This window comes from Falco rusticolus, chromosome 3 (assembly GCF_015220075.1).
Source record: "Falco rusticolus isolate bFalRus1 chromosome 3, bFalRus1.pri, whole genome shotgun sequence".
Lineage (NCBI taxonomy): Eukaryota > Metazoa > Chordata > Aves > Falconiformes > Falconidae > Falco > Falco rusticolus.
In genome coordinates, this window is record NC_051189.1 from 86,753,527 (window position 1) to 86,825,615 (window position 72,089).

General features: G+C 47.2%; 1 protein-coding gene across 1 annotated transcript; it reads left to right on the forward strand.

Annotated features, from left to right (window-relative positions):
• Positions 1–44,060: 44,060 nt before the first annotated feature.
• GPR20 (G protein-coupled receptor 20) lies at positions 44,061–55,729 on the forward strand. Its single transcript, XM_037381166.1, has 2 exons — positions 44,061–44,151; positions 54,448–55,729. The coding sequence occupies exon 2, from the start codon at positions 54,469–54,471 to the stop codon at positions 55,528–55,530; it is 1,062 nt and encodes a 353-aa protein (XP_037237063.1). The 5' UTR covers positions 44,061–44,151; positions 54,448–54,468; the 3' UTR covers positions 55,531–55,729.
• The last annotated feature ends 16,360 nt before the right edge of the window (positions 55,730–72,089 follow it).

Below are 72,089 nucleotides of genomic sequence, written 5' to 3' on the forward strand. Positions count from 1 at the left end.
GAGGTGAGGGATGGACCCAGTGTGTGGCTGCCTGGAAAGGCCACTGAGCAACAAGAGGATCAGAGGTGAAGGTGTCCAGGTTGAATGAAGAAAATGTGGATGTGGTGCCCTGACAGACGGTAAAGACCTGGGAACATTGTTTGTTCTCTCTATGATTTTTGATACAGATTGTGTCCACCTTGGACAGAACTATATTATGCATCTGAAGACAAGGCAACAAACAGAAAGTCCTCCATGCCGTGGTGTGGTTATAGTCATCATCCCTACCCCTCCACCCAAGGCCTGTGTCTAGAAGAAGTTGAGTTCTTCCTGACAGAAAAGCAAGGCATTTTCTTCCTGCACCCACATGGTCGCAGCACTTCACAGCTGGACCAGGTCCTGGGCTTCCACCCAGCCTCAGTGGGCTTTGGTAGCTGGCAGCCCTTCTGTTACAGAGATAATCTGTAATAATCAGATCAATAATCAGTGCTAATGAGAAGTACATTTGTGGGAAAACCTGGGGCCACACTGGGGAATGACTCCATGTAAGGAAAAGACAGCTTCATGCTCCTTCTCATAGGATTCCCCCCTCCCTGAGCTGGAAGGTAGGCAGACCAACAGGTCAACAGGCAGGCACTGAGTTCAGGGATCACTGGACCTATTGCCAGTGATGGAGATAACAGTGCTGTGGTCTCTGCACCTCTCCAAAGGAGCTGGCTATAGAAAGCTTCCACCAGCATAGTCTTCTCAACACACGCAGTTCTGGGAAAGCTATTGCAGGAAACTACCTAGTGCTACCTGGTGCTACTTAGCCCACCGAAGACAAGATGTATACCTGCTCTCCACAACAGAAATTATGTGAGTCATGTCTTCAGTCCAATCCATGCAATGTCTTGCCCTGGTTCCAAAAGGGAGAAACTGATATCTGTTTATCTGAGCCATGAGAAGAGCAGAGGACAGTGAACAAGCAGCAAAGGTAGCAGGAATTAGGGACACTCTGTGCCTGGTAGATTCATGCTTCTGAACCTCTAGCCACAAATGGAGACTACTCTTCAAAGGAAGATCATGCTCCTACCTCAGTCAATGGAAAAATGATCAACACTTTCAGTGGCAGCAGAAAAAAAAAAAAAAAACCCAACCCAAAACCCCAAAACATTGGGAAAAAAGGGGCAAAGAAAAAGGGCAGCAAATTCACAGTTGCCATAAATGTGCTTGCACATCAGCTTTCTGTCTGCAAAGGCTTTGTGTGAGCTAACCTCATCCTCGTCACCACAAGCCATCGTTCATGGCAGGGCAGGCATATATCAATGAGCCACTGAGTACCAGAACTCAGCTCTGCTCGGAGGGGAGGTCCCACATGCTGGGATCGCCCATGTTAGGTAGTGCTCAGGAGACACATGGATTGTGCCAACCATCATGTCACACTAAGGAGACAGATGAGGGAATTCAGGCGTGGGGCTGGGAGCTTCCCAGCATTGCCACACAGCGTCATCTTCCGATGGTTGCTCATTCTCTATTCATTTCAGAGGCTGTGTATGTCATCATTATGCCACACTGCTGACACTGTGCAGAGGAAAGTGATAGTACTGAGGGCAAGGGGGAAGGGCAGGGGTGGCATCTGGATATTATTTCAAAATACAGCTCTGCTCTGGATTCTTAATTGCTCAGGAAAAGGAACAGAGCCCAGGCTCCAAGGCAACTTGCCAGGGAAGGATCCTGGAATCTCCAGCTCTGGGCAGTTCACCTGATGAAGCATCCTGAAGGTCCACAGAAAGCCATGTCTGCTCAGCAGCCTCCACTCTAAGCAGCAGAGAAACACGGCAGGAACCAGGCAAACAGGCACTACAGTCTATTTTGGCAGAAGCTTTATCAACCCAGCTGGGTCTGGTGGTATGTTGACGCTGTGCAATACTCCAAGGTACAGGAGGGTCTGGACTATACTCCCAGCATGAGGGTAATTATTCTTTATTTGCCTGGCTCATCACATAGGCAAGTAGTCTGGTGGGGCAGAAACGGCTTCTCACTTTGTCTGTTGGCAAAACGTCTCTTCTGAAAATCCTAGAGGGTAAAGTAGCACATGATAGACTTGGAGATGCAACGATTTTCTTGGAGATATGCCAATTCTTTTTTCTGTTTTTTTTCAAGGGGTAAATCTTGACAACATTTGCAAAGAAAGAGAAAGAAATATTTTGCAAGGTGAAATAAGGAGGCAGGTGCAACATGATTTCTCGTCTTCCTGAGCTGTGGCTGCCAGAAGTATTAAGGCATTGGATTCTCAGAGGTTCACCTCCAGATCTTACATAAACAGAATTCTAAACCATCAAGCAAAAGCTTTATCTACCAGCGAATTTAACATTTTTCTTGAGTGCTCTTCAAAGGAAAAGAATGTAGTTTCAGAGCTGGACAGCTTTCTTTAAGCCATCCTCATGGTTGATATCACCATGGATAAACAAAGCAATTCTGGGGACAACCATGACAAATTTGTTCTGAGAACTACCTTGACTTCTCTAAGGGCAAAGCAAGCTTCTCTCCAGCTGGCCAGAGGGCTCTTTGAAAAGTGGAACAGAGCCTGAAAAGGCCACGGAGACGTAACTGCTGACCCATATTGTTATAAGAGTACCACCACAAGTACCATCTTTTTTGTTAATGGAACAGAAAACTCCCAAGACAATTGTACTTGAGGCCAGCTCTCCCTCACCTGGCAAAGTGCAGGGTACAAAAGAAATCTGTGTGGTGTGGCCATGGGGTCACAAGTGGAGGACAGGGACATTATTCTGAATAACAAACAAATGTTGTGTTCTCTCCTGAATTTGTCTGAGAAGAATGAAAATAGGATTAAATACTTTGCATTCATGTCGTTCTCACCACTGTCCTCCTGATTCACCTGCCTAGGAGGCAGTGCAGACTGAGACTCCCTCCAGATTAGGACACCCAAGTTCAGATGCTGCCATGTAAATTTGGTGGCTGCATTTCTCCTACACTCACTGGAGTTCAAATCAACAAGCCTAGAGCACGATCCAGCCTAACCTACAGGAGATACTCAGCTTAAAGTGGATTCATTTGCCTAAAAGGAGACAGCTAGAAACATCTGAGATGACCAAGGGTATCTAAAACATCCACATGAGTCTGGTAGGTAAGACATAGGATCCATTTCAAATGAGAAGTGTTTCAACAATCGAATCCCAGCCACAGCTACCCCATGGAGGTTAATGACATTGACGAATCAGGTACCCAGATATGTCCCCAGGAAACCTAAATGCTCTGTTTGCTTAAATCTTTTCACAAACTTTGGAAATAGTGTTAAGCAACTGTGTCATCTTTTCTGCAGGGTCTGACGGAAACCCATGCCTTTGGTTTGCAAGGGTGCCAGATCAGCATTTCTTCTGAATGCTCTCCTCAGTGCCTGGTCTTCAGAAATGTTCTAAATTTCTTGCTGATGTTAAAAGAAAAAAGTGTTAACAATGAAAATGTCACTTTGTCCGGACAAATTGAGAGCCACTGTATGTTCAGGCTCTCGATATCCCCTCCCCTAATAATGCCTCTGCTCTGATCTCCGTGCTGTTCAGCCTGCCAGCCACATGCCTAACAGAAAGGCAATAATCCAGAGACATCCAGAACACATCAAACCACAGTAAGAAGACATCCACAAAGCTCATTCAACATCACAGATTAGAAAAAAATCTACCATTTATCCAGAAAAGTGTCCCTGTATAGTCTTCTGTTTCTATGACTTTCTGTTTGAAGCAGCCCAGATAGCTTGTTAACTCTGAGGAGACACTCTGAAGAATCAACATTCTTCAGATCAATTCCAAGCTATATTAATACAACCTCTTCATCTCCAGAGTTCAGAAACGCTCATTACATATTGGTCTTCCTGCTGTTTCAGAATCATTTCCCACCTAATACTTGCAATGGCTTCACTAGTGTTAGTGGAACCTCCATTCAAAGCATGATCATCATGTTTTATACGAGTTTCTTGGTCCCATAAGGCTACACCTGAATGTCAGACATGTCAGCCTAGGTCCATGCTAGTTCAAAAAGAACAATTTAAGAAAAACACTGAGTCACCAAGCTGCCTAGTTGTGTCTGAACCTAAGGTCAGTTCACCCTTAGTGCTATTGCAACATCTCCATTTGGTGTAGATGTCTCCACAGTCGGTTCCTTCAGCATGGAGGCTGAGACAATAACAAAATCTAATTTTCCCACTATAAAGAAAAAATTCTTTGACTTTGTCCAAAATGCTTTTGTTCCCTGGCTCCAGTGCACCAAGCTGTGCACACATCACCTCTTCTGGACACTTCAGCCATCCCCTGGGAGTAATGGGAGAACAAGCTGCATGAGTCAGCATCCTGCCTACAGCAGTAGACGCCCAAGAAAGAACATAGGCCTAGAACAAATATATAATAATATTTCCTTAAAACAATTCCCAGCATTCAGTACCCTGTGAGCTGGGAATTTCCCAGGTAAGAAAAGAGATCTCTGCATTTTGTAGTCTTCAGTGAACTTTTCTCCCAGATTTTTCCTGCCTCTTTCTGAGCATACACAAACTTTCCAAATCCACAACTTCCTGCAGCAAGGCACTCCACAGTTTTGTGACACACCGTGTGAACGACCACCTTTTTTTGCTCCAGTTTTTCCCTCAGTAGCCTCTTTTGGTGCCGTCTAGTTTTTGCATTGGTAAGGGTTGTGAAGAGTCATCCCCTAGTCTCCACCTCTGTGCTGCTGGAGTAATATTGGCACATGCCACTTCAGTCTGTTTTTTCCAGCCCGAGGAGTCTTGGAATTTAGCAGCACTGCTTCCCTCCAGAGCAGGTCAGCAGAGGGAGCTGATGGTCTGAGCCCTCCCAGCAGCTTATGTCTCTTTGCACGTTTCAGCCTTTAATGCTCCGTCTAAATATGAAACAATACCAATTGTTTTTCCCAGCTGCATGTCTGAAAGTTTCAGAGGAACACAATCAAATAGCCAATTAAGGCAATGCTCTCAAAAGGAAGAATACTGGTACGTAAGATAATGTTTCATTCTGAACAAAGGCAGATTTCAGGGCTTGCTGTAAGACACCAGCCAAAAGAACAAGATAGCCAAGACGAAAAAAATCCTGATTCAGACACCTCGACAAGGTTGACACCTTGACATGTTTTTAGGCAGTTGCTCTCACCTGTATTATCAGAGCATGAAAGATCCTGCCTTGAATATCAGGTACCATCGGGGTCTGCAGGAGTGTAGCTTGACTTCTGGTGGAAATCCCCTTTAAGCCTCAGAGACGTCATCTGAGGGCTCTGTGCCTCTGTTTCTCCAGTCCTCTGTGCTTTGCCCATCTTTATTATAGTTGCATCAGAACAGGGAGCATATCTTGCCATGGTGGTTAGAGAAAGCCCCAGCTAATGTGACCACGGCTGGCCAAGACTTTACCACTATACATGAACCTTGTCACAGGTTTAGCTTGGAGGAATTAGCCATCTGCAACTGCCTGAAAAAGCTCAGTTCCCAGAGTCTTGCCCCAAATACTTGAGCATGTTTCCTCTGCAATGTAAGAGGACTTTGCCTCAGCATGGAGAAAACCAGGAGCTGGGGCATGTTGCCCAAGAGGAGGTGATGTTGGTGAGGTCTGCCATGAGAACCAGGGCATGGGAAGCTCTGTCTGCAAGCCCTGAGCTTTCCACGTGTCCCTAACCTGGGCCCTGAAGCCACCAGCTGAAACAGGCTCTCTGGGAAGCCAACTGCATCAGGAGACCCAGAGCCCTGATGCCTTCTAGTGCTCCAGAAACTTCAGGGGAAAAAGAATCTGGTTTTGGTCTGATTTGGACCCAAACCAGCTCATAAAAAAAATAAAAATTACAACCCACACTTGATGACATATCCCACTAAGCAGAAAGCCAGTGAGCTCTCACTCCCCCCATCACCCCTGGTTTTGGCATTCTCCAGAGCCCACGTGCTTTGGCCGAGGTTTGTTTGATCTGTAACACAAATGAGCCTTGCATCTTGTTTCTGGCAGCTGGATTGCACCACCGGGTAATTCTGTGGCTAAACTGTTTAAATAATGTTAATGGCTTTACAAATTCACTTTCAAAACAGCCTGAAGTGTAAAGCCAGCACAGCTGAAGCAGCATGCTGGGGCTTAGGCATGTTTAGATAAGAGTGGGTGCAAAGTAAGCTTTTGGAGTGCTCCATACAAGCTACTCAAAAGTTGGGAACTGGAGACTTCTGCCTCTTAACTGCATCTCCTGCACTGTGATGGGGTAGATGTTTGCTACAGCAGGGCAAGGATTGAAAGCCAGAACAGCTAGAAGCTTTGAGGGATTAGTATTCTTATTTTTCTTGGCAGCCAGCTCCCTCTGTGGCAGGTACTGTTGGAGAAAACAACAACAGATCCATGGGTATTCTCAGGTTTTTAAAGCAGCAATAAATAAAATAATAATAATAAAAAAAATAAAATCAAAGGCTTAGTTGAGGGTGCTGAACGTATGACAAAATGTCAGGCTTTAACACGGGGCAAATCTGGCTCATGCCCACCTACTTGAGGCAAAAATTGCAGTTGTCTGGCATGGTGTCATGCTCTCAGCTTTTAGTCGGGATGTGCCCTGACTCCTCATCTGGTATGAAGGAGGTTGAGGAACACAATGTGTCTTGCTGGAGGGCAAGGCTCAGCAGCATGAACCTGAGGAGGTTGCAAGCCACAGGGGTGCAAGTCCTAAAAGCAGAGGCAGAAACATGGCAACATGGGCAGTGGCCACATCTCCACATCCAGACCATTTCTGGATTCAGCACAGAAGGCTATCAGGGAATACCAGAGCTCTCCATGCTCAAATGTATTTGTACATCTACCCCTCCCCTGTACCTGCACAGGCTGTGGCCACCACACAGGTCATGCTGCAATCATGATAGTCCTAACAGCATCACACAGGATTATCTGCGCCTCTTAGCAGCTCAGATTTCACAAGGGTCACCCACTGCATTCACATAATCGCAGCTGTACTCAATAATCTCTCTTGGCCAAATAAAAATAGGTTGGGGATATGTTTGTGCTTTGATTTACATTAGAATAAATCAGCTGTTCTGCCCCAGTGGTCAGCTGTCTACTGGCAAAGGAAAAGTGAGGTAAGGTCAGCATAGACCTTTGGAGTGTCTGCAGGAGAGATTTAATGTGTGACAGCATGGCTCAAACTCGTATTTAGGAAACAAAACAAATTCAAAAGAAAAGTTAAGTGCATGTTTTAACAACGCGGATGATAAACCACCAAAACAAGTCAGTACAGGAAGGGGTGAGTTTGCCAGTTCTTGAAGCCTTCAAATCAAAACCAAAGGCTTTATAGCCAAACACAACTCATGGCAAGTGAGAATTCTCTGAAACACCCTTCACTACAAACTGTGAATGTAATGTAAGATTTGGGGTTTGTATCGACCAGGAACAATAGGTTTGCAGCCAGTGTGCAGCTATCCTCACACTGATCCTGACAGCAGCTAAGAGGAAACCCAGCCATGACCAGATAAAATGCAAAGCCCTGACCCAATCCAAGCTTCCAAAACAGCTTTTACCATGTTCCTCGAAGCTGTCTAGATTCAGTTCTTTGGTCATGCAGTGCTCCTGCCCAGAGAATTCACACTGCTCCCAAGTGCAAATGATTGGGCTCCAAACATGCTCTGCACAGAGATAACGGTGGCACAGACCTTGCATGGTCCTCGAGCTGGGTCTGGTGGGACAGTCTCACACTCAGAGCTGGATCCAGAGTCGGGTTTAGGCACTGTGTGGGGCATGGCCCACCCTGCCATACCATTTTCACATGGCACAGTTCTGGCACACCTTGCACTCAATGGGGACTGCCAAGAGTCACTGCTCTCTCGTGAGCTCCTCCCCTCCAAGCAGTGAGAGTGTTTTTTTCCAGTCAGCTGTACCCAGGAACAGGAAAAAATGCTAATGTATACCATCGCATCAAGCTGCCCCCATCCCCTTGCCTCCAACGGCAGTCCCACATGTTCTGTGAAAAAGGAGCTATGTCCAGAAAGATAGGAACAAATCATTCAAAAAGGGACATTTAGGGGAAATTATGTCACTTTTTCAGCCAAGTAGATGGTTCTCAAACATATTGTTCAGTTCGTGCACATCTGGAGTTAATACAGATGGTGAATAAGAGCATCCAGAGACTTCCATGTGATGGCTGCCTACTGGTCATCTACAGGATGCTTTTTCTTAGTAGTTCCTTCCAAAATTTTTTTGGGGCAATTTACTGACCAATAATGCAAAAGCCTGAGGCTGCTGAAGTCAGGAGAAGGTCTGCCAATGACTGAAGGTTTGCAGTCTGGTTTTAGCCTTGCTAGGATGACAGACATCAAGCAGAAATGAGGGTTTGGGAAGAGAGGCAATCTCTGGCCAGCACAGAAGGAAAAACAGTCATTTGTTACAGTGGTAGTAGTGGGGACCCTACAGTAAACATAGGCCACGGAAGGAGTCAGTACCGTGAGGTTAGGGCTGGCCAACCTGGGATTTCAAAGACAACGCAAGTGTAAAAGACAGGATGGAAATAAAAGGCTTGAAGACAGGCTGTGTCCCTTGCTAATGTCTCACATGGCAGCTTTCTCCTGGCCCAGAAGTGACCTGAGACATGTCCACCCCTTGGTGATGGACATACCACAACGCGCTGCCTGGGACGGTGCTGGCCCATAACTTCCAGGTTATGCATCCAATCTCACCTCCCAAGATGGAGACTGGACAACTTGTCTCCTTGGCGTTGCAACCTGTTCATCATTCATCTTGGCTGGGCTGGGGTCAGGTCCCACACACAGGCTGAGGTGTGTCAGAGTCACCCTGTGAAAAGCACCCCACAGAAGACAAAACCCAGAGAGGGATCATGAAGGAGGAAGGCCATGCTCACTGAAATGACAGTCTGACAGCCTCCCTTCGTCTCTCCCCAGGAGCAGACAGACCTATGATCCCACTCAAAGGGGTGCAAGTCCCCATCTCCTCATGGCCTCTGACAGGCTGCAGGAGGCCAAAGGCACCTTGCACTGCTCCAGAATGGCTGCAGCTCCTCCCAGCTCAACCTCTCTGGTAAGAGTGCCCTGCTGTCCTTCTCCACCTCACTGCCTTGCTGTGGTTCATGGCTCCTCTCCTGCCCTTCCTCATATGGGAACTTTGCATTTCCTCACCTTTCCTGCACTAGGAAGGCCAATGCCAAAGACCACCTTTTTATATACTCTGTCACTAGCCCTGTTTGTTCCCCTGCCCCCCCACCCAGGGGAACAGGTCACAGACCCAATGTGCCCCATGGTGCTCCCTATGCAACAACAGCTCCTTGGGGTGCCCCTGTCCCACATCATCCCCTACCACCTGAGTCATCACAGATGCCAGCCATGTCCCCAGCCATGTCCTTTCCCCATGTAGCAGCCGCTGGTCATTGCCATGTCCTCAAATGATGGTGCATGTGCAACAGAGCAGACCGGCCAGGCAGCGCATCCCTGCTGACCAAGGCATGGGCAAGGGGCTATGGTGTAGCAGCCTCTCTCAGCACCAGCATTCACTTTTGAGTGCTGAGAAACTCGCCAGCACATTTTCTCTTTGAGGTCTCCAACCTATAGTCTGTCATGTTTAGTTCTGGGTGGCCAAAAGACCGAAAAGTTAAAGCTGGGAAGAACATAGGGAGAGATGGACAGGCGCCCATTTCCTTACAAAACCAGGCTAAAAATAGGGCAAGATCAGCCCCTGAGAAGGCGCCCAGTCCATCCCTTTGTGCCGAGGTGGGACCACTTCTACGAAAGCATTTGCGACAGACACTATTTTTAGCCCCCTGCAGCTCCTCCCTGAGCAAGTTGCTTGTGTTTGTCCCCACCACCCTGCTCCCTCATGTCAGAGGCACACCACAGGATTGCCCACCACTTCCCACCAGTGATCCTTCACTTTGCAGCAGCTGTTTATGGACTTGGAGGCTGTCACCATGTGCCTGCACACACGAGGGCCCATGGAGGTGGCATGTCCTCACCTCCTGTGTCCTCCTGTTTCCAAATGCATGTCAGACACACAGGCAGTGACACCCAGGGATTCAAGCTCTTGCACCGTCAACATAAGCCACTGAAGCAATGAGCTCCTCCTTAATTTTTACAAAATAAAACAGAATTAAATTTGTAGTTATTCTACCTATTTCTTTATGGTTGTAGTGGGTTTGTGGGTTTGTGTGGCAAGGTCTTGGTACCCGGGTGAGGCTGGGGGCTACAGTGCTACAGCTTCTGTAAGAAGCTACTAGAAGCTTCTCCTATGTCCCACAGAGCCAATGCCAGCTGGCTGCAAGACAGGCCTGCCGCTGGCCAGAGCTGAGCCAGTCAGTCGTGGTGGTAGTGCCCCTGTGATAACATATTTAAGACGGGAAAAAAAAATCTGCACAAGAATTGTAGCCAGAGGAGTGAGCCTGTGTGGGAGCCGCGGCCCTGCAGCCCCCGGGCGGTGCCGGAGGGGCCGGAGCCGCTCCAGGCCCGCAGCAGAGATTCCCTTCCCCCCCAGCCCACGGCGCCCCCGGCCCGCGGAGCCCCCGGGGGAGCAGCTCCCCCCCCGCAGCCCGGGCAGGGCCCCCCCCGGGGCAGGGGGTGCCCGCAGGGGGCTGTGACCCGCGGGCAGCGGCGCTGGGGCAGCTCCGGGCAGGGCCTGTGGCCCCGCGGGGAGGAGCCCGGGCCGGGGCCGGGCCGGGGCAGGGCCGGTGCCCCCGGGGGCGGGGGGGCTGGGGCCGGCTGGGCCGGGGGGGCTGCGCCCGCGGGAGGGACACGCTGGGGCAGGGGGGGAAGGGCTGCAGCTGTGGGAAGGGCTCCCGCTGGAGCAGGGCAGGGAGGGCTGTGTCCCGCCGGGGGGACCCGCGCGGGGCGGGGCGGGGCGGGGGGAGCGCCGGGGACCGGCGGTGATGAACCGACCAACTGACCACAACCCCCATTCCCCAACTCCCTGCGCTGCTGGTGGGAGGAGGCAGAGAATTCGGGAGTGAGTCTGAGCCTTGGTAGAAGGGGTGGGTGGGCGGAAGGTGTTTTTAAGTTGTGATTTTAGTTCTCATTACCCTACTTCGATTTGAATGGTAATAAATTTAATTTCTCCAAGTCGAGTCTGTTTTGCCCGTGAACATAACTGTTGAGTTGATCTCCCTGCCCTTATCTGGACCCAGGAGCTTTTCATTCTATTTTCTCTCCCCAGTCCGGTTGACAAGGGCAGTGATACAGCAGGTTTGCTGGGCACCTGGTGTCCAGCCAGGGTCAACACAACACAAGGGCTAATTTCTGCCTCTTGACTTCATAGCTTATTTTTTAATTTTCACCTATTTCCCTGGGAGATGCTCTCCTATGGTGAATGTCATCTGCTCAGTTCTCTCATCCCTCCTCAGCACCAGACTTCCCCAGCCTCCTTGCGCTGCTAAACATGAAATGGTCCCAGCAGGTATATACAGGCTAAGATGGACCAAATCGGATTCTTCGTCCATCTCAAACCCACATCCTCAAAGGGGGCCACATGCTTGGAAATGCCACCCCTGCTCTTCTGAAAATCCTTCTTTCAGCCAGCCCCTGCCCTGGCAGTGGTGTCCAAGGAGACCTGCCTTTCAGCTCATCCCCCTGTTTTGAGTCAGAAAGTTTGCCTTTCCCCATCTTCCTCCCTTTTTCCTATGGACCAGCCATCCCCTGTGGCTGTTTAATCCTGACTAAGATGTTCATTATTGTCTAGTTGCAGCAAAATCAGATTATTTTTTTTTTATGTTGGCAGGTGAGCCTCTCCCTATTTGAAGAAAAAAAAAAAGTGAGTATTTATTTAGGGGCAGAAATGTAACAAAATAAAAGTAAATAAAATAATAGCACAGAACAGAGTGCAGTAGCTAACTCTCAGAGCCATTAAACCATGTCTATGTCCTTGATGGGAAGATTTTGATCTGTAATGACAATCTGCCTTCCTAGCAGCCCTTTCTTGTCCAACATTTCCAGACAAGAGTATGTCAGTCCTGACTATGCCAATCAGCCTGAAAATGCTCCTTTTGCAGCCAGTGAAACTGCAATGCAGCAGATGTGGCAAAAACAGAATGGCAGTATCAGGAAGGAAATTCCCAGGAAAAAATCTTGTGTCTGGTGAGAAGAGGATGGAAAGGAAAACTCTCCTGGGACAGAAAAACTTGTGGAGAGAGACAAGATGATGCAGAGTTTCAGATATGTCAGCTCTCTTCAAACAACTGATTCTCCTGAATATAAAAATAAAACAAGGGAACATGAAGGGACAAATAAGTGTGGGGTAGGAATGAGTTTGTCAGAAATTCTGGAAAAGTAAAAAGAAAACCAGTCTTTTCCAAAGAGATTGAACAGGAGAAGAGGATCCAGCAAGTGGGCACACAAGCCCAGCAGGACAGGGAATCACTGAATAGTTGCCCCCCATCCCTTCCCTCTCACCTGATGGCAGGTACAACACCCACAGTCACAGTCCCTCCAGGTCAGGGGAGCATTGCAAACTTTGTAAAAGAGAAAGAGCAGCCTCAGCAAGAGGAGAAAATGCATCCTTCTGGTTCCTGATCCAAACGGTAAAATGAGCTAAGTTTTTTTACAATTTCTTGTTCTACCCTTTCTGTTTGCCACCTCCAACACTTGCTGCTGCCACATCCTGGGGTAGCTTTGAGCTGTGTTCATCCCAGCTGCTTTCTAGCAGGGATGAAAGAAGTAAGGTAAATTTACTTTACCTTTTGCAATTTACCTAAGTAAGGTAAGTAACGAAAGTAAGCAGAATGCCTTCCTCCCTCTCTGTGCAAAGCCAGCTTGTCCGAATCTTCAGGGGACTGCAAAGGGATGGAATATACTGCAGAAGTGCCCAGGGCCCTGGCTGCATAGCCATGTTCCTGGAAGAAACATGCATGTTTAGCCAGGGTGATTCCTGTTTGTAGATCTCATGTACAGCTCGAGTTTGCAGTTTCAGAGATTTGGCTCCAAAGCCCTGGATGTGATTTCAAATCTGATAGTCCATGCTGCCTCGCTGCATTGCTGCTCATTTTCCATGTCCCTGGCAGGTGAACAAGGAGGACATGACATGTACTGTTATGGACTTAGGTGATTATTGCTTTTGCTGCTCACATTTAACAGCCACATGTTGCCATTGACATTTATTTCAGATGACTTCGGTTTCTTCATAAAACAATCACATCTCTCTGTATGGAAAATTTAGCCGCTCTAAGTATCAAGCTGTGCTGTTTGTTCCATGTGGGAAGGATTGAAAACGATTTAAGTGGAGTTTCAAAATGCAGGTTGAAATGACGGGCTGGAACAAGATCTTGGTTTGGAAGCACCACAAAAACTTCATCTCAGGTTTCGGCAAGCTGACACTTAGGAATGAATTGCACACCGGGATTTTTCAGGCTGGAAAAAAAGATGAACAATAGGAGGGTGGACAGAGATTTATAAACACACAAAAGGCACAGAAAGGGTACAGAGGCTGATTTGTCATGGTCTCTTAATGCAAAATCTAGGTCTTTAATCAAACCAACACAATGAAGCTTCAAACCAAATGCAATGCAGTTCTTCATGTAACTTATGGTCAATCTGCAAATCCTTGCCACGGGATTTTGTGGGTGCTAACAATTGCACAAGCCAACAGGACAGTAGGTGATGAAGAAAAATACACTGAGGGTTGTTAAATATGTAAAACTAACATGCAACTCAGATGACCTTCAATGCACAGGTATTGGAGGCAGGGAGACCACCTCGAGAAAAAAATTCATTCTGTTTATTCTTACACAGTATATGTACATACAGACTATAAAGCTTCAGTTCCCCTGTAAGCACAAAGGAGACATACAGCCACCCTGAGTTGGGTAGCACACAGCAACTTCAAAATGCAAGGAGGCTGTGAAAAATAGCCCAGCAGCTGGTCAGGGACAGTTCATTCTTTCTGTTCATTTCCAGTTCTGACAGGCCCTTCTCCATTAACAGAAGGATGAGTAAAGGGAAAATCGCCATCCACCAGCATCACCATTTCCATGGAGGTGCTGTCAGGAAGCAGCAGTTTAACTGGAGGTGACTGTGTATGTCCCAAGATGCAATGAATGGCCTTGTTTTGGCACAGGTTAACTTACCCAAGGTACACATGTGATAAGGTACTGTCCTGGTCTTTAACTACAAAACAAACACCCAGCATCCCTGGATGTCCCTGATGCTGCTTTGAGCCAGAAGAATGGACTAGAGGCTGCAGAGGTCCATTCTGACCTGAATTATCTCATCACCCTACGATCTGGTGTTTACTTGCAGCCATGGCTGGATGCCACCATTGCTTCCTTGGCAGTGGGTCAGCCCAATCCCACAGGGGTAAACCCACAGCAATGCAACAGAGCTTTGGGGTGACCAAACCACAACCACATGCTGTAAGCTTGTGTTTCAGTTCATAGAATCATAAAATACTTCGGGTTGGAAGGGACTTTTCAAGATTATCTAGTCCAATACTCCCTGTAATGAGCAGGGACACCTTTACCTAGATCAGGTTGTCCTAGAGATAGGATAGAAGCCCTGAAAGGCAATGGCAGAAGCGGTCACTCCCCAGCCATGCGGCCCAGAGACTGACATCCCAACTTGGAGTGGGGGGACACACAATGGTGGCACTGCGGACAGTCACCAGCCTTTTAATTTGTAATTTCTGGTCATTTTGCTGCAAGTGGTGCCCCAACCATGATTCTGGAGCAAGACCCCTATGACAGGGCTGGCAGCTGTTTCCTGCTCTTTTAATGAGCACAGGGACTTTGGAGGCAAATCTATCGGAGAAGTGGATGTGAATACACATGCAAAACCTGACCTGTGCTGTGGGGAACAGCAAAATGCAGCAGCTCTCAAAAAGGATCAGCTCCCAGTTGCAGCGGCATTTTGAAGTATTTACACGATGAGCTCTTTAGCAAAAGCAAAACAGCCACAGGGCACTGGCAGGACAGCACCGAGCCACCCAGATCCCCTCCAGTGCCCAGGGTTTGGCCATAAGAAGCACAAGGAGAAGCTCCGGCAGCAGAACCCCCCGTCAACACCTGTTCCCACTCAGATTTTACTGCATGCAAAACCCCTGCTCAAAGCGGGACCGGGGAAGGGAAGGAGCAGAGCGGGCATGGTTTTCCCTCTCCTCCCTTCATGGGTGGGGTGGCAGCTGAGGTGCCGGGCTCTGACTTACCGCCCCAGGCCGGCCACGCAGTGCACGGCCACGCAGCAGCCAGGGTCTTCACAGAACTTGGTCTTCAACAAGTTGAGCCAATCTTCCACTATCTTGCTGGGAGAAGGTGCTCCATCATCGAACGGCCAGTCCTGCCAGGCGGGGGCAAGGTCAGGGCAAGAGAGAAACACTGTCGAGACTCTGGGGAAAATCTCAGGGAGACTGCTTTTTACTCAGGGTGGTGGTGTTTGGGACCTTGGCAGTGGGGAGACAGATGCACGTGCCAGAAAGCAGGCTCACAGCGCAACTCTGTGGGGATGCAGCGGGTTCTGCGGCACCATCTGGCATGCAGGAATCCCCCAGCTGCTTTGGCTCAGGGTTTGCAGCCATACAAGCCTATGTTTGGGGTCCTCCCATCTCCCATGGAGAGTTTCAGCCTTGAGGAGCACCTACAGGATCTGCAACATGGTCCCCATGTCCTCCAGCCTCTGCAGACCAGAGTGGCCATCGCCTGCCTCCTCCCCATTCAGATGACCACAGATAGCTTCGGGGCGATGCAACTCCCATCTTCCCCTGCAGCAGCTCCCATCTAAATCCAGTACTTGGGAGCACAAAGCCACTTTGTAGGAAGTTTGAGCAAAGGTGACTTGGAGGTGGCTGAAGTTACTGGGCTCACACCAGGGATGACACACCATACCACAAAATCATCGAATCGTAGAATGGTTTGAGGTGGAAGAGATCTTCATATATCATCTAGTCCATCACCCCCACCATGGGCAGGGACATCTTTCACTAGATCAGGGTGCTCAGAGCCCTGTCTGTCCAACCTGGCCTTGAATCTTTCCAGGGATGGGACATCTGCCACCTCTCTAGGCAACCTGTTCCAGTGTTTCACCACCCTCACCATAGAAAATTTCTTCCTTATATCTAGCCTAAACCTACCCTCTTCTAGTTTAAAATCATTACCCCTTGTCCTATCACAACAAGCCCTGCTAAAAAGTTTGTCCACGTCTTTCTTATAGGCCCCCTTTAAGAACTGAAAGGCTGAAATAAGGTCTTCCCAGAATCTTCTCATTTCCAGGCTGAACTACCCCAGCTCTCAGCCTTTCCTCATAGGAGAGGTTTTCCATCCCTCTGATCATCTTTGTGGCCCTCCTCCGAACCTGCTCCAACATGTCAGAGCTGGATGAGTATTCCAGGTGGAGTCTCACCAGAGTGGAGTAGAGGGGGAGAATTCCCTCCCTTGACCTGCTGGCCACACTTCTTTTGATGCAGCCTAGGATGCAGCTGGCCTTCTGGGCTGTGAGCACACATTGCCAGCTCATGTCCAGCTTTTCATCTTCCACTATTCCGAGTCCTTCTCCACAGGGCTGCTCTCAATCCCTTCATCCCCCAGCCTGTATTGATACTAGGGGTTGCACCAACTCAGATGCAGGACCCTGCACTTGGCCTTGTTGAACTTCATGAGGATCACATGGGCCCACTTCTCAAGCTTATCCAGGTCTCTCTGGATGGCATCCCATCCCTCAGGTGTATCATCCACACCACTCAACTTGGTGTCGCCTGGAAACTTGCTGAGGGTGCACTGATTGTGTTATTGATGAGGATAATAAACAGTGCTGCTCCAAATACAGACCCTTGAGGGACACCACTTGTCACTGATCTCCATCTGGACATTGAGCCATTGACAACTACCCTCTAGATGCGACCATCCAACCAGTTCCTCATCCACTGAACAATCCACCCATCAAATCCATATCCCTCCAATTTAGAGAGAAGGATATTGTGGGGGACCATGTCAAAGGCCTTACAGAAGTCCAGACAGCAGACATCTGTAGCTCGCCCTTTGTCCGTGGATGAAGTCACTTCATCATAGGAGGCCATTATGTTGGTCAGGCAAGACTTGCCCACGGTGAAGCCATGCTGGCTGTGTTGAATCACCTCCCTGTCCTCCATGTGCCATAATATAGCTTCCAGGAGGATCTGGTTCATAACCTTCCCAGGCACAGAGGTGAGCCCGACAGGTGGGTAATTCCCAGGGTCCTCCTTTCTACCCTTTTTAAAAATGAGTGGAATGTTTCCCTTTTCCAGTCTCCAGGAACTTCACCTGACTGTCATGACTTTTCATATATCATGGGGAGCAGCTTGGCAATCTGCCAAGTATGACATCAGCCCATTCCCTCAGGACTCTGGGATGCATCTCATCAGGTCCCACAGACATAAGTACGCTCAAGTTCCGCAGGTGGTCATGAATCTGATCTCTTGCAACGGGAGGGACATTCCTCCCCCACTCCCTGCCTTGTGGTCCATCCAAGTTAACTGTATAGATCATATTCAGGTCCCTGGGATGCTCCGGTATGATTTATTGGTGTAGACATAGCCTGTGCATCCTCTGAACTCCAGCCATGGTGGGACAGATGAAGCCAAAACAGCACCAAGGCAGTGACATCGAGGTGTTAGACAAGGTGAGTTTTTCTGTGACTTAAGTCCCTAGTGCCCCTCATTGCCTATAGATGTCTGGACATGTGCAGAGAAGGTAACATTTTCCACCTGATGCAATCCTGTTGCTGATGCTCCCAAGTATCAACAATCACTCAGCATTGATTAAACACTCAGTCTCCCCCTGGGCGTATCTCTCTCCTGCTCTGTTGCCCTCAAGTTCGGTCCCGCCTCAGGGGAACTGCAGCACAACTTGGCTTTAACCCAAATAAACTATCCTGGCACGAGTTCCTGTTTTGTAAGATATAGCTTTAAAATAATAAGGAGCAATTTTCCCCTTTCCTTCCTCTTACAGGCAGCACGGACTCCATTGTGAAAGCTTCAAAGATTGTCACCTACAACACCATAGTGACCCCAGAGTACCCATCTATTTATTTTCTCATGAAAGGCAATACTGTAGCCATTGGAGATTTATAAGTTGAAAACAGACAAGATTTTCCATGGCTTGTAAACTTGTGGAAAAATCGGAGGGATAAAGACAGCTTGGGGTTTTGACACTGTAAAACAACACTCAGTCCATCTGATTTTTAAGTGTTTTAGACCTTATATCAATATTGTTCTTCCATCGGGGGGGGGGTGGGGGGGTGGGGAATAGGAAGAAGAACTCATCTACCCCAACAGCAGGAGAAATCTTTTTGGAAACAACAACAAAACCACAAGCCTGGGTAATCCCTGTTAATAAAAACAAAGCTGCAGCTCACATTGTATGTACAAGCTGGAATCAGGCAAATTTATTCCTGTGGTGCTATGCTGTGAGACCAAGGAGATATCGAAGTGGTCACAGAAGTATTTTGGAAGCTCCCCAAGTGCATCCTTTTGTCATCTTCCCTTTTTTAATTTGAAGGAATCGAGCCCCAAGTACTATAATCCAGCTTGGATCTCCCACTCTGTTCCTCCTGTTATTTTAACTTTAGGCATAGCAATCCTTTGAAAAAGTGCCCTGTTCCCACTGCCTGGGAGCTATGGGAAAAAGCTATCTTGGTCCTGTCAGGAATGTGCCTCGCCTCTGCCCTGCGGTTGAGCTGCCTTTGGAGAAACTGGTGTCACGAAGCACCACAGAAGGACAGGCCATGGCGTTCCCTTGGAAGAGCTGGGGAAAGGAGGGGACAAGTGGATCAGGCTGTGCTGTCCCTTTGCTTCTTAGAATTGGAGGAAATTTGGAGAGACCTGGTTTGGGGTTTTTTTCCTGCTTCTTAGGGATGGGAATGTTTTAGAGAGGTGAAAACATTAGGACAACATGTAGTAGGGCTTTGGAAAACCTATGCTCTGTGAGCAGCTAGAGGCCAAATGAGATGCTGGAGAGCATCTCACATGATGCTAGAAGTCTGCACATTTACAACTGAATCAAGACCTTTATGGCTGGTCTCTGTTAACTAGCTCTCCACAAGATACAACAGGAGCTCAGATACTTAGTACACATGGATACATGGACATGGACATGGGCATGGACACGGACATGGACCCATCCTACATGGCTAGGTCTCTATCCAGAGCTGAATCCTACCTTGGAGATTAATTTCCATTCATGTGGACAAATGGTTTCATGGTTGTGGGGACTGAGGAAATTACACAGCAAGGGTTGAGTGGGGAAGAGGAGGTTTTGTAGCTTGGGTTTGCTGCAGGTCCTACCTGACACCTCCTGTAAGTTCATCTTTAAACCCAAAGGTTCGATCCCTTTGAAGGTAGAAAAGCTTAAGCAGGAAAAGAGTCCAGTGAGCAAGTACTGACCCATGATGTGGGCATCTAATACTTGCCTTCCAGCCAGAAGTGCTGTTAAGCTGGAGGACATTAGGTACTGAAAATGTACAACTAGCATTCCCCAAATAGAACCCCTACCCATGGAAAATTAGAGAATCCTGCCCCAGACTGCCTGACAGAGCTACAGGGAGTGACCAGAAGAGACATGCTGAGATATCAAGACACCCAGTCTCAGAGGATGAGTCTGTGCATTAGTTCAGCCTTTGCAAACAGAGCCAAAATCTACTTTCCATATCAAAACCACTATCTCTCTCTACCTGTGTCACTGCCCTCCATCCCACAGCCTATGCAAGCTCCAAAACTGTCCCATGCCAGGATGTCTGAGATGTCCATCTGGGGATGGAAGATTTGACTCCCCAGAAGCTATAGGAGGTCCATGACCTTCTGAACCAATTGATTAGGCAATATTCCAAAGGGCATCACAAATACCACTAAATGTCCCTGTTTAGGCAACTGGAGTGTGACCATGCCTGACCACCTTCTCATACACCCAAACCAAGCACCTCCATCTGATTTGCAGGTTCAGCTGCCTGGTTGTTGAGAGTCCAGAAATGAGCAGGTCTTCCTTCCTTTGGTATTGATACCAAAATTATCACTGACCTTAGAGAAGAGGGCCAGAAGCCACACCCCTCAGTGGTAAAAAGTGTACAGACAAGTGATGAAGAAGGAAATCACAGAAAACAGCTTACCCAAAGCTCCCCCATGCCACTGTCATGGCCCCCTTCATCTTAGCCTCCTCCTCCAGCACATGGACCCCCACCCATGAGTGAAACTGCCAGGAATGTTGTACTTGGCACCTGATGTGCCTCCCCCAAATACTTTCAGCTGTGCAAAACATGGTTGGCTCCAGTCTGGAAACATGAGCCACTCTGAAAAGAGCTCTTCCCCCACTAGCTGTGATCAGATAGAGCTGGTTAAGCCTTTCGCAAGGGTGCTAGGCCAGCTGCCAAGACTGCCTGTGGAGATCCCATCCAAACCTGACTCATCCTCAAGCGATTCAGATTGTTCCCTTTAGTACTTTGGAAAAGGTTATCAGTCTCCTTGCTTCGGGCCAGAGCAGGATTGATGGATGGGGAGAAGGCAACATGCACCACACTTGGGCTCCTTCAGAGAGCACTTTTATCTGTGGAAGATATGGGTGATTTGGGATTTTGCACTTCTCCACAGTATCTGCCTGCCTCAGGAGTTGATCTCGTGCTAGCCAGGCACCTCGATTCTACTGGACAGGGACCCCACAAAAAGCAAAGTAAGTGCTGAGTCAAGCACTTGGTATGCTGCCCCTGCAGCAGCACTCTGCAGTAAATGCATTGGCCAGAGCACAAAACCCAAAGAAACAGCATGTCCACTGCAAGCACAGCCTAGAGCTTGTAACGTCACACTCTCCTTCCCACCAACACTCCCAAGATCATGCTGGTTTTTAGGTTCTGGAGAAATCTGGTGAGAAGGCCTCATCTTCACTGAACCACTGTAAGCCAGGAGACATTATAAGCTTCAAGCCTCAGGTATTCACTGCTTCCTTCCACCCTCCCTTGGAGCAAAGTGGCTCCTCATCTGCACTGTCTCAGATGGGTAGGATCTCCCTCACCAGTCATGCAGCCATGTCAGTGTGTCTCGAGCAAATGGTAGGGCTGGTAAATAACTGTAAGGAGCCTGTAGCAAGGAGGGTGGAAGGGCAGCAAGGATACCTGGAAAGGGCTAGGGTGAGCTGGTTCTGCAGCAGACGCACCCAGCACCACCAGGCTACACATTTGTTTATCCCTCTAGTCTGCTCTTCTTTGACTTGAGCCCACATCTGCCCTTGCAGGCACCCCAGGAAAGGTTGTACCTCAGTCCCTCCTGTCTTTCGTCCCTGTTCAAAAGGTGATCCAACAGCTGCTCAGATTCTGTGCATCCGGCATTTGTTCTTCCAGCCTGGTTTCAGGTGAAGGTCTCCAGAGATTTTCCTTTCTCAGAAAAGCTTCCGCCTTGCTCTGCCATGCGCATGTCCTCCCAGACAGGGCTGGCAGAAGACGCCTCGCAATTCCCATGTATCCTGTCCTAGCTGACTTTTCAGAACAACAGAAATTGCACAACAAAAAGAAATTGCCTGTAATCTCTGCCCCTCAGAACAGAAGCCGAGTTTAGACAGAGCCCACATGGATATGGTTCTACCAAGCAATCTATTACATGCCTTCCCATCCACATCCACACACACATGCCTACTTCTTGGATGGAAGATGCATCTTTTCAGGTGGCTATGCCTCCAGGAGCTGCCAAGAAGGCAGCTGCTTGAAGGGGACCTGCCTGTTCACTCATCAGATGCAAATACTAAACTTTCATAGGCAGGGATCACAGGTGTAGTTATAGCACTTTTAAGACCAAGAATATCTTGGAAGGAGCTCTAGGAGTCCTTCTGACTAAGTAATGAACCAAAACTAAGAACAAATCAGATCAGTACATCACTTGCAAATACAGACTCTTTCCAAATAACGGGGTGTCAGAATAATCTTAATTAGATCAAAGACATAAAAAGCAGGTCATAGCAAATGTTATTTCAATGGGAGGGTGCATACTTATGTGATCGTGTCCTACCCAAACTGGTCGGAAATAACCTTGGAAGACCTCATAACTGGAGGCCATTTCATTAACAGCACAGAGTGGCTGCAGAACCCACATTTGTTCATCAACACTTGATAGGGTTTTGCCTCAGAGCTGTGTGGGCAGCCAAAGATAAGTAACATCACTTTCCTGGTAATCTGTGGCCCACACAGACATTGAGTACTTGGAAGCAAAACAATACGTTGCTGAAATCTACTTCTTTCCCTGTTTTCACATCCACTGTCCTTTGCCAAAAGCTCCCAAAGCCATCAATAGGAACAGATCAATAACAGGCCTGTAATCACTTCCACGAATCAAATGTGCCCCTATTTCTAGTAAACCTCTAAAGGAAAGGCCTTGGCCTCATTGCTGAAGCACACAGAAAGGCTTCATAGAGTGCAAATTAACGATCTATAAAATATACCAATGAACTAGCTATTCCTTAAACATTTCACTGCTTCCTTTTGTGTTAATACATCTTGACGGGCTTGGGGCTGAAGACAGTTTGACGAATACCACCAGTTACGTAAGTAGATAGTGGGAGCTTGGCACGTTTTCCAAGCTTACACAACACAGCCCCTCCAACAAGCTGGTACAATGGTGCAGATGGTGATGTTAGAGGCCAACTGCACATCAGAAAAGAACTATCTTCCAAGCTTAGAAGGGTAATGTCTCATGGGACTTGTCCTTACCAAACTGAGTATAACATTGCGGTCATCTCCAATGATGCTGTTGCAGCAAGGACCAGTCCTGCTTCACCCACTATGACCTTCCTAGCACGCATGAGCTCCCACGCTCCTTTTGTGCAGAAAACTGGTCAGGGAACTGGTCCAGCATGGGATTAAGCAATGTTTCATTTTTCCAAGACCCTTTCACATCACTTCTCTGAGTCAGTTCCCAGGAAACAACTTGAGCATTCACCCGGTGCAGATAAAGCAGGAGAAATGTGCGGCTGGGTAGGAGGGGAGTGTGCAATGACTGTGAAGGTCTGACTAAAGCAGGGGAAACCAACAGTGTCTCATCCTCAGGCTTGACTCCTGCTCATAGTGCCATAGACAACAGCGGCAACTTCAGAGGCGGTGGATGTTTGTCACCACTCTGCAATGTGTGGTGAGCACAGAGCAGCCTCTCATGGCCAACTGTCCCATCCATTTCAGTGCAAGGTTCTGCACCTCAGCTCAAAAGCCATTAAAAGTGGGTTCAGCCAGCCTTTCTCTGGAGCATGTGGACTCCAGCCTGGCAAACAGTCACCTGAGATGAATAACTTTGGCACTACTACCAGATCCATTTAGACCTTCTCTGTTCATATTTTTATTTGCTTCATGCCAGAGAAGACATGAACAAAATCCCCATATTTGCATCCTCTTTTATGCTCCTTTGCATCATCAGAGGAAATTTTGCATGATTCAGAATCAGGCTTAAAAGGGAATTTGTCTCTAGGAGCATATCACTTGCACATACCATATGGTTTGGCAGATTCATACAAGAGCTTGACAGACCACTTTAAATGGTAGTTCAGGGACAGCCCAGAAAGCTTACTTTCCAAGGCAGGCTGCTGGCACCCCTTGATCTGGGTGTAGACAAGGTCACTCACTAGCTACACACATCCCTGCCCATGAGAGGAGGAGCATTCGGCCATGAACAAACTGATGCTTATGCGGAAGATGAATCAAAATAATTTGCATTTCAGCTCAGGTTTTGGTTGGTTGTTTTTTCCCAAATTGTTTTGGCAAACTCTTTTACTGAAAATGGCTTCTGGAGAAGACAAGAAAAGCTACTACATCTCATGTAAAGACACATGTAAAGTCCTGTGACAGCTGCTGTATTCATGTCACAGGGTATGACAAATTGCCTACCATAATTTGTGTTGAAGGTCCTTCCTAGAAGCTGGAGGACCCAAAGGCAAAACTCCTACTGACTTCAACAGGAGTAGAATTAGCTACAAAAGATGAACTCCTTTGATTGCATCATCAATGCTCAAGTTGTTTACATTGTTACTCACCAAGAAAGGGAGATTGCCTAGGAGTCCACCTAACACCAGCAGGATGACTTTGGCCCAGTAAAGTCTTGGCTATTCCTCCACTGGCTGTAGTACTTCACATAAAACAAGTGTTATTTTCTTTCCAAACATCTCAGCTCATTCCAGCCACAAATCTGAGTTCACTACACCCTTAGAGCAAACTGCTTAAGGGACAGTGAGGACATACTTAATGAGAGCAGGGTAAGGCAGTGCTTGAGTCAATGAAGCTGGAAATTAAAGAAAATGGCTATTTTTCCACCCAGATAGATAAGTCTTTCTAATGTCAAGGTTCATGTATTACCAGAGAAGGTCACCACTGATTACATACCCACACATGAAATGCATTTTACCTGTCAAACTCACTTTAAGTAGCCACAGTGCAAGTGCACAAATAGCCAACTTTGCATCAAACTGGTGTTCCCATGGTACACAGCTTATGCTAACTCTTGTTAGCAACCCCAGCCGGTGTTGGCATTGCTGCTATGCCGCAGGGCACCCATCCCACTGCACTGCAAGAACGGGAGCAGGTGGTTCCCTCAAGAACCCAACCTCCTCCATCATAGGTTAAGCCATGGAAAATTCCCAAGTACAAGATGATCTGCCATTTGCAGATCAGGCAGCTAGTTATGCGTGTCCTTCTCTGACCAAGTGAACTAGGATCTATATGAGTTGTCTTGTTGACTAATGGAAAGTTAAACTTTAAGAGCTCTGAAGGTTGGGGCACTGAGCCTTAAAATTGCTGTGCTTTGCCAGTTTGTCTAAGATACTTTGGGTAGTACAGAATATTGTTGTTGGGGTTTTATTTTTATTTTTAGTCTTAATTTTAGCCAAAATGGAAGAGCAAGATGATGGAAGAAATGTAGTAAGGGTATTTGAAATGAGCATGGAATTTTACACAGGACAGAGCTCCCAGAAATAGCGCCAAAACATACTGCTTTAAAAAAAATTAACCAACAGATTTTATTGGTGTTAGAAGGGTGATTTCTCAGGGCTCTATTTACTCTGGCAAGCCTACAAGGGAGGGAACATGTATTCCTACACAACAGAAAGCAGGAGATGTACCATTACACAGCCAGACAGCACATGAGGCTGCCTCAGCATATATGCTGTTTAGACAGTGGCATTGCAGCCCTGTATGTTCATATAGCAAAATGCTTGTGTAGATATCGATTGAAGACTTCTGGAGATTTGCTCAGATCACAGGCTAATTGCTTTGAGGAGAGGAAGGGGTAAGATGCAGATTGGTTGCAGTCTGCTTCTTCACTTGGTCACTGAGACAGGCAAAAAAAATATCCAGGTAACTGCTGCCCCATGTTCATTTTGTAAGTAAACTCCTTGGATATGGTTTCACATATCCCTGCGTTTGGTCTGATACCTAGGTTTCTGCAAAATGGGAAAGGAGGGAAAGGAAAAGTTCTTGGTAAAATTAGCTCAGCCCAAGTTCCCACCATCCTTACCCTGAAGCCCCTTTCACAGAGGTCTGTGAACAGCAAAGCAAGGAAAACACAGCCTCTGAATGCGACATTCAGCTCGGGCGAAAGTATGCTGGGAGAAATAATAACCCCTGGCAGGGCCCCAGATGAACCATTATGCCTTTATGAGCCATTGTTTCCCTCATTGATGGACTGGCTCTCATTCACAAAAAAAAAAAAAAAAAAAAAAAAATATCTGCTTTTGTAAGGCAAGAGGAAAAAACACTTTTGAAAACACCGAAGTGAGGGTCTGCATGGTTAGGGCACCATGGGAGGGCTGGGGGGACCCAGCTGTTATTTACCCTGGACAGCTGCATGAACAGTGTCAAAACGTCTACATGGACAAATCTATTTGCTGTCTGCTTCAGTCCCTTATGCCAGTAAACTTTGCTGTGGAGTTTTCCCTGTGGGGTTAATTCTTGGGGCAGCATTGCAAATAAAGGACCTCTAGCAGTTTCTCTTGCCTTCCCTCCCACCAACAAACACCCCACCATTGCTCAAGGGCTTAAATGAAGGCAAAAGACCCTGAAATCTCACCTGCTTCATCCCTCAGTTGATCAGCTGGCCAAATGACAAGACCACTGGCCACCCAGCTTGGGAGAGGGCGCTGGGGCTCAATTTGATTGTCCATTTGGTGGCATCTTGAGCCATTGGAGTTGTCCTTCAGCACCCATTTAAAGCATGTGGGAGCCCATGCAATTAAAGAATAGTAAGCAGAGGCCAAGTTAGCACCCCTAAAATGGCATCTGCATGTAAGCAACAGACTTGAGACCCTCCTGGCTTGTGACTGTCTGTTTAGACTACTCAACTGTACTGACTAGATATCCAGTGACTAGATCGGGAATCTGGACACCCAGAGGACAGGAAAACACAAACGCTTAGCAGTCTTCACATCAGGCTGAATCCAGCTGCCTGTGCTATGACAGGTTCAGATCTCTAGTGATGTCTGAGATGCTTTAGCAAAACCTACACTTCTCACGGGGCTGGGAGAGAAGACACAGGTCCTACTGGAAGCCTGTGAGCTCAGAGGCTATGCTTCAGCATCAGAAGTGGGACGAGACTCCTTCATACAGACAGCTTGAGTCCAGCCCAAAGCTTTTCTTCTCTACTTCTTCCTCTAAGCCAAGACATACAGATCTGTGCCATGAAATGTAGTTAGGTGCAGAGCTCATGGTGCCAGGCAGAGCTGGCTTCAGGCATGCAGCTAAGGGTACCAGCCATGGGGACATGACCACACAGTCCTGTGTCCCACAGCTGGCTCTGATGCTGTTGCCTCTCGCAGCCCAGCCTGGGATTTGCAGAAGGACAAGAAGGCTGGCTGGGAAAGAGATGTCTTTTGTAAATACTATGTAGCAAAGAACTCCCACCATGCTTACAAGGAGTCTGAGAGTGGTGTGTCCTCCTGTGCTGGACAAGAGGGATTCTTCTGGTTGTATGAAGTCCTGAAGCCTTGTTGGACTCCACCTCTGTGTGTTTGCTTTTGGAGAATCCTCTGCTGTTTCTGGAGTGATGCAGATTTGCCTGCCTGCAGAGGTGGTTTGCAGGCAGCTGTTGGAGCAGAGAGATCTCCCTTTGCTCTCACTCTGCCCAGGATACCTTGGACATTTCTTTCTTCAAAGCACAGAGCCATGCTCCTGCAGCCTCTGAGCACCACCTTCACTCCCAGCACTGGGAACCGCAGGGAATATTTTCTTTCACCCTAGAAAGCTCCTCAGATATGTGCCAAGGTAAAATCTGCACTGTCCCAGCTGCTCTCTGCTCTTCTTCACAGTGTTGGTATGGAAAGCCCGTGCATCAGCTTATCTAAGAACCTCAAAAGGCTCCCCAGCAGCTTGAAGCCTTATGAGTCTGACACTGCGTGCGGTCCCTGCTATGGGAGAAGGGGGAAGGTAGGGAAAGGAACATCTCCCTTGGAGCCACAAGCAGCTGAATATGCAGCAGGGCATCCTAAAGGCAAGGAGAGCCAAGTCCACCCTGCAAGGCCTGGAGAGCTGCCATTCAGCTTTGAAGAACAAAACATCCCACAGGCTGCAGCCTCCCAGGATAGGACCTGTGAGACCCCATTCTCATGGAGGATCAGCCTCCCTAGCTCCTACCTCAAGCACAGATGTCTAAAACTGTGGTCTTAAACTTCTCCTCCACCAGCTACACTGGAGCCTGAAGTCCCCAGTGTATCTAGGGGAATTTTTTTCAGTATTTTTCACTGGGATCCTGAAGATACCTTCTCAAGACTAGAAGTACCTGTGTTTTCAGATCTGGTCTGCTCACCAGACCCATACCACCATTTAGCCTTGCTGAGATCAGTGGTAGTTCATTCCAGGAGGCACCTCAGCCCAACCAGCCCTACATAAGAGCAACCAAAGGACGAAGACCTGCTTTTTCAGATTTTTTTTTATCCAATAGCTTGGAAACTCATTCAAAATAGGGAGCAAACACTTCTTCTCACTGCAGATCTCCCAGTTAAAGTGCCCCTTGCACATGAGGGAGTTCAAATCCACATCACCTGACTCTCAGTCACCAAGTTAAAATATCCAGGTGTGAAGGCCTCATACTCACCTCTGTAGAAGATCTTCTGGTTTCCACTAGGAGTCCCTGTATAGACAGGGCATGTCATTGTGCAGCTGCCTAGCCAGGGTCATTGTAGAGATGCCATGGCAGTCCTCATTCTAATGAACATCAAGGTATTTCAAAGAAATCAGGCCCTGACTGGGTTAACTCCAAAATTAACAGAGCAAGGAGTGCAATATAAGTCTCCAGCAAAAGCTTCCTATCTATGACAGAAAAGAGACCCCAGATCTCTGTCATCCTTGGGTGTTATCACCATCCACCCATTCAAGGACTGCCTAGGCTATTCATTCAAATTGAGAGATCTGAATACATGTCTTTTAAGTCCCTTCAGCCAGGTGTAGTCTATGTAGTGGTTAGTAGATCTCATTCCCCAGATATCTCTGAAAGCCCTAGCCAGGATATGTCACAATTCCTTTTCAATCCAACACCTTCATGATCATCACACCTCCCTAAACAACCCTTTACACCCTCCAAAAAATTGCAAAAATCCCTGCCAGGTAAACGAAGAGTTAATATTCCTGCTACCTGGGAGGTTATCACTAAAATGGGACTCCTGCCCAGGAATGATGGCTTATGGGCACAGCTCCACTGTGATGGTTTCTTCTGCCTCTTCTGTTCAGGAGGTCCATTTGTAGTAAAAATCTATAAATAGCCTGACAGGTTGGGAGAAGAAATGAAAAATGGCCAGTCCTGGGTCATTTAATGTATAGACAAATGTATGTTCACTTCATTTGCCATGTAAACCTCAACTGTTCAAGTTTATCATTCACTGCCAAAAATGCTATTACAGCAGCCTGAGATTTCAAAGACAGTTTTATTCCTGTTTCTGACTGACCTTTGGATGGATTTTTCAACTTGGAAAAAGAAAGAAAAAAATTTATGTGTTCTGAAATGGAGCTTAGAAGGTTTAACACATTTCTAAGTATGGACATGGTGATTTACAAGGACCTCTTTTTCTGGTTTTTATAAGACTCTGTCTTTCTTCAGCCATGAACAATGTATTGGTTCTGACAAGGACATCAGGAATTTGAGACTTTAACATTATTTATGAGGCAGAGTGTGATCCAGTGGCCAAGAAACTGGACTTATTACTTGGCTCTGCCATGGACGTGCTGAACAACCTTCCCTTCCTGTGCCTCTTCTCTGTGATGATGGTACACTGGGGTCAAAAACTATTTTCTCACTACCAGTTTTCAAATAAACCAGTACAACCCAATCATTCTGGTGGTACCAGATGATGCTTCCTTGTCAATAATCCCTGCTCCCGGCAAGGTTATATTACTAGTTTCCAAGGGTCAACCAACCCAATTATATTGATGTCACCAGGTCACTAGGGCTGTTTATGAGTGCTGGTGCCTGGATTCACACAAACTAATCTCAGTGCTTGCTCCTAAGAGCTTACAATGAATGGTTTGCATCAAGGTATCATAAACATGGTCTAATAAGAGGTGACAGACCAGTTGTGTTAAGAGCTGGACAAATGCATCATAGAAAGGTGATCCATGACCCAGAGAGGGCACAAGTTTAATTGCAGTTATTCAACAGCACTGGGCCAAGCTCCATATTCACCCTTACCTGACGCTCTGAGATCCAAGTACCTAAGCATTTGCATCACACTACCCAAGTGAATGAATGCTCACAAACCTAATAGAAAACTACCAGCATTTAGGGCATGAAAGCCTTAAGTTTGAATTCCTGGAAGCTGTTTGGCCATGCAAAGAAACCTGGCTTTTCTCCCAGCAAGAAAGAAGCCTTAAACATAGGTGTGATTTATTTGCTGTGAATAATTCAGCATTAACAATCACACTCAAAGGTTCCCCTTTCTGACAGCATTCTCCAAATCCCTCACAAGAGTCAGCCCTTTACATGCCCCGAAAACTTGTCCATGCACATGTTCACTGCACAGTGGGCACACTGGGGGATGGATGTGTACACCATGCAACAAAAATCCCAGGATAAAATCTGAGCCTTAACCTGGCAAAGCAGGATCTCAACAGGAGACAAGTACTCTTCAACCTTACAAAGGTCTAGGGACAGGTGAGTTATTCAGGTCCTTGAATCTGAATACTAGATGCTGTGACCTGTAAGCCTGTAAAAAGCTGATATATATGCATAGACAAGTATATTAAGGTGCACGCTTACCTACATCTGCATGGCCCATGGAGCCCATGCCTTCAAGTCCATCCTTTGAGATGGCAAAAGCAACTCAAACTGGCACCTCCCTATTCCCTTGGAGACAGGCACTGGCCCTGGCTTGGGCACTAAGGCAGCAGAACTGGGCAGCTGTGTCGGTGTAGCATCGTGCAAAGGCACTAGACCTCCCTCAGTCCCTCAACATTCCCTCTCCCCTTGAACCACCACCCAAGTAAAAACAGCCACCGAAGGTCAGGGAAGGCAAGGCTTACACTCCCAGTCAGGGTGCTGGTGCAGGTGGGAAAGCAGCTCTCTGTGCAGATGCAAGGATCAGGCCTCCAACATCCAGGTGGGTGATCTATACCCAGGGTCAACGTGGGCTCCATAAGCACCCCTTCTTTCAGCATTAACCCCTAAAACCTCCCACCACTGGCTGCCCATGTCAGAAAAACTCATCTCCAGCTCATCCTCACTCCTCTCCCTTTCCGACCCCTCCCCTCTACCCTGAAGACATCCGTTTACCAAAACGAGCTGTGAAGGCTAGAAAAGACACTGACGTCAATGTAAAAGTAAACCAAAGAGGTCTGGTTCCTGTATCATCACTGCACTGGGCTGAGCGCTGGGGAGCAAGCACACGGTCACTCAGTTGAGGAATCTGGGAGCGGACTCAGGGATCAGCAGCTGAGCTTTCTCATTCAGGCTGTGTAAGTACTGGCTGCGGCATGTTTCAGGCTCAGAGCGAGGGGGAAGAGGGAGGGAGATTTACCAGCTGCAGCTCAGGAAGACAGCATACCCTGGTCCCAGCTGGGCTGAGAGTTTGGAGGCATGCGGATGGGGATGGGAGTCTTCGCAAGCTGGGTCAAGAGCGAAGCACGTGGGTTTGTATGTGGTTTGACTCCACGTGGGTGGGAACAGTGCTGGAGAGGAGAGTGTCCTATGTCGGGTGCTGCAGGGGTAAAGGAGGGTCAGGGAGTTTAGTGCCAGTGCAAAGGAAGAGAATATCTCATAGAGGAAAACATGTTTTTTTTCTGAACAGATACTGAACTGATCAGTTTGGGTGCTGATACATTATCACAGCCAGTGATGTGCATGTGAGGACACATAAATGTCTATAGATAAGAAGTAGGCTGAGGGCAGAGCCATCCAAATGATTCTGCATGACAACTTGAGTATTTTGGTAGACCTCCGTATACTGACTAACTCTGTCAAGTCCAGCTACAATGCACCCTGCAAGTGTCCCTGTATAGAGATGCAGAGCTAGACACAAGGCTTTTAGACCCAGGACATGAAAAAGGTATCTGAGAGGGCTCAAAATGAACTTCGTAGTATAGGTTTAGGAAGCAGAAAATTTCCCTCAGGAAAACTGTATGTAAATATCCTTACTTTGGGTGGTGTGGATGGGAGAAGCAGCTGGGCCAGAGCTGGGGTGAGTGAGAGGGACAAATGGCCCCACTAGCTCAATCGACAATGCTAACTGATGTGTCTGGCCACAGTACATTGTATAGAGAGCATCTCCCATCATTTACACAAACTATACTCAGTGGCAGTGTGATGAATTGGCAATGTGGCTCTCCAGACCCATTTCAGCTGTGTTTTAGTAACGTAAGCTGGTTTTTCTTCTAATATTTCTCATATTCCAGGGCCAATTTCTCTTCTTCATCAAAAAGCCAGCCCTCTCCTGAAATGGCACCTCCTTCAGCAAAGCTAAAACTCCCCCATTCAGAAATAAAAGAGAGTGGGCATATAAATTTAATCCCTATTACATGCGCGTGACAGTCCCAATTGAAAACCACTGGGGCAAATGCCTCTGTCACCCTTAATTAGATGCAATGCTGCATCTCAGCTCACTCTGTAAATCCTGCCCTGAACAGGGGAAAGCTGGGCAGCCCCAGAAAAAAGGAGGTAGAAATGCCCACCACTTTCATGTTGTAGCATCTACCAGCACAAGTGAGGGTAGAAGCCTGCCTTTGGTGGAAACTTTTCTATCATATCCTTTGTGCACAGAAATCTCTGCCGACCCACAATTAGAAAGAAAATTCCCTTCTTCCCCCCTCCTTTCTTATAGACATATGGCAACTTAACAGTGTAATTGAGCAGCTACTTTTTTAATCAATCCATTTCAGCACATTTTGCTTCACTCTGCTCAAGCCTCCTTTCCCAACTTCCCAGTGTGTTGAGATAAAACACAGACAGGGAGCCATTTCTTCCCTCCCTGCAGAGCATAAAGGTGCCAAAAGAATCCTACAAGTCTTCCTTTCCCCGTTTTGAAGAAGGAGGCAAAGGCCAAGGAAGGAATTGTACATGAAACATCTCTGACAGCACGTTCTCCTACAGGCAGAACAAGAAGAAGGGGGCAGGATGCTGAACAAAGTAATAAATCCCACCACACGCACGTACACCACCACCACAGCTCTGCTCCCCCCTATGTGGATCATGCTCTGGGGATGACGTGATTCCCTCAGGGACACAGATTGTCCTGCCCCTACATCCCCCTTCAGGGGGGAAGGCCAAACCCTGCACTCCAACTTGTCAGAAGGGCTATGGGACTTTGTCTTTCTGCATTTTAACAGTCTGGAGACACATAAACAGGAATGTTTATCAGACAGGTGCTCAGCATGTTCAGGGAAACCTCACCCTTTAAGGAGATGTGAGTCCTGACATCTAAAAATGGAGACATCCAAACCTGTTATAGCAGGTTTCTATAAATGCCTAGTTGCTACATTTAGGGGGAGGTGAGACTATGGATTACCTAAATGTGCACATTAGCAAACCTCCTGTGAGATCTAAAGTAAAGTCTATAGCTCCTTCTGAGGAATGTCTGCGCCTTCTTAGCAAGCCCACCTGTAACTATTTCAAAGATCTTGCTATCCCTGCTTGTTCCCTCTTATACCTCTCCTCCAGTTTTAATACTTGCATTTTAATCTGTAGCCTTTAGCTGTAGATTGTGGTCCCACTCAAAACGACTGATTACAGATAACTGAGCAAATCCTATTGACGGCTTAGCAGAGAAACACTTCCCATCCAGTAACTCCTAGAGAGGCACAGCAGAGTCCAGCTAAGCATGACAAAGTCCAGAGACAGAAGTAGTTGTGCTGAGGTCAAGGATGAATCAGGGGAATAGAAAGGTGAAGCCCAGGGCCAGAGCAAATGGGATCAGTGAAGCTGTGGGGGTCAGATGGGACTAGGCTGAGCTGGCTGTGACAACCAAAGAAATTATGTCACCTGTCAAGACAACACTAACCAGGGATGCTGCTGTTCAGTCTCAGCATGATATTTACTGGGATCGATATGCCATTAGTGTATAGACACAGAGGAACTGAATACTTTATTACCTCTTACACATAATCCATAAAAGATGTGCATCTCATCTATCACAGCCTGAAAAGCACCACTACAGCCATTATCACACAACAGAAAAGATTACTTCTTCCATGCTGGTGCAAAAAGATTTACTGTCAAATGTCCCCTCTTGTTCACGGCTCCAGACACCTTTTCCAAAAATTCCTGGCAAAACGACTGGGCTCTGGGAAATTCCTCTAAGGCTAACAAAAGTGGGGCATGGCTCCCAGTGTGGTGGTCCACTAGACAGCTCCCCATCCCTGCATGAACTGAGGTTGTCAGCCCTCTCTATGGGATGCCTGAAGAGATGGATTTGGGTCTCTTTGGGGAGCTACCCCACAGTGAAGCAATCACAAGAAAGCTTTGGCTTTATGGATGAGATTGGGAATGCTGTGGAAGTCTGCCAAATTTCTGTTTCATCCAGAGCTACAAACAGCTGCAAAGACCTACATTAGAGTAGCTCATTCACCACAGGTAGGCATTAGCAAAGTGAAATGGCACTGAGGTCTGAGCATGCAGACCCACACGGAGACCATGGCAAGTGTTCATAACCGACCAGGGTCCTCTCAGAGCAACAGACCCAGAATGATAGTAAAGTGGGACCTAGGCACAGCAGGAGAGGGCACTGAGGCAGGCTCAGCAGGGCAACCAGTTTCTTGTATGACATAAAGGGGGTGTCTAGCATTCCAGTGCAGAGGACAGGAGATTGCTGGTGGATGGTTTATGTGGCAGAGTGGTGGGCACCGACCTCCACTGCCCAGAGCCACTGTGGTGCAACCAGCCTCTCCTCTCAGCAGGGTGTATGAGCACCCTTGCTGGTGTGTCCACTCTGCAGGAGCCGCTGACAGCCAGTGCAAACTGAACATGTGGAGCATGCCTTCCCCTATAACCAGCACAGCCTGACTCGGCATTATCCATTTCAGCAGGGAGGCCAATGCACTAGCAGGCTTATTAGTGGGACATTTAGCCAGGTGCATTTTCATCCTCATCCCTAGGATTCTTTTCTGGCAGGATGGAGAAAGAAAGCTGGGTTGTCATGCCAGGTTTCACCTGCTTGGCACTTGCAGAGTTGCTTTTACCCAGCAGCCAGGCTGGTTCCTTTTGCCCTGGTTGAATATGCCAAGCAATACATCTCTGAGAAAAATCCTGGCTGCCAAGCTGTGTTATGCTGTCTCCAGCTACCAATTAGGTGGATAAATTGATTGTCATTAGAGTCATGAAGTAGCTCAACAAATAAACTTACAGGAACAAGGCAACCCATTTTTCACACACCAGCCTCAAGGCTTCCTGCTGCTTTGATCAAATGCACAGAAAATTGTCTCCAAGCTGTGCTGGTATTAGAGACACAGGCTTGTGAAGGCTGGAGCAAGTCAGCAGGGATCAGATTTATAATACATCAATAACTCCACATTTGTGCACTGTTGGGCAAGACAGGTTGAGAAGATACTTTCTGAGGGGGTCCAGGGCTGAGTTGTGGAGCAGGGTTACACGGGGCAGGGTTGCATAGGGTAGGGTTGCATGAGCAGGGAGAAGATACAGCCCAGGGAAACGTGCTGCCCTTAAGTTGCCTCTTCTCCCACAACCCACAAAGGGGTTTGACAACGTTGGGAGTACTGCATATGCATTTCCCACCTGTGTCTCAGCAAAGCAGATTCAGATTAGCAGCACAGAGACGGTTGTCACATCCCATTGTTGCATGAAGCCGCCATAAAGTTCACTCTGACCGCCAGCTGCCTCGGAGGGTACCCAGGACTGACATAGCAAGGGGCAGACAACAGGAATCGGTGTCACTGGTGGGAGAGAGGAAGGAAGGGGGAGTCATGTTGCATCTGGCCCCTGCCTAGATTAGGTCTGTCTCACACCAAGGCTATTAATCTCCCACTCATGACAGTATTAAGTTCACCCAGAAAATCGGAGCTACTAAGACACTAGCAATAATAAATCCCAATAGTACGGTTCCTCGTGAGCAGTTTACCTAGGAAAGCACATGATTATTTTAAACATGCTGATTTATTAATACACTCAGGATGGCTCAAGCCACTAGTTCTTGCCCAAGGGAGTTCAGCAGCAGAGCTTGACTCACAGTATTGGGCCTGATATATGACTAGCTATGATCAGATGGCATATCTAAAAATACCGAGCCTGCAGTTTATTTTTCTTGGAAAATGGAAAGACACCCAAAGAAGCAGAGCCCAATTTAGTAACCACAGCAGGCTGGATTTTTGCTTTAAAGAAGCCAGCAGAATTTGACCAAAAGAAGGTGCCATTAGGTTGTGTTACAGCCATGGGATTAACCTGTGGTGCTAGCACTGTGGGAGGATTCTCTGGCTACCCTGGCTGCTGCTGCGGCTCTCACTCTGTATTACAGAGGGCAGGGATGCTGATCACACATCCTTTCCCTAAAAGACACAAGGAATAGGACTCCTCCTAACCAAAGGAGGTCTCTACACTGGGACCATCACAAACTGGGATGGTGATTTCATACAGATTTGTATTAATGAGCTAAGCCCTGCAAGATGAACCCACCTTGCACCATTCCCAGGAAAGCTGCTGCAGACATTTCACAGACCTGTTATCAGGTCTGGCTTCAGTCATCTCTTCTCTAGATTAAACAAGCCCAGTTCTGCTGGTTTGTCCTGGTGGGTCATGTTTGCTGGTCCTCAGGTCATTCTCAGTGCTTTGGTTTGGACCTTTTCCAATGCAGAGAGACATCCCCCTTTCATTAGCCATTTTAACACTATTTATTACATCTAATAATGCTTTTGTAGAAAAAAAAATCCTCCAGACAACAAAAAGGGCATGTCAAATAGCACCTTGCAGCACCTCCTAACATAACAAAGACTCAGGATATCTAAGAAAATGAAGTTATGGAAAGGAATGATTAGGCAGTGGCAGGTTGAGCTTTTGCTGCTGATAAAAAATTTGCTTTGAGGCCACAAACACAAACTGGAGTAGGGCCTGGATCTTCCCTCCACCATGCCAGGCACTGCCCACACCTCAGTGAGTTCAGGGCCTCCTTGATAACCAGCAGTGGCAATTTTTTCCTGTCTATATCCTCATCCCAGGCAGAGAAAAATCCCGGGATTTCTGAACCATCATGTTTCCACCTGACTCAAGTCCACAGCATGTTCCATCTGCCCCATGTGAAAAACAAAAGGGTCCATGATCCTATAGCAAAACCCACCACCACCACCACATACAGTGCCTGCTGGATTCTGCTGCCCACCTATTAGTCTTCAAGAGAAAACTAATTATTCTGGCATTGCAATTTCCAGTAACAAATTTAAATCACACATAGAGGGGTCATTTCAACGACAGGGAAACTGAGCCACCTCCCCAGAAGGTGTTTTTTTGTTCCCAGTGAGGCGCCTCACACAGAGCTTGCTGCAGGAGCAGGAACTGCATGCAGGGACAGGAGCTGTAATTCCAAACAGCTGAAAACACAAAGGAAAACACCCCCTCCAAAATAACAGGCAAAAAAAAAATATCAGCAAATGTACCAGCCTCTTCCAGAGGCAGCAATTTTAGGAATCACTTGTAACCAGGCAGCAACAGGGTGACTGTGGGGTTTTTTCTCCCCAGATGGGGCCCTTTCTTTTCTTTCTGCTCCTATAGAGTTTTTCATCACTGTGGCATTTCCTACGATAATCCATCAGATTTATGCTGCTCTGTTCCAGATCAGAGCATTGCTGAGCTCTGTGCATGTCTAACAAAAGACAGCCCTGCCCTGAGCCATTCAAAATCTCTACAAACCAGGCAAACAAAGAGGATGGGAGAGGAGGATTAACATGTTTGCAGTAAGAGAGCAGGGAGAGGATGTCTTTCTCTAAAGCCATTTGAGAGGCGTGGGTCCAAAGACCAGATTTTCTGAGATGCAGGTGTCCTTCCTCCTGGGCTAGGTTGCTCATACAGCAAAGGACCCCGGCCACTGAACAGATGTCCCTGAGAGTACCCCACCGCCCTTTGCCAGGTTCGTGTTTGCTGCTAAATCAGAGCAGGTGGAGGTACCAGACTGGTCCCCTATGTCCCCCGCCACTTCTTTGCTCTGTGTTTGTGAATGCCCCTTCTGGCCTCTGCAGTGTCACAGGACACAGTACACTTTGCGTTCAAGGTTTTCTGGCTCAGCCCTGCCACGCTGTGCTTCCCACCTCCTGAGGTGCAAGAGCAGAGTGCTGAGAGTTGTCTAAGGGTTCTCTTGACCACCCTCAAGCCACGTCTCAGTGCAGCCATGCCAAGCGTCCTGCCGATTCCTGCTTTGCAGCCCTCGAGCCAGAGCTGGGCAAGAGCCACTCCACCCGGTTCTGACCTCTCCAGGGCACATGTGCCCAAGCGATGCCAAAGCCCTGGCTGCCTGCGTAGCTTTCCCCTCCAAGCACCAGTGTCCCTATGTGCCCAGTAACAAACAAACCCAGCAGGAAATAGTTTGCTGGGAATGGGGAGAGCTCTGCAGTGAGGTTGTGACACTGGATGTTGTGTTCTTGGCAATTAGCTCTTGAAACTGAAAAAATATCAAAAAAAGAACAAGAAGTGGCTGCTGGCCAGTGCTGGGTTGGTGGGCCAGAAAGGTCAGAGTGGGACCCTGCAAGGGATCCCAACATGGGCTGGATCACAAGGGGCAGCTGAAACACAACATGACTTTTTGGGTGGCCAAATGGTCTCTGTGGCTCATTTTGTTGGTGCTTTGACTGAAGAACCTTGTCAGAAACCTCACTGTTGTGAGAGTTATGGTGAAATGGGCAGACTGCAAAGGAGAGAGGGATCCTGGCTCACCCCCACAGGGTACATTTACACCAGGACAGGGCACATCCAACTTCACGCCATATGTCATGCAAGAACTGGAGAAAGTCAGGACCGATGTAATTCAAATGAGTCACCCAGGAGAGACCTTAGGGTCACCCAGAGGAGCAACTTGCTCTTCATGCCCTGCAGATGTCTTCATTTTTCTTCCAGTTCAGCAAGTCCATCAGCAAAACTGTCATGCCCTGGGGAGAAAAATGGAGGGGGAGGCAATGGTCAGAAAAGACAATTCCCAAATATGCAGCAGGCAGGCAGGAAACTGGCTCCTACAGACTTTCTCCCCTGTGCCTGACTTATCCAACAGGAGCTACAACTGTCATTTAGCAATCACTTGTCTTTCCCTGTTCCTCATCAAACAGACAAATCACGGCTGGATCCCATCAGCGGAAGCTCCCATATGGTGACTGTCTGATCTCCCTCCTTGTATAAACACGTGGATGGGAAGCCTGTTCCGAGGCAGGGCCACAAGCTAATGGTGACCTCTGGCCTTTGCAGTCCTCTGAGAACAGTGAGCAACAGCCCAGTGGGTGCTGGGAAGTGCCTGTGATCTCAAGCAGTTGGCAGAAGACGCTGACTGCTCTCTGCTGAGCTTCTTATATCACACAGTGCAGCTGGCTCTGGGCCCTGCTGAGACGCCATTACAGAAGCAGCTGGACCATCTTCTATGGTTCCCCACAGCCTCTGTTGTCCATGCTGAGAGTCAGGCAATAGGCCTTGGGGTGCTGAACATGAGCAGGGGAAGCTGTCCAAGCCCTCCTTTCCCAGGCAGAAGCAGCTCATGTTTCTTTGCCTCTTTGGTATTTCTGCCCCAGCATTGCAGCAGAGGGACAAAAGTTGTCTCTTCCTTGCAGATTCTGTCTAGGGATCAGTAGAAAGTGCTCTGATCTTTCCCTACAGCCCCTACAGCTACCACCTTAGGCACAGCCATCATTAACGTTTCGGGGTTCAGATCCCAAAGGGGTCTCTGATCTCCCAGATGTCCCAGCATAGCACACCCGGATCACCATGAGAACAGCAGAGATTAACCAGCCCAGTAGCTGAAGCCACATGTTCCTCTGCTTGGCTCCAAGTGAGCAAATGCCACAAGCCTAAAGCCAGGCTGGATACAGATGTCAGCCCCAGTCTTCAAGGTTCTTTCAACTGGACTTCCCATGAACTCTACCAAACGTACCAGAAAAAAACTGGATCTACTTTCAGGATCCACCCATTTGCCATGCTATTGTTTCAACAAAGCACACCTTGGGAATTGCCAAAGGGGATTGGGTTCCCATACTGCTGTCCAAGGTTTTCCTTCGAGGGCGAGGCATCATATGTCTCACTCCTTAATGATAAGGAAGCATGATGGGGTTGAAGCATACCTGATCAAGCCCCTTTGCAAGGAAATTCCTACACATTTGGGGAGAGTCTCAGTGTCACAGATTCCCCCCTAAACCAAATGCAGTGTGGTACTTTCCTGGCAGTTATCATCTGTAAAAGGTGACTTTTGGAGAGTGGACCAGTGCAGCAACTTCTCCACCTTTGGTCCACCTGTGAGAACATACTCAGTTCTGAATCTGATTCACAGCATCCCACAATAGTCCTGGAGACTATAAAGAATCAAGAATTTGGGACTCATGGGCAGTGCGTATCATAGGGACCTACATGAATGTTTTCCAGCACTTATTAAGGCCTAGGCATCTTCTGGAACAGGTTGACTAGAAGAAAGAGTAGCTGGGGAGAGGAGGGTAAAACAGATGTAGACTCTCCTCCCTGTCATTAACTTTATCTGCCATGAAAAGGGTTTACTCACCTGGCAGGGAGCAGAGGCCACCTACTGTTGCCTCTCCATCAAGCCTGCAGCTGTGTCAGCTGGGCAACCTCCCCTTGCAAGCAGTCTTCTGAGGCCAGACTTGCATTTGTGTGTGTGTGTTGTTACTGTGGGCATTACTTACTCCTATTTCTCCTTCTGGTTCTCCTGCTTCCTAGTGCAGAAGCAAGACAGTGGTAAAATACCTCAGGAATACATGTGTTGGAGGGAAAACATGAGAACATTCAATGGAGGTGGCCTATGGTGATACAAGTTCACTCTTGTTGAAGTAGTTGATAAAAAGAGGTTTCCCAGTCAGCTCAGTGAAGATCTCACCTTTCAGTGCCCTCCACACAGTGAGGATCACATTCTTCAGTGTCCTCCATACAGTAATGACCATGAGTAAAAGCTCCTTAATTTTCTGAGTTTTGATTCTGTCATGTCTGGGTCTAGGACCTTCTTGGGTAGAAACTCTCTTTCACCACTGAAGAAGATAATTCATTTGTAAGGATCTGCTCAGCAGATCCTCAGCAGAGCCTAAATACAGCTTCCTCAAAAAAACCCAACAAACCAACAGGTAAACAAGTATGTTCAGACACCAGGTTGTGGTTTGGGTCCTTACAGAGTTGATCAACAGAGACTTTTTGAAAGCTGATCCTGCCATCTGCCTTGACCCCATCTCAGCTGTGTGATAGTTCATTACACTGTGCCCAATCTCAACCTCTTCTTCTGCAGCAGGGGATGAAAGGACACTCAACTCCTCTTTTTGAATGGGACTGGGAAATTGTACACTTCTGACAAAAACAGAGGAGATACCTTGACAGGGAGGTGTGTGGCATCAGCTTTCTTCCCCCTCCTTCAGAACTGTCTGACCTCCTGCTTTGCTGCACTGTGCCACAGAAGACTTTTAAACAGAGTCCTATTTTACACGGCAAGGTTAAGGGATTGCTAGGAAATGTTACAGGCTAGTAGCACCCTTCCCTGCCATAAATATTATTCCTTCTCCTATGTGCTAATTTCGGCTGAGCCAATACCTTCTTCCACCTACAATCTCAAGACATCCACTCCAATGTTTAATACTGTTACATATCCAATGAAGAAGCTTGAAAATTTTCCGCTTACTAAAGCTTTACTCTTTTTTTTCTGCCTTTCCCCCTTCCTCTGGGAGGGTGATAAATGACTGAAAATCAAGACATGATAGAAGCTCTTCATTCATCAGATACAGTTGCAAATCCTCCTGAAGTCAAGTGTGGGAACCGCGTCTGGGACAAAGCGTGGCCCTGTGCCCAGACCTGCCTTCTCCACCTTAACAGCAGCATCTGCTTCCCAATATGGCAAGCTCTGCACTATCTCAGGCACAACTTGAAACTTTGCAGCTGTTGCCACTCTGTGTCTAGCTCTAAATCCAGCAAGGAGGGAAAGTCTGGGATAGTGGGGGAGTGCAGGGCACTCATTTTCCTGTACACAGGGAGGGGAACAAAGCTCACATGCATCATGCAGACGCACAAAACTAAGCCAGTCCTCACATAGGAAGGGTCAGGCAGTCCCAGAGCAGGTGAACAGAGTGCAGACACCAATATCACATCCTGGAGAAAAATCTCCTCTTTCTTACAGTCTTGCATTTGTAACTCCAGAGGGCTATTCCCTAAGTACAAAAGTTTTTTTGATAGGCTGGGGGAAACTTAAGCATTTGCCACCATATGCAATAAGAATTACTAGGGTCCAAGTTTACCAGCCCTGTCCAATGCTGAACCATGGGTTGGTTTCTTCTCTTTTGTTCTTCCTCCTGTCCAACTCCCAGGATGGAAGGAACGGAAGGCAAGCTTATTACCTAGACAGGGCCCATAGAGACCTTCCAATCATACTTGCTTTTCAGGTCATAAGGAAGTGAAAAGCAGATGAGAGCCCAGGCACATGCCTGAGTTGGAGGTCAGTTGTGAAAGGCTGGATGCCTGTATCAGGAGGCAATAAAGTCACAGAATCATAGAATTGTCAGGGTTGAAAGAGACCTCTGGAGATCATCTAGTCCAATCCTCTCTAAAGCAAGTTCTCCTAGAGCAGGTTGCACTCCAGAGAAGGAGACTCCACAACCTCCCCGGGCAGCCTGTCTCAGTGCTCTGTCACCCTCAAGGTAAAGAAATCCTTCCTCATATTCAGATGGAACTGCCTGTGTTGCAGTTTATGCCCGTTGCCCCTTGTCCTGTCACTGGGCACCACTGAAAAGAGCCTGGTGCTGTCCTCTTGACACTCACTCTTGAGATATTTGTAGACATTGATGAGATCCCCTCTCAGTCTTCTCTTCTCCAGGCTGAACAGGCCCAGCTCTCTTAGCCTTTCTTCATCAGGGAGATGCTCCAGTGTCCTAATCATCTTTGTAGCCCTTCACTGGACCCTCTCCAGTAGCTCCCTGACTCTCCTGAACCGGGGAGCCCAGAGGAGTCAAGAAGGATGTTCCTGAAATTGGGGGAAAAATGTGCCCCTCAATGTGAGAAAACTCAAAATAGAAAATCAATAAAATAACCAGACAAAAAAGATCAGCTCAGTCTTCCTGGGAAAGATCCAAGGGTGAAAAACTAATTCCAGAAAATGAGGTCAACCTTCTCTAATAACCATAGCTACTGTTTGTGCTCCAGTGAGACATGCATGTGTGGAGTTTACCTCTTCTCTATTTATGGATTTGGCCTTTTGACCTGGAATTCAATGCTTCTCAGTTGATCCTGTCATGTTGTGACGGGCCATATCCTGTGTGTTTATTGCATTGGCACCAGTGTTGTCTTTATCTAAAGGATGAGGGAAAAGAGCAGTCCAGGGCTGATACTAAAATCCATCATCCATCCTCCCTGTCCTTCTAAACAACTAAATTGGATGCAACTTCTCACTTTACTTTTTTCTGCCTTTTTTCTCAGAAGGGACCTCTAAAGTTACTGTAAACCCTCCTGGAGAGAACATCTGTGCAAGCCCCACTAAAGATGGGGGGTTTGGTACCCAATTTAGAGCAAGGAGTATCCCATCATGAGGTGGGACTTTAGGGGATTTGGGAGATTGTGTTCAATGTCTTTACAGCCTTGGTCAGCAGAGACATCTTCAAAGCTGATGTGGCCATGTCCTTTGAACCCATCTCAACAATTGGATAGTTCATTATGCTTTGCTCAATCTTAGCCTCTTCTAATGCAGCCCAGGCTGAAGGGATACTTAAATCCCCACTCTGAGAGCGAGCCGGTACTCACAATGACTCTACCACCAGTAGGGAAGGGTTGTGTGAGGATGGAGGAACGTGTTGGGGGCTCCTCGGTGGAATCTCAAACTCTCTGTTTCCACCCTTGACTCATCTACGCTCAGCCATTTCAGCCCAGTCCTTGGATAGGTCTTACTAACCCCTCTCTGAAATGACTCTAGCCAGAGCATCACCAAAGTGTGCAGGGTCACCCTTTGTCTCCCTGTGCCAGTTTTTTTCTCAGGGTCTGGACAGCTGGGTTGGTTTAAAACATGTCACAGGCTTTGTGGCATTTGATCCAGCACCTTCCTGCAACTGCCAGGGATGCTTCTGCCTAATCCCAGTTCATATCAGGAAGATGAAAAGAGAGGTACTTTCCTCTAGGGTCACATGGTGGTAGCTCAGTGGCATTGTGATGGCCTTGAGCTGGTGAGTTCTCAGTAAGGAGATTTTTGTTCCTACAGAGTCACAGGAAAAATTACCTGGGGAGGGGAAAAGGGGGCAGCAACATCAGTTTTAGTTTATTAGAGATGTTCAGGCATTATCATTGTGAGGAAGGCTGGGGCCCTCTCTAGTGTTTCCAGCACTTCATAAATTTCAGAGAGACTTAGGGCAAGAAGCCAGATGTTTGGGAGAAATTCTGAACAGTAAAGACAAGTGGAATTTTTTTTTTTTTTTGGGTAGTGTGTATTTTTTCCCATTAGTTGCAAGGCTATATTTAGAAGGGGGGGCGGGGGGAGAGAGAGATTAGGCATTTCTTCGTATTCTGTAGTCACTCCAGTTGTTCTGCTTGTAGGAACAGATGTCTCTTTCCTGGGGTGATAGCATTCAGGTCCACGAGGAAATTTTCTTACCACCAGTTCCTCTAACATAGACGGGAGATCGGGCCAGAGGTAAGTCAGTCCGTCATGGAGGAATATACTGCAGGGACCATTGCAGTGAATGCTTTGGGATATTGGTCAGAGAGAAATGGGGAGCATGGGATTGGAGAATTGACATCAGGGGGCCAGGAGGGAATTGCTGGAGACTGGACCCCAAGTCCAGAGTGGAAAGCATGGCTATTGCAGCAGGAATGGCAGTGGAGAGGGTCCTGCACTGAACACATGGATGAGCAGTTCAGGAAGCCCCTGGTTCTGTCTGTGCAGCAGGTGTGGAAGTTCGTCAGGAGGAGCCCAACCCGGAAAGCTGAGCTGTGCTGGCAGCTCTGAGGGGCTGCAAGGGGCTTGTCTTGCTGTAAGCTCCTCTGCTTTTGGGTTTTGGGGCAGTGCTGTGGTATTTGGTTGTTTCTCAAGGGGATGGGGGGTGATGAAAAGTGTGCAAAGGTACTGGCTTTCCCTCATTAAAAGTACTATGCCAGCTCTTGTAAGGAGTAGGGTGATGTCTTGTTCTGTGTATTCCCAGGCATAATTACATTGTAGGCAAATGCGTTCAGGAAGGTTTTGGAAACGATGAGAGAAGGCGGTGCACTGCCTGGCATGGGATCAGCTCTGATGGGGGATGTTTTACCTCTGTTTGAATGTGCAGCAGGGTGCAAGCTCAGCTCTAGGAAAGATGCCGTTTTCTTTCTCTGAACTTGCTTGCTGGGTCAGTCTAAGGAGAAGCAGATCTTTTCCAAGGTCCTTAACCAGGCACCTTCAGAAATGCTCCCTGACTTCACAGCAACATGCTCACCGAGAGCTCCAAGGTTTTCCAGGCTGACCTGGTTAATCCAAAATCTGCCAGACCCTGAAGGCACCGTGGGGTCTGTCTGCACAGCACAGTGTCATACGTGCCTAGCAAAGGAAAACACAGAAACCAGTCTCCCAAACAGTCAAGATTTGGTTGTCCATCCTGAGATACCTCAAAAAATGTCTGCTACCTGAGCAGGTCTCCCATCTTGCTACATTACCTGGGCCAAGCCTACTCCTGGCTCTGTGCCTCAGTTTCTCCCTGCAGTCAAAAGAGCAGCACACCTTGAAGTGAGTGCTGGGCTGCAGAGCTGCATCCATGCCAGGCTGGTCTGCTGCTCATGGTGGACCTGACCTCTCACACTGCTGCATCACCCTTTTATCCTTACCTGCATATATGCCACTTTCATTCCCTGTGCTCCCTGGGGTGCAAACATTGTCTCTTCTGTCCTGCATTCCTGGGCCATGCAGGACCCCGGGTGTTCCCCAACAGCAAACCTCTGTTGCTGCTCTTCCCCCACTGTCCTTCTCAGGCTTCTTGCCAAGGGACAGAGTAACCAGGCAGCCAAAGGCAGAAAGAGGGAAAAGTGCTCAAAGATCACTAAATGTGCAATTTAAAATTTCCTTTTCACAAGCAAGCAGCAATGCACTGGCCAGATGTTGTTCAGTTTAATCTCCCGCGATGTTTTTGCACTTGCCTGTGAAGTTTCTGTATGTGCCTATATGGTAATTTTCACTGCAGAGTTCTTTTACACAGCCGTGACAGCTGTTATTCCAAACTGACATTTCTAGCACTTTGTCCCAGTCACCCTTGAAATGCTGGATGGATTACTGTAAACCCAATAAAATCAAATGCATTTATCTCTTACTGTTACAACCTCCCAAGAAGACAGCGGCAAAACCATCTCCAGTGACTGGACCTATACAAATCCAAATCCATGTTTAAAAAAAAAATTTAAACCCTCTTGGAAAAAAATTTCCCCCCAAAATACGTGCTTTCCTCTTACATTATAATGGTCCACAAAGGACAGAGAGGGATGCACACAGAAGTCATGCTCTGATTTCTTTTAAAGTATCAGAGCTAGAAATACACGGCATCTACTGCAGAGTTGTCACTCCATGCTCCCTCGTGACAGATGGCACTTGGTACTAGCCCTGACAGGCTATGAGGTATTGGTCTTCTAAATGCTAACAGCACTCTCTGTAGAGCATTATCCAAGATAACATTTCTCTCACTCCAAGGCCAAGATCTGGTAATGCAGAAAAGAGGGATGGACATAAGAAATGCAACGGTATCAGTAAGGCATTGTAGACAACTAAATGTTTCAGGAGAGACTTTACACGGTGTGGTATAAACAAGCAAGAGGAGGTGTAAATCCTTTATTAGCACTTTAAGGTGACCGGTACTATCAAGCCTCATTAGAGATGTGCTGAAGGATCTCTGAGTGCCCACCACTGCTTGGTGCACATTTTCAGGTCTGGAGAAGCAATGTGTGTACAATCCCACTTTGCTTGTACATGTACATCTGGGCTCCTTCTTTCAAAGGTTGAGGCATTACTGCTGCAAATGGACATAGAGGAGGTATAAGCTCTTAAGAAATATGCCAACACATGAATTTCTAGCTCTATGTATCTTTAGGAGCTTCATTCCATATTTTCCATGCATGCTCAGGACAGGGTTGGGCTGGGGGAGGGCCAAACAGACCTTTCCAAGTTTTAAATGGATTGTCTCTGGAGTGTCCAGGACTGGTAATCCACCACCTGGCTTTAAGCAGCAGGTTCAAGCCTAGATGCAGTGAGTGGGCATCTGGGTCAAACTGAGTGGCGTCCCTCCCATCTATGTCACTTTGCTCCACAAAGAAGAGGAATGCAGTGTGGAGAGTTGTGCTCTCCCTCTTCTAACTGGCAGTGATCTCTCATGGCCTAGGATGACCTGTTGGACTAAATCATTGCTTGGGCACCCACAGGCTATTGCTTGTCCTAAACTAAACCAGTTATCTGGGTCCTTCACTTTCACAGGATCTGATTGTAGCCTTAGTCTTTCTGGGGATCATGGGGTCCACCCATGTGCACACGTAACATTGAACACAGCGTGGTGGGTGAAACAGATCACAACTCACAGCAATACCCATAGCCCATCCATAGCAGGGCCCTGGAGATGGAGGACCACAGGTAGGCTAACTGGGCATATCAGAGAGGAGGCAAATGGCTCAATAGAACATCAGCAACACCAGCCCAACAACCAACGTTGCATCAGCCTCCACACATCCTTAGTCTGTGACTGCTTATGTGACTTGAAGGACAACTCCTGGCTATGCCTGGGACTGAACATCCAAGTTTTTCCTCTGGCCAGATGAGAAATCTGATTCTCATGGGCAACTTTAGAGATGCAAAAGTCAGTAAGGTGGGGTTAATCCCTCTTTCTGCTGTGCAAAGTAAGTTCACGTCTTCCTCCTTCCAGACAAAGGCTGTAATTAAGCACATGATCATTCAAACTTCTGGACAAAGTAGGAGTTGCTGGATACAAATCACTTTCTTCATTACACATGGGCAAGTATGCCACTGCTGACCAGAGAAGACATGAGAAAATTAGCTACCACCTGTCCCCAGTCAGACTGGTTCTGCCATGAGGAAGATAGGATTTGATATGAATCTGTAATTATTTTACTTCAGGAAAGCAATGAGAGGCAGGCAGTGCTCTCTCTTTGCAAAGAAGACATCCAGCCCTGTTTGCAGTGTTTCAATGCCAAAGCAATTGTGAATTTGCAGGGAATAAGACCTAAGGATGTGTGGTGGAGAGTGCTAGCAAACTCCTTGTAGATTCTTATTAGAGGAAACAAGGATCACTCTCAGTGTTTACTTGTGTGTTTGTCAGCTCTTATTTCCTCCGTCCTCCTAATGTTTTTTCAATCTCTTGGCTAATTTCAACCAAAATTTGGCAGAAGGAAACGATCACCTCAATTTTCAGGAAATTAGACAGCAAAGAGAAGAGAAAGTTAAACAAGTGTTAGAGCCAAGGGAAGAGCTGGAACGTGAGTGCTCATTAAGACAGCCAAGTGTCCACATGGGAAAAAGTCATAATAAACATTCCAGCCAGGGCAAAGCATTCATCCAGCCCTGAAAACCACTGCAAGACATGAAACCATTAGAAAGCAGGTGTCATTTAATCTGGCACTCACAAACTATGTATTTTGTATGTCCAAAGCACCTTCTATTTCCACAGCATTGGAGGGGAAGGAATAATCCAACCCTGGACTGGGTTTGACTATTTCCAATGGCAATTCCCCAACAACTGGGTATTTCACATACTCTGTCCGGCTGCCCTGAGATCTGGAGGCTTCTAGGAGACATCATTGCCCAGGAATTATGTGAAAGCAGAGATCTGATGCCTGAAAACATGGGCTCTTCCCAGCCCTGGGAATAGCTTCATTTCTGCTTCAGGGTAGGATCCTTCTCCCCCAGGCATTAGCTCCCTTCTCACAGCCTGAGGACTAGACGGGCACCAGCTTTTTCTTTTCAGCAGCTGGAGTAATTATCTTTCTCTCCCTTTCTCCCTCAGTTCCCACTGCCAGCAAACCCACCCTCTCCAATCTGAGCATGAGGCACACAGAACAAGCTCTACCACATATAGGGCAAGGTCCTTGACATGCACAAAAACACCATATTTGGCCAGTTTGAGCCCGAGTTGAGTAAGAGCTTGCCAGAAGGAGATTCATACAATTTAAACTGAAAGAGAGTGAGTTTAACCCTTCATTTGTAAATACAATGATAAATCACCCAGGGAACTTTAAACACGGAAAGGCTGCAAAGCTAAACACATGCTGCTGCCACCCCAGGCAGAAGAGTAACACTAGCAGGCAGGACAGGGTGAGGGGGACGGGGGGATGATAGAAGAGACAGGTTGCCATGTTAGATGTTCTAATTCAGGGCAGGGAGATGAGAAAAGCTGAAGCTGTTTATACTAAATAATACTTTCTCACTTATTAATGTCCTTTTCATCTTTCCAGTCCCAGTGCATGGTTCTCTTGTTCTCTGTCTCAGGGTTTGCATGCAAAGATCCTATCTGCACACACCGGTAAATAACCCTTTTGGCAAGCAGTAAGGACAAAGCTCAGTTGCCTGACCTGCCTTTTCTTTTGCATCCCATTACTTGAATTGCTGAGCCAGATCCAAAAGTCCACTGAGTCAAGGAAATTAACTTCAGCAAGTGGAGGGTGAAGCTTAAGGCTGACACCAAGCAAAAGGTTGGGTGGAGTGAAGTACAGGATAGTCACGGATATCCTCCTGGGGCAGACATAACATGGAGCTGCCCATGCTAAATGGACAAGTGCGATGCCAAGCAGCGAGTGAATGAGTGAGGGAAAAGGCTGAAGGACCTGTTTCAGCACAGTGACCATCTGTTTCCTATTTGGCCCAAGAACAATGGAATTGGTTGTGTCACGCAACAATGAGAAAGTATTTCGGAGCAAGTCCCCCTCTCCCAGGGCAGAGCAGGGACCTTTATCAGAACGAGGGAAACCAGGTCAACCTCCAGTCTCTGTCCCTCCCCTTATCCCATTTCTACCCAGATGCCTGCTGTACTTTTAAGGAAATGCTACCCACAGTCTCACAGCCAGAAAGACAAAACCCAGCCTGAGAGGTATAATATAACAGCATAGGCCAACTGGCACGGTCAGACAGCACTCAGAAGGATGCGTGTTTACCCATCTTGGGCTTTGCAGACTGCCAGCTCCAAGAAATAAGGATTGCATGGAAATCTGTGGGGCTAAGAGCTGAATTAGGCATGAAGAAAGCAGAACTCCTAACTCTGTGAAGATTTTAAGGAGGGGGTTAACACAAAGGCTATTTAGTCTGTAAGCAAAGGTGATTGTGGTTCTTGCAATTCTGCATGAGCTAATGCAATAACTGCAAGTAACAGATAGTGCAAAGCATAGCAAAATAAATGTTTGCAGAGGCTGCAAAGCTTCTCATGCATTTAGCCATGCCCCTCACTAACTGCTGTATACCACCACTCCATGCTCATGGGTAGCTGAACTGAATCACTTCAACACCTGTGTGAGTGTTATTAGTATCAGAGAGAGAGACCTGACTGGGGTAATTTTTGATCTTGGGCTTGGGGGGCAGAATTGGAAAACTTTGGAAATATTTGCTCTTCGTCAGACACGAGGTTATGCTGTCTTGTTCAGCCTACTATAAAATGGGGCAACGTACCTTTCCCAAGTGCTTGGAGTCCCACAATGGAAAAATACTTAGCAGCTCTTAACCAGAGGTTTGGTCCAGCTCCATGTCATTAAAAGCACTCAGAGGAATGCTGTTGCTTTGCTAGTCCAGTTCCCCATCCTTTCTGCTTGTGAGCCATGAGACAAGGGCAGTCACATAAAGAAAGAGAAAGGCCATTCACCCAAACATCCATCAGTAACGATTTGATTAGAGAAAGATTTTTCCCACTGCAGCCCAAAAGGCAGGTTTCCCACAGCCTGTCAGTGAGGAAGTCTTCAGAAATAATTAAATTTGTTGGGACTTCTTTCATGTAATTGCTTAGATTTTGAGTTTAGTTAGGGCAACAATGGACTGGGAAAAGGCACAAACGCTAATTCAGCTCCTCCTTTGCATATTGTTTGGCAAACAAAATGTTACCTGTTATTTTTTAGCAGTTGACAATATCTGGAATTTACATCATTGCACAGGGGGCTCAGTGGAGGAGGTGAATATGTAAGCCAGCATGCTGTACATACTAATGATTTATATTTCTGTGAAGGTACACTGTTCATAGTGAATTCTTTCCTGCTAGTCTATAAAGTGCCCCTAGGTATGTCAATAGCATTGTGAGGATGAGGAACATTTAAATGCATTTTGAGTTACTGATTTCACTGAGGTAGGAAAGGAAAAATGTAAGATGAATATCAGGTGTTTCTGATAAAGGATCTGAGACTGAAAAAAATCTCCCAGAGGCGGCAAGCTACTAACAAGATGTAAAATCAGAGCAAGCAGCCAGTGCCTTAGAATTACAATAAGAAGACAAATGAATATGCAACTCAATACACTCTAGTGCATGCTTAGGGATGGGATAAGTGATTTTGTCTTCTCCCCTTGCTCATCTACCTGTATGAACATAAATATACAAGCTCACGCTGCACTTGAGCGGCAACAAAGGTTTAATTCTTTGGTTTGCACTGGTGCAGTGGCTTCTTGACAGCATCTGCAAAGAGAAATCTGGGAGCAGATCCAGGCATCTGTTTGTTTCAGTTTGTTTTTGTAATTAAAGAATGAAACAAACAGAGAAGATCAGATGGTGAGAATACTAGAAAATCACTAGAAAATGGGCCAGCATTCTACATCCTCCCCATGCATCTTTCTCAGGTGCCAGACTTTGCAACTCCGCTACCTTCAGCCAGTCTTGGGCCCAGTTTTTCCTGTTATTCACAGACAGCGTGCTTGGCACAAAATGTAAAGAGACGAGACTCTCCCCTAGGAGTCTACAGGCTCAATCAGACCCAGACAAAATAATGTGAACAAGTGTGCTACTTTGGCTGCCACCGGAGTTCAGTGCAGGGTGAGGTAATCTGGTCATTCCTGAAACACAAGATGTTCCAATGCCTGGTTGCTGCTGGAGATGGCCTAAGTGCAAAAGTGGACAAAATTTAGGATTATTCCTCTTTGCCCAGCAGTTCTTTAGGACATTACAGATGGTCTGACCCCAGGCTTCAGGATTTCAGTCCTGCAGCATAATCTAGCACTGTCTTAGAACTCAGGAGGACTTTATAGTTGAGCAGCAACCATTCCAATTAATAATTCAAGTAGCTTGAATGAAGTTAGGTAGCTTGAATGGCTACCTAAACAGAACAAATTGCCATTTGATTATAAATATCCCAGGTTCAAGGATATTAAAAGCCAACTTTTTCTTTCAGACCACTCCCATAGACTAAATGAGAAGCAACAAGAAACTAGAGCAATCACCAGATTCCAGGCCAACAGACCCAAGCTCCATCATAATGGCAACATCACTTCTCCAAAAATTTCCAGAGGGAACTTCACACCTGGTCTTCTAAATTCTCAGTCCTAACCTCTGCTTTTGCTCAACAAATGTCCTGCTTCATGCTCACCTAGCCTGTATGAACCATACACAATAACCACATCTAGGCTGTAGCATCCCATGAGGACTCTTGATCTTGAATGTTGACATTTACCAAACATACTTCATTCCCAGCCCTCTCTAAAGTGAGAAGGGGCAGGAAAGAACCCACACTTTGATCACTCAGTCCTCCAAAAAAGCCTGCCTGGCCATATCCTATGACCCTACTCATGTGTTCAGGCTGGGAACTGCTCTATGGAAAGGGCATGGGGGTTATGGTGGACCTTAGGCTGAAAAAGAACCAGCAAGCAGTGTGTACTCACTGCAGACAAGGCAAAGTACATACTGTGCTACATTAGGAAGTTCATGGTCAGCAGATGGAGGAGAGTTATTACATCCATCAATTCATCACTGATGGCGTGTCCCATTTGGGACCATGCTGTTCAGGGCAATGTTGAAAGACAGGTGAGGGTCCAGCAGAGCCATTGGAAGGAATGCTCCAGTATCATCTGAAGCTAACCAGCTGAAAAAGAAAATGTCTTTGCAGAAGACTTGGGCATCCTGGTGGACGCCAAGTTGTACGTGAGCCAGCAATGCACCCTTGTCAGAAAGAAGGCCAACAGCCTCCTGGGTTGCCTTAGGAAGAGCATTTCCAGCAGGCTCTCTCCCCTCTGCTCAGCTCTGATGAGACACGTCAGGAGTGCTGTGTCCAGCAAATGCAGAGATTTCTCCTACACCTCAGTTCCACAGCTCTTTATCCCAGAAAGCTGGAAGCTTTCTGCTTTTGTCAGTAGGTGTGAAGTTCAAGAGCTTGAGTGTGACAGCTAGCAGGGATTTGTTGTTCATTAGCAAGCTTTTTGGTGGCTGGCCAGGAAAAGACTTTAGCATTTGTCAGTCAGGCTCAGAGCTGCTGTGACATTCTCTGCACCCAGTTAGGACCATCTCTGCAAAACATTTGCTTTTGTTCAGCAGGAACTCTCCTGAGGATCCACTTTTCTCTGGAAGGCTTCTGACATAGGTAGTTTCCTCCTCTGCTTTGCACATGGCTACCAACAGCTTGAAGCACATCAAAGGCAATGAGACACCTTCAGTCCATCCTCCCAAGCCCCATAAGCAGCAAAAAGGATTAGTGCAGGCAGCAAGCCAGCTGTCAGAGGATGGGGCATGCTTGGGGTAGCTGGATATTCAAACTCCCTTAGCAATTCAAGCCTTCTTCATGGAAACAAACAGCCTAGGCACACTGCAGTTCCCGTGAGCACTGGAAGATGGGTTTGCAGCTCCTTGTCTCCTAGTCTTTCTGCACTTGGCTTGCTGGTAGTAGAGATTTCAGACCCTCATAACTCAAACCTTTCAGCATCATTCTCTGCTGATTCAAGCTGATTTTTTTAACCTCAAAGTCCTGCTCAGCTGCATTGAGATATTCCAGACATTTTTCAACCATTTATTTTTATTGAAACCAGCCAAGTCTCTGTATATATTGAGCTTTTTTTTATCTTTTTCATATACAAATCAGTTTAAAATAGTGTATAAGTCAGGAATGATTTCCAAATTAAGCTGTCAAACCCTGGCAGGAGTAGCCACTGATGCCCTTGGTTTGAAATCTCCCGGCTGCTGTGCTGTGAGTGTGGATCTCTAGAAGATGCCATACAACCTGCTTGTGCTTTGCTGGAAAATTCAGCCATCCTTTGATTTCAGGAAAGTCTTACAGTTCCTGAAAATGCTGCCACATGTGACTCTCTAACGGGATCACCTGGCCAAGGGAAGGGATGTGATATTTTAGGAGTCAGATGCTGGGGCTATGGTTGTGCCAACAGGTTGAGGAAATGTCTTCTGGCTGCCAGCATTATCCTGCTCCCATGGCATGGTAGGAAGAGCCTCCAGCTGGAAAGAAGCTTCTCCAGTGGAGGCAAGACTCAAAAGAATAAGCACCATGTTCAGGAAACAAGACTTGGTAGGAGCCTTATATTGGCCTGACCCTCCCTGTCACAGCAGAAAATGGCCTGTGCCCTCCATGAGCACCAATGCACCCTGCCTGGACTCAGCAATCCCATCTATTTCTCTGGGCTATTTGCCACGTGTTTGGCTCAAACATGACCATGTGTAGGTCCCCCAATTTTTCTGTCTCTGCTCTCCTCAGCATAGTTCACAAATCTGTTCTTGCTCAGGCCTTAAAACCACTTTTGCACTAGGCAGAGGAAGAGAAACTTGAAGTTTGTCTTCTCCAGAACATGTATCTGGAACCACAAGAAGACAGTAATTATAAGCCCAGGTATTTTCCTAGCTGTTATTGGTAAACCCATATTGACAGATGAGACACTCCAAGAGTACAGCAATATCTATAACTACAGAAGATGTACAAATGTTTGTTAAAATGTTCTTAGATGACAATATTTTGAGTCCTGAGGAATGCTGACATATGCATCAATATACCTCTGCTTCTTACCTTCCAGATCACTAGGAAGTCAGTGACCATGTCGACCCTCTCCACCCAACTGCCAGCCCCTGACTCTATCAACTCCACCCAGCAGCCCAACTCCAGCATCTATTTGTTCTCCAAGTTCATCCATCCTGACAAAGAACTGTACAAAGAATTTTACAGCCTGTGGATTGCCCTGATGGTAGTCAATGCCATCATATTCCTGGTGGGTGTTGTGCTGAACAGCTTGGCGCTGTACGTCTTCTGCTTCCGTACCAAGACAAAAACTACCTCTGTTATTTACACCATCAACTTGATTGTTACTGATCTCTTGGTGGGCTTTTCCTTGCCTGTCCGGATCATCATGTTCTACAGTGCAGGGGACTGCCTGAATTGTTCCTTGGTTCATATCTTCGGCTACTTTGTCAACATGTACTGCAGTATCCTCTTCTTGACATGCATCTGCGTTGACCGCTATCTGGCAATTGTACAGGTGGAGGTCTCACGTAAATGGAGGAACCCCACCTGCGCCAAGGGGATCTGCATCTTCATTTGGATCTTTGCCACTGTGGTGACTTTCTCCATCCTGATCATGGCAATACAGTTTGCTGCGTGCTGCCTCTCCAAGATTCTGGCCCTGATGGTCTGCGAGTACTTCTTCCCTCTCGTCATAATCATCTTCTTCACCACCAGGATTATGTGTGCTCTGTCCAAGCCCAGCCTCATGCATCAGAGTCGGGAGAGGAGAATGAGAGCTGTGCAACTTCTTATCACTGTCCTCATCATCTTCATGATCTGCTTCACACCTTTTCACGTGCGACAGGTAGCAATTTCCATCAACCCAAACATGGCCCATGATGTCAGCCTCCTTGTCTACCATGTGACAGTAACTCTGAGTAGCCTCAACAGCTGCATGGACCCCATCGTCTACTGCTTTGTCACCAATAACTTCCAGTCAACCATGAAAAACATCTTCAGGAAAACTGAGCCAGAGCAAACCAGTGTGGACATCCTGGGTATGAACAAGAACCCCAAGGGCTCCAATGCAATCATTGCCTTCTCAAACACAATAGGAAGCCCTGTGAGCTTGCCATCACCAAGCAGTGTCCAGATATAACCCACATCTGATGGAATACCCTGCAGTAACCAGTGTAAGGATGCTGGAATATTGCTAGGATGCATGGTACTATTGTCTTTGGCCTCTTTGTTTTTCAAGCTGAGGTTCAGAATGACAGTGGTGGAATTTATTGTCCAAGAACATTGTGGTCTGTTTGGAAAATTGAACTTGCAGTGCTTAGTACCATTACAAAAGAGAGTCTAATAATTACTGTTCCCAATAGGAAAGTTTTCTTTGTATTTTAATACAGACATTTTGCTAGCAACAAATTCTTTACTGTAGTTTTCTTTTCATGTTTGACATAATAATGTGACACTCCTAGGATGACTTAGAAAGCAGGAAATCTGTTTTCTATGAAACCTTTGGGCCCTGGGCATGTGCTTAAGAGTAAAGGGTAAGACAGATGTTTCCACAGCTATCCACGACAAAGATTTTAGATGCCAATGGAGTAGGACAGGAAGTATTCTAACCCACCTGTAACTAGTCATTTGTTTCTGAAGAAGTCTGAACCTTCTCAGATAAGAGAAGATGAAGTCAGGTAGTAAAGTCTCCTCTACTGTTTCAGTTATATGAAAAAAATACATGTGGGTACATTCTTGGGGAGAGGTCAGGGATATGTTCCACCTGCATTTGGATCTCATAAACTGCAGATGAGCATACAAAAAAGCTGTGAAAATGAACATTCTTTCCAGCAAACTCTGCTATTCTGTTCTGCTTGATCTCCCTGAAGAACATCCAATATAAAAAGCAGAACGAGACTATGATGTTCTACTATCGTTTGATTTTCCTTCCTGGCATGTTGTAAATTCAGGGCTTGCTATTCTAACTCCCACCGTCAGTCCATCCACTCAGTCACTTAAATGCTGATGCTTCCATGGACAGAAAAAAAATCCACCTTAGGCATCTAGGTTAACATTCAACCCAGTACAAAGTCACTAGGATGATTTAAGAGCCATGTTTAAAAGGTGTGTGAGGCTAAGGATGCCACAAAATTCTGTCCACATTGGTGGGTAGATGGTTTAGATCACATTGTACCAATTAAGCAATGCAAATACAAAAAAATATCCTAGAAAAAAAAGCAAAACCTGCAGCTTGAACATCAATAGCTGTTGTTATTGCTCCGTATCTCCTCACTCACAGGTCTACTGCCCTTGCAGCTGGAAGGTTACTGTGAATTCATCAAGTCTAGTGAACAGCTTTTCCTGGCACTCACTAGTGTTACCATTCAGAACAGCAGGCTTTACTGTTGGTCCAAGCTACAGCATCCTAGAGCACTCTGCTTCCCCAGGGTCTGACCATGGGACAGCCATCTTCATTTCACAGGAACACAACATAACCAGTGCTTCAAACTGCCTCTTGCAACTGAGTTTGGAAGTTTGCCTCTTGCAACATAAATTTATATATTTCCCCTGACAAATTCATTGGCAATAAACACTGAACAGTCAACAACACTGCAATACAGGGGTCTACCCAGAGATGAGTATAGTTGTCCCTAGGAGCACAGGATGTCCCAGTTCCTGTTCCAGGCAGTGGAGTCCATGGAGAGGGATTCATGGAAGCAGAGGCCTCCCAGCTGAGTGACCATGGCCTCCATGTTGCCTAGATCTCCAGGGATATACAGGGCGCCCAGACACCACCTGCACATGGAGACACTAATGCATGCATCTTCATCAGGACCAAAGTCCCCAAAGGGAAGGACTCAGTTGCCAATAGACCAGTGCCTAGTGTCATGGTAGGCATGATGGGGTGCTGCCACACTTCCAGCTCCTACTGCACAAGGCTGTGGTTCTCCTGCAAGTCTGGCACTGTCCCGATAGTCCTACCTTCAGGTATGCCAGAGCATTCAGTTCTACTTGGGTGGCTGAGTCCTGTGCCTGAAATAGAATTATGTATCTGCAATCTACAAACGGGCAGTGTTCAGTCAGATAGTGCAGGGATCTACAAGTCCCACCCAGAACATCAGCATGACACTGTCAGCTGCAGTTGCTCCCATTAACTCAGGCTCTTGATCATCCTGGGGCTCAGCAACTGCCATTGCCAGGTGTGTGACCCCTTTGAAGCTTTCCCAAGCAATACAGCTGACTTAGTGCCCTTTTTCTGGGAGCTCTATTCCTTTGAGGAGGATTTTCCTTACAAGAGGTTGTGATGAGGGCCACCAACACTGTACCACTATCACATGGGATGTAAGAGTGTTGTCATGGTCATTGTTTCCCATTTTAGATACAGCCATAAACATGGTGAGCCTCCCCAGGGCCAAATTGCCCTGTGTTTTCCTTCTGCCTCATCTATTTCATTATTGATCTGTAAATCACTGTCATAGGCACCTAACAGCCAACACCACCTTCTTGGAAGCTCTCTGTTAAATGATGCATCAGCACACATGAATTAGCTTTGATTTCCCAGCTAGGCTCACCACTTCATGTTTCTGCCACCGTTTTCTACCAGCCCCTCATCTGGAGGAAATATTTTATGCTTCAAAGGTCTGCACTTCCCTGCAAACCCCAAAACCTCGTGTCCACTGACCTACAACACATTCTCAGACCTTTCCATGCCATCTAAGCTGTTTGTAATGAAAATGTGTGTCACGTATACAGAACTGTTAACAGTAATGTCTCTTGCTAAGACTACTTCAGAGAAACAGAAGGAAAAATACAGGCTCAGTGCATAGCTTATTTTAGTTTCTTCATTCCAACAAGCTACAGCTTCACACCTCCCTTTCTTTTGCTATCAGAAGTATTTTTGCCACATACAGAAATATCTTAACATCTTTCTCAATACAGTTGTTCACTTGAGGTCCGTATAAAATCCCTAAGATTAGTTTCTCTAGATTTTTAAGTTCCTAAACAGAGTTTCAGTTGAAGCTCTGTCTTTCTACTGTAAACTTAACTTGTAGTAGTCTGAATTCCCTTTACTGTCAGTGTATTATTCACTCCCCATAAAAGCCAACTGAGCCTGGATAGTTCTTTTTAATTTGGTATTGCTTATTGCCTTACCCAGAGCTTTCAGTGGTCCTTCATTTTATACCAGTTCCAAAACAGGGTCTGGTCTTTTATCAAGAAAAGTCTCCAAAAATTTGAAAGAAGCTGAATTATTCACAAACTAGCCCACTTTTTCAGTGACTTTTTGTGCTCTGTGTTTAATCCATATTGTTCGCACATTTTTCCTCAGGGTGCAGCGCTTGCTAAACTTCTGTGCTGTTTCAAGTCATCCATTTCCGCTGAAGGCACAAAGGTGAAAATCAGAACCATAAACTCAGCCATCATCAAAAATACTGTCCCAAATGGCACAGTTTTGGTGGGGGCCTTCCACCTGCCAGTTGGCATTGCTTCTGAAGCCTCCCTCAGTTCTCTGTGTTTCTGGAGATTGGGATGAGGTGTTTTACCCCTTGATCGGCACCATCCCTCTGCACAGGGTATCTCCTTGGGTTGCCTCTTAATGATCACCAACAGGGATTTGCAATAGTCCTGTTCCTACCCCAGCCTGCCCTTTCTCTGATGAAAACAGCCACACATGACACAATAGGGAAGCCTCCAAGGGCTATGTGAGTAACTCTATTACATTAAATGCATCATTAAATACATGCAGTGACCACTAAAGTAAAGCACATACAAGTCAGCTTTTACAGGGAAAGCTTTTAAGCAGTGTATTTGAATATTTAGATGCCAAATTCCCAATGATTTCAAATTCAAGCACTTAACAGCCTTTAAGGTTCTTCATCATTCCCTAGAGGCTGAAATAATAATAATAGGGATGGATGGGTATTGCACATCATACTACCACCACCAAGTCTGCGGTAGACAGAATACAGCATTCCCTAAAGAGCTTAACAGTAATAAAGAGCTCTGTAAAGAGCCCTGACCTTTCATAGGAATTACAGCATTCATTCCACTTTGATGTGCTGTGGCTCTCTTGTGCATCTAAAATCCTATAAAGTGACTTAGAAATATCCTCTGCTACCAGCTGCCCAGAGGCTAGCAAAAAAAGATTGTGAAAAATCTCACCAGTCTTTTTTTGGGATCTCAGCCAGTCTGGTGACAAAAGATCTCTGCTAATCATGAGCTTGCCTGCCTGCGTCACAACTCACAGATGTCTGCAGTCTTTTGGCATGCCAGGAGATGTGTACCCAGGAATAAAGTTTAGCTTCTTTCTCTTCCTTCTGTATGTCTCATCTGCATTGCATCCAGCACAGTCCATGTTTCAAAGCACTTCTGTCTTTGCAAGGCATTTCCTATTACAGCCCAGAAACCTGTAGCAAGGCAGAGGTGCAGAATAGCCAGCCCCCGCTCATAATGCAAATGTATCTGGGCCCAGCAAAGCTGAAATTCAGCACCAGAAAGGAAGCCCCTGACTCCACACATGGGGTTATCTGCCAGGCTAGCTTCCTCCTGGGCTCTGAGCAAGCTCTGCCCTCCCTCCACAACTGTCTTGATAACTGCAAAGACGAAACAGCACAGCAACATGCAATGGCAGTTTCTTCCTTCCTTGTCCCTCTGGGTTTTTCTGCTGCTCAGATGTGTGCACAAGAGTCTTATCAGTCAGCCTAATCAGCATTAGTAAGTACTGTTAGCAGGTGTAGGCTCAACTTCCAGTAAGGCTGAGGAAAGTGGAATTGCCCATGTTAGGGCTGTCAGCACAGGTCACCTGCATTAGCGCTGAAGAAACATGGGCCTGCCATCCTGCCTATTCTGTACCTGTCAGCTGCCTCCTTCCAGGTGTAAGGGAAGGAGTGGCTCTGGGCAACAATTTGGGAGGTGAAGGTAAGTCTGATCCCCACAGCTGCTCCGGGACAGGGGAAGATGAGGAAGACATTGCAGACAAACCAGAGTCCCAGACAAAGTAGTAACTGAGAACAGAAAGGAAGGGAGCCAATGGGTTAAACAGTAAGTAGAGCTCCACAGAAGGGAGGGCTGGTGAGAGCCAGGATGAGGAAGCTAACGCAGGGGAAAGCAGCCAGGGGACACAGGGACCTGATATCCAGCAAAGGATGACACACAAAAACAAGTGAGGGCTTGGCTTGCTTTTCTCCTTCTGGGCATCATTAGTCCCAAAACAGGAGCTCTGGGGAGGATTCCAGTGCTTGGATCAGAGCTGGAAGACTCCCGTTTTAGGAAGAAAAAGCCTAAAAGCAGAGCACTTTATCCCCTTCCCATAGTGAGGCCCAGAAAAGGGACAAGAGTGATCTCCCCACATCCTTTGTGCTCTTGCTGCAGAAGACAGTAAGGTCTCCTGTCTGCTGGGAAAAAGGAAGAGGGCCTTTATCCCTCTACGCTTGGGAGTAGGGTTCAGGGGGTACAGGAGGGGATCTGGCACGGGGTGTGTGCTCATGGCCTAGAAGCAGCATCTATTGTGTATTTTGGCTACGTGATGAGCAGGAGTGACATGGGAAGTGTTGGGTGATGCTTATGCTAGATGGTGCTACCTGAAATGTCACATCACAGCACACATCCCATGCTCTGCAGGGCATGCCAGGCAGAGGCAGACTGGGAGACTGCAGCATGTCCCCAAGCACAAGAAATGTTTGATCACTGCAGTATTTCAGTGCTTTGTGGTTCAGCTATTAGGACCTAATAGGGATGCATGGGAGAAATATCCACTGCAATATTCACATATGTCCTGTCTCTCTGATCCCCTCTTTCCCTCTTGAAATTCCTTTTCATCATGACCCTGGTCTGGTCCACCCCTGCTACCTTTCCTGCAGGACCTTGACCTTGTATGTTGCCACGTCTCTAGGCCTTAACTGAAGTCCTAAGTCCTGCCATCCTGGTTTTTTGCCATCACAGGGTGTGTAGCCACAAGTCAGCTGCTCTCTAAGATGTGCAGGGTGATGTTTTCCTCTGCTGACTGCTGGCTGTCCATGTAATCATTTACACAACAGTCCCATACCAAGCTGGGAAGAGAACATTGGACAGAGTCCTTTACTGTGGGCAAAGAGCTGGATTTGCTTAGACTTCACTCCGTCCCTCCTGTATAACCAGAAGATGCTGCAAAAAGCACCAAAACTTCCCTGACAGAGATGTGAGATTCTCTAAGTGATTTTATAATCTGACAATGCTGGCAGTATATCAGGGTCTTAGTTCATGAAACTATCCTTCTTCAGGATGCTTGACTACATTGTCAGAGATTGGATTAATTTAGGTATGGGTTTTAGTTCTAACACAAGTGATTTTGCTTTTCCTTCATGGCTGTATGTAGAGCTAACAGTCCAACTCGGGACTGAGGTTCTCCTTTCCAGCTGCCTGTGCAATAAGAAAGAGCCTGTCAGTGAAATAAAGCTGAGTTTCCATGTAGGAGAGTAAGAGAAAGCCCTTGTTCATCTCACAGCAATCTCAGTGAAAGCTCACAGCGAGGAGCTTCTACCATCCCAATGAGAATGTAAGTAGGTAAGTAGCCCTCTCCCAGCTCCTTCCCCTTCTTGTATTTGCCTTAATAAACCCAAGTCTTCATATTGAAAGGAAGACCACTGTCCATCATCTGTCAACACCTGGCCAGAGGAAAGCAAAGGTAAATATTTACCATAAATGTTCAGTTTAAGTTCCATTAATAGCATGACATTAAATAACTGGCAGCCCTTGCTGGTCTGCTTTCTTCATTAGCTTGACAATGTAAGGCCATCTTGGCAACAGCCCACTAAAAAAATGAAACATGCTTAGGACCACAAGGAGAGATGAAACAAAGAGACAACATGGACAAGCATGTCCCCTATCACTCTTGATGTTATGTCCTTTTGACTAAGTTTGAGCTGGACAAAGAAATCTCTTTACCTGCCTCCTTCCAGGCCTATCACCCACCCATTCCAGTTCCCTCAGGTCACACATCTGACTTGTAGCTACTGTAAAAGCTGTGACAGTGTGCTCCCCCTGACCCCCCACTTAAGCCATAACCGCCAGTGGAGGTTGATGGCTGTATCCAGCTTACTCTGCACTTTGGGGGTGGATGGCAACAGATGGTAGCTAAAGGCTGTCTGGAGTGGTGACCCAGATGTCTTGCTGGTATGCAAATATGACTCTAAGTCAATCATCTTACTCCATAAATAGTGGACAGCCCAGTGCCTGTTGAGCTCTCCTGCACAGCAGCAGCGTGCACGCTAGGATCTCCCATTGAGGAGAGATGCCTCTCAAAGTTACTCCTTTGTGGTATACAAAGGCACAGACCCCATGTGAGATCCTTCATTGCAAACATAAGTGCTGGTTATATGCAATCACTTCCACCCAAGTTTTGCCCCAGGATGTGCCTACGTGCAGCAAAGCCCCTTTGCAGCCAGTTCACACTCCACCGAGCTGTTTACTCCCTCCACGCTCACCTGAGGAGCTCTCTTCTTCCCAGATCAGGATTTAAGCTGTGGGGGGCTTTGGGCAGCCCCTCATTGCAGACAGGTGTGCACAGAACTGGTTTGCAGGTGAGCTCAGAGAGCCAGATTGAGTGTGAGTTGTTTCCTCACTACATTTTAAGGTTTAACTACTCTGCAGCCTGGCACCCAGACAATGAACAAAGACTTTTCTCAGAAAGGGCCCCTTACACTCCTTGAGGCTGAGAGATTCCTTACCACAACAGATCCTCAATAAGTAATTAATAGCATGCTAAACTTTGACATCTTAGCTAAGTGTTTGCACATAAAACCCTTTAGACGTAAACCATTGACCAAGTCTAGGACTAGGACTGGATGCAGCTGCATCTACACTCCCTCTGATAAGTTTAGGAAGCAAGGGGCTCCTTTCTGAGCCTCATAACTTGAGAGGAGGGTGTCCCTGACAATTTGTCTGACCCTGTCCTCCATACAGTAATTAATTGAGTGTACCTTGCCATCAAATCTTGTTAAACCACTGTCACATTTACCATTGAACGTTGTTAACTCATTGTTCTATAGCAATGAAGCATGTTGTTGCTTCTCTCTTATGAGCGAAATGCATGACTCCATCTGCAACAAAAGGGCTGAATAGGACATGAAGAGCTCATGTTTGTTGAGCACTCTTGACTACAAGATGTGATTGAGTAGGTGTGGTACAGCATGTAGGCCTTTTGTAAGGAGGGAAAGGGGTCACTTCAGGAGAGCTTTCTGGAGATCTTGCAGCTGCTCATTGAAAGATAAATGTGGGTAGTGGTCAGAATGGGCTGTGGAGTCATGCCTCAGTGGACGAATGTGATCTAGAGTTTGTTTCTCATTGGGTCATGGAGAGAAGTATGTTCAAGCACCAGCTGACTTTCTTACATGTAGAGATGTACAATGCTCCCTGACTGTGTAGATCTGCCAGAAGAGGTTTCATTTTGTCAAAATATCAGTCAAGAGCTCTGATCCAAAGATATGTCCTCAAACCATGTCACCTTTGGTCTTCCTAGTAGGAACAGCCAAAACCCAAGCACTAGTCAGAGGTCTAGCCCCAAAAGAGGTATTCTTGGGGGTGTCCTGAAGGCCTTGCCTCTCTCCCTTGCAGAAGACCCCTTGGCTTGTTTTTTCTCCCTCAGTAGGGAACGAACAGGACTTTCCTGATGTGACCATAAAGCAGCATGCCCTCTATGTGGTCAAAACACCCAGGAGCAAAATAACAGGGAAGGTTTTTCTCAGAGTAGCTTTACTTCCACCTCCTCCAAAAGAGGTCTCTAAAACAGGCCTAGAAGTGTTTGTCTCTACAGACAGAGAAAAGTGGAGACCGTGGCAGGTCAGTTAAACAGATTCTCCCAAGAGACTTGCCCAGGGGAAGTCCATATTGCCATAAAGCATGAAAGCCTTGGGCCAGAGCCCAGCCATTGGCTCATCCTTCTTTTGATCTCACAGGCAGCATTTCTCCAGCCAGAGAAGGACCCCTGTAAATTCATTTATAAAGTTCATTAGATAGAAGCCTAGACTAAAGCCCAGTGTTCAACACTGACGTTTCAGATAGTTCAGAGACTGCCCAAATCCTGGCTTCCCAGGGCAGGCCTCTCTTGATTGATATTATTTAGAGTTGGAAATGTCATCCTGCCAGCATCGCTTGGAAAACACAGCAGTGCTCAAGACGCCGGTTCAGACGGACTTCTCTGCACAGCTGCCCATTTGCAGAGCATGTGGTGGGAATTTGTTGATAGGTTCTTGACAGAACTTATGGCTTGTTTATCTGGTAGCTTTATTTTGTGCCTCCTACCCAACCCGGAAACCCTTCCTCTTCTAACCTCTTGGCCTGCTATTATATACAGACTAGTCTACATGATAATTTTGGTAACCATGCTTCATCTTATGACAAACACTGCATAAACCAAACAGATTTGTATTGTCATAATTAAAGCAAACGATTGGATGGTTTATCTACACAATCCTAACAGTTCTGCCATTGCTAACACTATACCAGGCCTGCAGATGTTTCAACAGCCACTGTAGAGTATATTAAACTATGCAATATCAAACCAGGCGCAACAGCCCTGTTGCTTTCCAAGACTGGAAGGACTTGGAAGCTGGCAGCACTTCTTTCTAAAGTTACTGCACACAGAGATGAGAAAGCCTCACCCAGTCATCCCAGGATCAACCCATTTAAACTGGAGCCCCCTTTTCAGAAAAGCCTGTAGTTTTTCTCTAATGTCTCTTTAAGGTTTAGAGAAGATAAAGCACCTTCTTTGTCTTTACATTCCAAGCTGCAGATATTTGCTCTGTCTAACAGATTACTACACCCCCAGATGCCAGACTTTTTTTATCCCAGCAAAGGTATTTGTAAACAGTACTCCATTCCTGCACTCCAAAAATAATTAAATTACTCTGTCTTTTCCTATGAGGCATGCTCCCAGGGTCAGCCTTTCTGGTGGTTATTTGCTGAGCTTCTTCAGATTTCTCAGCTGCCTTTTCCAGGTAGGGACATCAGAGGAAGTTGGGGATGGGGGACAGAGGGCTGTTAGCCCATCAGTTGATTTAATGTAGGTTAAACCCCTTCTTTACACTGGAGCAGATGGAGTGTGTGTGTGTGTAATACAGATGGACCGAGGGACACGGCTGATGCTCAAAGACCATGGGAGCATGGTGCTTCTCTACACACCACCCACAACTCCAAGTCTGCCAGCACCAATGCGTATCCTTAACATTTTTGCCTTCCTTTCAGCTCCTACACTGCCTGGCCAGACCTGCTAAGCAAAGCCCACGTACTCTGCATTTGGCAGCCATGTGTGTAGGTCTTCCAAGCCCACAAGGATTGGAGGGGCAGGGGGAGTTTTCTCTGCATATTGGTTCTACAGTTGCCATGTTTAATACCAGCAGCAGCAAATGCCAGTACAGGGGATGTGGACATGCTATTTGTAACTTAAGTTTCACAATCAATAGAGCAGCCATTTGTGCTGCAAGCTCCTGAGGGGGCAAGAAAAATCAATTGGTTTTGCCAAGAGTATCCTGGAGGGTCATTTGTCAGCAATGCTGAGTGAGGGAGCTGGAGGGTCCAAAGGGAAAGCCACACAGAACAGGGTAGGATACCTGCACAGAAGCATACAGAGCAAGTATGGGTGGCAATGAGAAGTGTGGATTTGTAGTTGCAACTATGTGATGGAAAAACAGGGCAAGGAGCCTAGCAAAGACAGCTGCAGGCAGGGAAGTCCTCTCATCTGTGCCAGGCAGGAGGAGCCTGTGGGCTGTTTAATACACCAGTAAATTCCTGATATGTGATGCAAATCAGCTATCACACAGACCCCAATCCAGCACCCACTAGCAGCCAGGGAGGATTTCAGTGGAGGGATTTGGGTCTGTTCTGGGCTATTGCTCGAAGTCCTTCCCACTTGCAGCTCTAGCAAGGTGGTGGAATTGGTGACTGACTTAGCAAGAAAAAGAGCACTCTTGATCCATTGCCCTGGGGTCTGAGAGAGCTGAGTACCCAGCTGAACACTTGACAATACAAACACCCTAAGCAGCAGTGAGAATAAATGCACCGTAAGTCCAAAAGGGACAAGACTGTGCAATGATGTGTTCATACATTTGTATGTGATGAGAGAAAGAAACACTTCAATGTGGATGGGGAGAAGACTTGAAGACCTCTACCACAAGGGTACAAACTCTGAAGAGACAGGGAGATGAGAGTGAGGCCACAGATACAGTAGGGAAGTGTGGTGTGAATGCGAGAGGGAAACTGAGGCACAATCTTTGCATGCAGTCTCTAGTGAAAGATGTCAGGAGCTTATCTACACCACATCCAAGGGTCACCTTAAGGGGTTTGTGGAGTTTCCCCTTCCTATGACATGTATTTGTGGTGGGAAAACAGCCAGCAGCATAGGCACTACCAGATGGCATGAGCAGGTCAAAAACACAAGACCACTTCTGCGCAGGTTAGCTTTGTAATGCAAGCTCAAAGGGGAAGGACATCTCCTTATTCTCTGTCCAGTCCCTTCAAGGACAAAATTTCTTTCTCATACATGGCAAGGTGCAATTTTTTTTCCCCCTACCATCAGCAAAAATTTTCACAGATTAAATATGACTTAATGGCTCTCCAGGGGGGTCTTTGCCCAGGTAGCGGTGCATAAAATCACAGGAAACAGCCTGCCTGAGGTCTTTCCAGCAACTGGAGAAAAGATAAAGCTGCTGGGAAGCAGGCATAAATAGCCTGCAGGCTCTTTTTACACACTTGGGCCTCACTCTAGGAAGTGGCTCATCCCTTTTGCCTGCAGCAGAAACAGAGGACATTCAGCACCAGGCAGGACTGGCCTTACACCTTTCTGGCCATTACACCAGAACAGGCCTCCCATTTAGCCTGGGCACCTCCCATCTTTCCAGGCTTTTACAGCTCTTCCCAGCTGGAGTATACATGATATATAAGATACTAATTATAATTAACATACACAGTTAATTTTTCCTGGGCCAATCATCAGCACTGATCCTTCTCTCCAAAGATTGATTTGTTGGAGCAGCAGAATTGTTGGAGCAAGGAATTGCTCAAACATTTGCTATTTTCTGGCTCATTCCTGTAAGGCAAAGTGGTGGACTGTCACTTGTGCCATTACAACATATGCCTTCTGTGCCCTAAGAGTAGCTCTATTGGGCTGTGACTGGTCCTAGAGCACTCAGCACTGAATGTGGAGTAAGATTTTGACCTAAGTTTCACATTTTAAAAACCTATACGTCTGTGTGGGGAAGGGTGCAGGGCCACGGCAGGCACATGGTTAAATGAAGGGCCCAAATTGGGAGGCAGGTCATGGCTAAGTGTTTGATTTTACTTTTGAACTTCACTCCCAGTCCTCCCAGTCTATCCAATTTCTCACAAGCTTTGCTCTGCCTTTATGTCTGTGTTACAGTCATTCTCCCCTATCTTCTCATCCACTATTACTCACACCAGTGCACCCAGTGTCAGTGAATTGGAATCCAGCTCTTCCTACACTGGGGTGGGATCCTAAAGCTGGGCTACTCCAGCAACCCCAAGCCTGCTCTGCACCAACAAGTTCCGTATCATGTTGGCTGTCATCAGCCCCATACAGAGCAACTGGTTGGGAATCCCCGGCCTTGGCTTCCTTCCCACAGCAGCATCTGGCATGCCAGCAGACGCAAGGGGACTGTCACAGGAGTTGTCCCCAGGCACTCCCTTCCCAGGCTTTCTGGAGCAGCTCAGAGCAGCTCCATGCCAATTCTGCTGTGTTTAAGTAACCTTCCCAAGACCACCTAGGACACATTGTTCAGTCCAGGTGGCTGGTATCCTTATGTTGCAGGAATTTTTCCATTTTCCTCTGTCTTTTCCCTTCCCACGGGAACAGGATGCCCGGATGATGAGACACTGTGTGGTATTCTTCACTCACATGAGCAGTAATGGTTACATGTACTGTTTTGGGAAATTTTATAAACACACAGAGCATGTTTAGAGGTTGGTTTTTTTCATTTCAGTTAAACACTTGTGGATAACAAAATTCCAAATATCTTGAAAACTAGCAATAAAATAGCAGATTTAAAACAGGTCAAGGAATCATAATTTTTTTCCTTGGAAAGTATTTTTGTAAACTGGCATAGGGTCAGAAGAGGGAGACTGGCTGAATTTCCCCAAGAGACTTCACTGACCCACCATTACCTCTGCATTGCACTGATGCAAGGCAGGGAGGATCTGCTTGCACTATCTTTTTCTACAGCTTTTTCAGATATCCGTGGCAGTGGTTTAAAAGGACCGATGCTGCCAGCCAAGTAGTGACCAAACCAACCACTGCCCTCTGCTGAACACAGCCTGAAATTCACACAGACCTCCCGAGGGTCCAGAAAATTATGGTTGAAATCATGTTTTTAAACTCCCCCCTATCTTAGATTGTGACTCTTTCCTTCAGGTCAGCTGTCAAAGTCCTGTATTTTGTGGCTTCCATGTTGCGTCTCTGATACACTGGTGCATCTCTACAGCACATTTAAGTATGCATTGCTACACAAGGCTGCTATTCATCAAAGACACTGTGTTTACGTCTGGCTAGTCCTCTAGCCACCTTGGTTAAGGATTTGGGCAGATGTCTAAGAAAGTGACAACAGTTTCTGATGAGAATTATCACAGGAGCACATCCAAATAGGCAAACACATGGGGAATGTATTACATTTGAAGAGAATCAGCCACAGAAACCAATTTCTAAAGCGACCTTGAGGAGTCTCCAACACAAGAAAATAAGCCTGGGTGCCCTCCTCAAAGGCACATCAACATCCAGTCACGGGCAGGAGATGAAGCCCAAACACACCTAGTTCAACTTCATAACAATAATCGGTCTCTTGACTAATGCAGTTTGGGCTTAATCTCCCTTATTGGGAGAGCCTGAGAAGCCCTGAGGGTTACCTTGGTGTGCTGGACCCCACAGGAATCCCTGGTGGGATGGGTGTCCTAGCCCTGAGCTCCAGCCCACTGCTGGCAACAAACAGTGCAGCTTGTGCGTGGCCCAGGACAGTAAGGATTTCTTGTCCCTTTCAGAACTTGTTGTACACTTGTCCCTAAATCTCTGAGGGTCAGTCACCAGTGCCACACACACACCACACACCCCCCCCCCCCCCCCCGTGTAGTCTTTTCTTCAGATCCTCTGGCCCTGGAACATCATACCTGCAAGATGGCTGGAAACGGTCCCTGCTGCTGCTTTGGGCTGAAGACAAGCAAAAATCTGTGTCAAAGCTCACAACAAAGCATCTTTAGGGCAGCACCTGGGGAGGGAATTGATGTCCGCTGGTGTCTGAGGGGAGAGCGGTGACTGAGGGCAGTATGTCCTGCCCTGGGGCGCCTCAGCACCCCTGTCAGAGCCCCAGTCACGAGCTGGACCGTTCTCCTGAGCCTCCTCTGCCCTTGCTCGACCAGAGAGCTCAGATCTGTTTTCTGGCTCCACTGCCGGGCCTCGCTGGGCCGAAGGGGTAACGCGGGTAGCCGCCTGGCGACGGCGGGAGAGCCTGAGGGGAGAGGCGGCACCGGCCGCCAGGGCCGCTCCGATCCCCACGGGTGGCCGCTAGATGGCGCTCCGGGAAAGGCCGAGGGCCACGGGGGCGGTGGTGGCGGGACGAGCACAGCGTCGCCTCAGTGACAGGACCCGCGGCCCCTGGGTGGCGGGGCTCAGAGCTCGTCCTCGCAGAGGCAGAACTCCCCTGCTCCCTAGTGGGGCTCAGAGGCAGGACTCCTCTGCTCTGTGGTGGGGCTCAGACCTCATCCCCTCAGAGGCAGGACCCTCTCTCAGTCTCCTGGTGGCTTGTCCCCTCAGAGGCAGGATTCCCCCGCTCTGTGGTGTGGTTCAGACCTTGTCCCCTCAGGCAGGACTTCCCTGCTCTGTGGTGGGGTTTAGACCTTGTCCCCTCAGAGGCAGGACCCCCCCTCCATCTCCTGGTGGCTTGTCCCCTCAGAGGCAGAACTCCCCTGCTCCATAGTTGGACTCAGAGACAGAAGTCCACTACTCAGTGGTGGGACTCAGACCTTATCCCCTCGGAGGCAGAACTCCCCTGCTCCCTAGTGGGGCTCAGAGGCAGGACTCCCCTGCTCTGTGGTGGGGCTCAGATCTTGTCCCCTCAGAGGCAGGACACCTGCTCTGTACCTTCCATGGCAAAGGCCAGGTTATTGGACCTCTGGACACTGCTCCAGCTGCCTGCATCTGGAAGCGGGGCCCAAGTAAACTATTGACTGCTGTGGGCAAGGGGAAGACCACTGGGACCACGGCCGTAGTAAGAGACCAGGGCCCAGCAACTGAGTGAGCCTAAAGATTGCTCCAGGCACCCTCTGCTTCCCTCAGTCTGTTATATGAGGAAAGGGGACATGCTCCTCTCTTTTGCCCACCCAGTACATAACATAGCTGAGGTTTAGCCCCATATGCTCAGCCACTATGGACATTGAACTGCCCAAACGCTCCCAAAGCCAGTGGCAGCCAGGCCTGGGACAAGGTCATGGCTGGAAATTGTCTTTAGATGATGCCGTGCAGGGACAGCTCATCTGGCTAAGCACATCGAAGGGATGTTGGCCTGCTGCAGACCCTGCTCATCTTTGGGTGGTGCTGGTATCTTTACAAGAATGGCTCCCTTGTTCTTGCCTTGGCAAAGCTGTTGCATAAATGAAGCTAAGATAACCCTGGGATAACCTTTACCACTACAAGTCCCTCCTCTGTACTCGGTATAGCCCTGGTTCAGTCTGAATGACTCCTTTCATCCTGGAGATACAAGGCAGGCAGGGGTCACTGTTTATGTCTTGGCTGCTTTGCCAGGCTGCATTCAGTGTCCTAGACACACCTCGCTAGAGTCACTGTAATGGTGTGCAACCCATCCACCCCAGGGACAAACGGTCCAAGCCCAGACCTCCAAACAAACTGCAGTTAGAATCTGGCCTGAGTGCACTGCTGGATCCAGGACTTGGAAATGCTCTGGGTCAGTCATATCACAGACAGCATGTATGGGAACACTTCAGCTCCAGTACAAACCTGCACAATTACACCCTGCACTAGATTCTTAACAGTTTCCTGTCTGAAACTGTGTTTTATTCGTCATCTTCTCAGATTGCTAGTAAATCAGAGGGGAAAAAATAGCTATGACGTATCCCTTCCATTCTCAAACACAAACTGCTCCTGGTTAGTTAGGCAGTGCCTGCATCAGGAATTTCCTTTAGGTTACCAAGTCACTACGGAAGGAAAAGATCCTGATGGAAACAAGTCACCACACATCAATCCTGTGAACCACTTGGGAGTGCTGAGCTCCAGACCAGGCCACCATGGTCACCATATGCATTTTCCATAGGCATTAGCTGCATGTCTGAACGAGCCCCCAAGAAACCCTGTTCAGAGTCTTGCTCAACCACTGCCCTCCATCTGCATCCCAAGCAATTTGTGGTCAAGGGGAGACCTGAAATACAAAGGACTCTAAGCCTCCAAGGACAATGTGCCTTTGCAAAAAGGCAGGAGACAGCAAGTTTGTTGCCAAGGTCATGGGTCCATGTCAAGTGATGTCACACACCCTCTGCATTACAGAGAAGGAAGGACCCAGCCCAGTTCCTCTCTGACGTTAAGTCTGACTCTGGGATAAATTTTGAGTGTGTGGATGAGATGGACACTGGAAACATTTCTTTTTCCTTCTAAAAGCACAATTGGAGTGCTTGCACCCCCACGCCCACCCCAAGCCAATTTTCACTTGGGCTAATCCAGTGCTAAGCAGGAAAGGA

Excerpts from the sequence above, each read along its gene's own strand:
- GPR20 (XM_037381166.1), top strand. The coding sequence starts at position 54,469 with ATGTCGACCCTCTCCACCCAACTGCCAGCCCCTGACTCTATCAACTCC.